Genomic DNA, 70,603 nt, shown 5'->3' on the forward strand with positions numbered 1-70,603 from the left:
GCAGCTCCTCTCCCTACACCTCCCCCACCTCTGGCACCATCCAGGTTGGAGACCAAAGCTATCGTTCAGAGGGAAGAGTCCTGCAGCTACTCACGTTATCATCACATCCTCCAGTTTCATAAATCCCCAAGACTCTTGATGACAAAGTCTGGTTTATGACAACTCCCAGCTCAGACTTCTGAATTTCTGCACACAGGACACTGCAAATTGTTCTACAACACATCATTAAAGTCCTGTGGGAACACTCCAGTGGTTACACCAAAGCTGAAACACCCAACACATTCCAGAAAAGGTGATTTCTTTGAACATAACAAATCCTTGCTACAGGGTGACCTATCCCAGCTCTTGGGTGTATATTCCCAAAAATAACATTGCCAGATTTCCCACATGAGTAACAGCAGGTTGGTAGCACGGAGGGAATGCACATCCTGCCTTACAACGTCTGCCACAGGCTCCAGACTGGCAGAGGGAGGTGTGGGGGGCCCAGTTCCCTGTTCCCAATTCCCAACTCATCTGCCCTCCAAAGCCATGAGGAGCAAACTGCAGAATGTGCAGGTCCTGATGCTCTGGGTGCCACTGGGTAATTTCATTACTTGGGTCTGCTCCGAGCTCAAATCCCACCTAACCATATCCTCACCTGAAAGCTGCTGTTCCTGATAAGTGGAACTCCCAGGATCACAGGATCACCAGGTTGGAAGAGACCTTCAAGATCATTGAGTCCAACCCAGCCCCAACACCTCAACTGAACCTGGCACCCAGTGCCAACTCCAGGCTTTGTTAAACACACCCAGGGATGGGGACTCCACCACCTCCCCGGGCAGAACATTCCAGAACTTTATCACTTTCTGGAAAAAACTTTTCCCTGCTATCCAGCCTGTATTTCCCTTGGCACAGCTGGAGGCTGTGAGCTCTGGTTCTGTCAGTGCTGCTGGAGACAGAGCCCAGCCCCAGCTGAGCACAGGCACCTCTCAGGAGCTGCAGTGATGGGGGCAGCCCTGAGTCTCCTTTTCTCCAGGCTGAGCACCCCCAGCTCTCTCAGTTCCTCACAGGACTTGTGTTCCCAGCCCCTCACCAACCCAGTTGCCTCCTCTGGACCCACTCAAGCCTTTTCTCCTGGAAGGTTCAGGAGGAGGGAGGTTCCCAGTGGAGGCTGCTCCCTGTTGAACTGTCAGAATCATTCCAGGGCTCCAGCACTGGGCACAATTTGCCACTTGGGAATGGCTTTTGTTCCAGAGCCTGAGGACTCCTCACCCCTTCAGCAGTTCAAAGCTCCCAGGGGAGTCCCCAGAGAGGGGAAAGGTGCCAGGGGCACTGCACACCTTTGGTATTCTCCATCACTCCTGATGAGTTCTTGTAAGTCTAAGGAGGGATGAATATGCACATGTTGCTGACTTTGGCACCTGAGTGTGCACATCCAGAACACTTAAAGATAATCCCAGCTTCTACCAGCTCCTCCCAGAGACAGCTGACAGCACGTTAATGTGGAGCCTGAAGGCTTGAGAGCCCTGTTTATACTTCCCAGCACGATACTTGTCTTTTTATTTGCAATACAAAAACCACAAGAGACCCAAGCCTAGGTCAGCTCCAAACCCTCCCAGGCAGAGCTTTCCCTGGCCAGCATTTCTCCCTCCTCTATTTATGCACCTGGTGATTTATGTGCAAACTTTATCCATGACAAATTACATCCAGGGGTTTGTTCCCCACCCAGAAGGGAGGGGGTTTCTCTCCACTGCAACAGCCACCTCAAAAGCTAATCCCATCCTCCAGCAGCACCTCCCTGCCTGGCAGCACTGACACAAGTATTCCCTCTCCTATCATCCACAGCCTCAGGGATTATGAAACACTTTGGGTTTGAGTGGGGTTGGTTTTTTTTCCATGCCTGGCAAAATCTCACTTTATTAAGTTTGCAGTTTTGGCAGCGAACCACCAGCAACTGTTCTGTGTCTGGTTTTCTCCTGCTCACTTGTACCTTTTCACAGCAGCCTCCAGACCGTGCTTCCCAGGGCAGGGAAAGGACCACAGCAGTGCCAACAACCTGCAAGCTGAACACATCCAAGTTTACTCTTCCCCATCCTCATATCTGGTTACCCAGCAGGAAAGACAATTAAATTATCTGGCTGAGGATAAATCACCACAAGTAGCCACAGTTCCCTGACATTGACTTGTTTTCTTCTGTGTCATAGCAAGTACCCGAGTAAACACCAGGCAAAACCCAACATAATTCAAGGATTCCATTCCAAAAGAGATCTGGATCCATCACAATAACTCAGGTCACAGGTGGAGAGTGTCTCTGCACTGACACAGGTTTATTTGCAAGATGTTCACAGAGCAGTTTGATGGGAATCTGGGCACTATTTATGCTGAATTTGCCCCAGATTTTAAACTCTGGATCGATTTAATGGGCTAAACCCTGAGGCAGCACATATTCAATTGATGTGTGATCAGAAAAGCCAAGAGAAGCATGCATGGAAACTTTGGAAATTTTTTGGGTTTGAACAGCTCACCTTTTGCAATGCAAAGCTTAAAATCTCTGCATAGGTCTGCAGGAACATGGATTGGCACAAAGGCTAATTTTAAACTGTCTGAACCAGAAAAAAGCATAATTAGAGGAAGCTGGGAGCCACCTCTGCTTATTGCTGATGGTTACTGAGCTCCCATTCTGTGCTCAGTTCCTTCTCACCCACCAAGAGGAGCAAAAAAATCTCCCACATCATACATGGCACTTTATTTCCAGAGATTCAGAGCACAACTGTGATACAGCAGAAGCAGAAGTGATCCAGCAGCTGTTTCTCCGTGGTACTTTTCCAAAACAAAGCTCATCCTTAAACAACCACCTACGTGGGGAGCACTCATCCTGCTCACCACTTTGGCCAGACACCATCACACATCAGTTCACATCCTACTTCCCCTTTCGAGCAGGAAACACTGAGTTGTCCAGGAATAAGAGAGACCTCAACACCCACATTGTACCACTTTGCCCCCTCCCTGTCTGTGCTCAAGGGTTTCCTGCCTTCCTCTTCTGCAGCCCTTCCCAGCCTGACGAGCTCCTGCTTCAGATGTGCAATGCCAGCTCTTCCACGGCTTATTTCTGCATCATTCCCTTTGGCACAAACACCCCAGATAACTCTGGAGGAACAAGCCCCCCAACATTGGTTTTGACTTGACAAAAGGAGTTATTGTATTTGCTGGGAATGCCCTGACGGAGGCAGGAATGAGGAATCTGACTCCATGTTTTCAGAAGGCTAATTTATAACTTTATAATACTGTATTATATTAAAGAATACTAAACTATACTAAAGAATACAGAAAGGACACTTACTGAATGCTAAAAAGATAATAATGAAAACTCCTGACTCCTTCCAGAGTCTGACACAGCTTGGCCCTGATTGTCCAGAGAGTGAAAACAACTCCCAGCAGAATGCAATGGAACAATCACCTGGGGGTAAGCAATCTCCAAACACATTCCACATGAGCACAGCACAGGAGAAGCAAATGAGATAAGAATTGTTTTCCTTTTCTCTGAGGCTTCTCAGCTTCCCAGGAGGAGATCCTGGGTGAAGGGGTTTTTCAGAGAATGTGAATGGCACAAAGAGTACAACCAACTCAGCCAGGGAGAGCAGGGTATTGCCAGAGCTCCAAGGTACTCCAGCCACTGGGATTTGGGAGGAGGCCATGGGATTTGCTGGTGTCACGCAATGATGAAATAGCTCCTAATCCAACAGTAACTCGGGAGGATGTTAAAGCACAGCTAGTAAATGAGGGCTTTTGAAATCAGCAAGCACACAGAACTCGTATTTAAAAGGGACCTGGCCAGAAAGTGCTCTGGATCGTTAATGTTGACTTTTAATAAGTCTTTGGAACACTGAGGGCTGGAAGAAAGCTCATGTTGTGCCAGAGTTTTAAGAGGATAGAAACAGGATGACCCACATAATTATCCACCTGTGACCCTGACTCTTATCCCAGGTGAAATAATGGAACAGCTGTAAAAGAACTTCATTAATAAAGCATTAAAGGAGAGTAAGAGCAAATGCCAACAGCTTGGGTTTATAGGAAGCAGATTTGTCACTAAGTTGAGAAATTGTTTCGGAGTTGAATATGTTCCTTAAGTTTGCAGGCTGGATGTAAAAGGAGTACAAAGTTTACACAATTTAAAGCCAACTGAGGCCTTACAAAAACCTCAGCCTTTCTATCCCTGCAGAAGGACTACCAAAAGAGTTACAGAATCCCAGCAAGCCAAGAAATCCTGGGGTAAGATGGGCAAGTGACCCCTGGGTCTCTGTGTGCTGCAGGAAGGCACAACTGGAGGAGCCAAGGGAAAGGAAGAGCCACAGCAGGAATTTCAGCAGGAATTTCCCCAGTGTGAAGGGCAGGACATTGTCACTCCCTGCTCTGGATTTCCTTGGCTCAACGCTTCCATGACCAAGAAGCCCACTGGCTTCTAATCAGTTTTGTTTTCAGCACAACCTCAACATGACATTCATAAAAAATTCATTTATGTGAGACCAAATCCACGAGCTGCAGCACAAGGATGAACACTGGGGATGTTTCAGGCACACACCAAAAGCTGTGACACTGAAACAGCAACGAGAACCAGGACAGAGCAACATCCCACTGGTGAGAGACCAGTAAATCCACGGCACGTCAGGAAGGGCTTGGGTTTGTGCCCAAGGGCAAGAAGGGAAATGTGAGGGAAGGAGTTGCTGGTTGTGTCATCTTCCTGAATGAAGCAATGGGTTTTGAGCAGCCAAACTTCCTCATGCTCCAGAGCTCCACATTACCCAGAAGATGCAGCTCAGCACCCCTGCCCTGCCCCGGGCCCAGCAGCAGCCTGGGGGGACAGCTGTGGTGTGACCTTCACGAGCCAGCCGGTTTTCCAGCCCAAAAATCTTCAGCCACAACCCTGTCATCCTGTGAGGCCTGCCAGCTCCGAGTGGGGCAGCAGCAAGTTGAGCAGAAAAGTCATTTTTCACTCCAAAATTGCCAGTGCTGAGCAATGCACTCCCCTCTGCCAGACAGCTGGGGTACCCTGGGCATCCCAGGGACTGAGAGAGGGCCTGGGAGTTATTTCAAAATCCCCCTGATGGTCATTGCAGAGCCCTTATGACTTCATCTCAGTCACTGCCATGCTTTTGAGAGTCAAGAATAACATGAATTTTTCCATATCTGGTGGTTTTTTGGAGGGTGTGAATAAATTCTCATGCTGTGAGTTATTTAGGTATCAGCAAACCCAACCCAGCAGCAGTGAGACCATTGAGCAACACAAAAACCCCGTGGAGGAGATGTGGCAGGCAAGGACTCACCAGCAGGACACATCAGGAGGTCCTGAAAGTCCAGGAAGAATTGCAGATACTCCTCATGGCCATGATAAGTCTACTCAGAGATGTCACCTAAATTCAGAACATGTGGAACACGACTTGACCTTCCCTTGCTGCACTTGGTTTCATCCTCGTACATGAATGTAAAATGCTGAAATGTATGAATGTGAATATAAATGCTGAAATAGCATGAATATAAAAATAGCATGAATATAAAAAATAGCATGAATATAAAATGCTGAAAGACAACAGGCATGTGGCCTTTTGGACCATCACGAATCAAGGAATGCCCCAAAGCCCTCAAAAAATAACTTTTTGGCATGTCAGCAAGCAGAGTGGTGCCACAGTGACTTCCCATCTCCATGCTGTCCCTTCCTAAGGATGTGTCTTGGCAGGAGCTTTAAGCTGAAGGCCAGGAGTTGGAATTGATGATCCTTGTAGGTCCAATTCAGTTCACAGAGTTCTAGGATCATGGAATATCCTGATTCTCATCACTTCTCAGGGCTGGAAGAAGAAAGGAGGGCACAGTGAATGATGGATCCCAAAGTCTGAATGCTTCCTAAAGGCAAAATTCTACCTCTGGCACTGAAGGCTACTCTTCAATGTGTGCTCCTCAGCTGTGCTAAAGCCTCCAAAAAGATGTTGACTTGGTAGAGTGAGCCCAGAGCAGCCCACGGAGATGCTCCAAGGGCTGGAGTCCCTCTGCTCTGGAGCCAGGCTGGGAGAGCTGGGGGTGCTCACCTGGAGAGGAGAAGGCTCCAGGAGAGCTCAGAGCCCCTGCAGGGCCTGAGGGGCTCCAGGAGAGCTGGAGAGGGACTGGGGACAAGGGATGGAGGGACAGGACACAGGGAATGGCTCCCACTGCCAGAGGGCAGGGATGGATGGGAGACTGGGAATTAGGAATTGTTCCCTGGCAGGGTGGGCAGGCCCTGGCACAGGGTGCCCAGAGCAGCTGTGGCTGCCCCTGGATCCCTGGCAGTGCTCAAGGCCAGGCTGGATGGGGCTTGGCTGGACAGGGATAGTGGAAGGTGTCCCTGCCCAAGGCAGGGGGTGGAATAAGATGACCTTGAAGGTCGTTTCTAACACAAACCATTCTGGAATTCCATAATTCTACACAACCCCCCAGAAATCCTCCATTTTATACCCTGGCTTTTTGAATCCTACATGAACAAGTGCAGGAAGAACAGGAGGAGAAGGAGAGACCTCATTTAAAACTGCACAAGGGGAAATTGCAAAAAATTACCTAAACCTTTAGGAACATATTTATATTTTGATTTCAAGTAATATTACTTCCTGGTTTCCAACACATATTCCCTGGGCGTCCCCTATCAAATATCAGGCAGTATTAAATCACTGATCCCTGATCCCCGTAGCTCTCAGAAAAACATCTGTACTAATTTGTTGGTTTTCCTTAACACGAGGGCCAGCTGAACTCCTCCAGGGCCCAGCCAAGTGAGATCGCTGACAGCTGCAGAATAAAAAGTGCAAAGATTTTTCCTTTATTAAAAATAAGGTTCCACACTCCAAGCCCCGAGCCCGTGGTTTGCCAGAGTGATGAAATGACACGCGGCAACCTTGATGCAGCACTGTTGTGGATACAAAACCAGGGCTTTACCTCATGCTGCTCCCCCAGAAAATGACTCTGACAGCACAGCCAAACTGGCACAGGCCAACAAGGTGAGGGGTCTGCTGGGGGGACACAGCCCTGTCCTGCTGGGGGTCTCTGAGTGTCTCAAAGGGACGGAGTTATTCAAGTTCATTGCCCTGGGAGCACTGCAGATCTGGCACCCTGCCCCTCCAAGGATCTCGCTCTGTTTTGGACAAACTTTGCTGCAGCAGCTCAGCACAGAGCAGGGAACAGAGGGGCAGGTAAAGGCAAAATTTGTCCTTGTTGTTGTGATAGATGGGCAATGCCACGGTTGACTCTCTCAATTAAAAGCAAATATCATGGGTATATGCTAGGAGAAATTTTATAGGTTTATAGTTGTGTTTTACCCCCTTGTGTTGTTAGCAGGGGTGCCCTGAGTTTGGGACATTTGGGAGGCTGGGATTGTCACCATGGCAACAGCTGAGCTCCAATCAAGATTTAAGGCAGTGATCTCCACACCTGGGCAGGGAAGGAGGCGTGGATGGACAGAACTTTGGGAGGGGCTAAAGGGTTAAAAGCCAAACCTCCATGGTGTGGATGAGCACATGGTGGGAAGAATCCTCTGCTCCTGGTGCTGTATTGTTTTCTCTATTCAGTCTGCTGTGGTATTTTTTGATAAGGTTTTAATAAACCTTTTATACTTTTGGAAGTGGGCAGCATTTTTCACATTGTGCATAAGGTGAATCAACCCAAATCATCAGGGACTGATGGGAGAAACTCCAAAGCCCCTGAGGGACGAGGCAGCAATGGGTGGGCAGTCCCCAACACTTCCAAGGCTCTTGCACATTAACCTCGTGCCACAGGGGGCAGGGTCTCCTGCAAAAGCACACAGGAATTAATTACAGCTTTCCTTTGGAACCAAGAGCCATTTTGCTAAGAAAAAGCTCCCTTCCAAATCCACAAGTAACAGCACAACCTTGGTTTGCAGTTTTTCTGGTGGGCTCTGTGAGGTGCATGCTCCTCTTCTGCAGACCTCACACCCAGTGTTGACGATGCCTCCATAGCTGTGCTTCCCATTGCTGGGAATTTCATCCAAGTGCAATCCAGCTGCCAGGGAAAGTCCTGCTTGCACAAATACCCCTGGCCACGTGTTCCACCCCAAAGAGTCACCACAGAGCCTGTCAGCACCACGTCTCTGTGGGCCCTGCCTTACCCTGGGCCAGAGCTGGTTTCCCTGCAGGGAATTCTCCCCAGGGACGACCCAGGCAAAGTGCAGAAAATGCCACAAACCCACATCCCTTCTCCTGCAGCCTGGGGTGAATCCCAGCCAGGGGCACTGGTCAGCCCATTGACGGGCTGGATCTGCTTCCAATAAATTTTTATAGCCTGTCAATGGGCTGGATCCTGTGCAATAAAATTGGTGTCATAAAAAAGGTCCTGCAGTGCCAGTGTCTTCCCCCCTTCCCCCTTTTTATTTTAATTTGAGGACATATGGGAGGGGCTGATTTGGAAGCCAAGTTCATAATATTTTTTTGGGGGGGTGAAGGAGGGGGGAAATGACTTTAAATTACAATGGGAATTTTCAGAGCCTCCTTCTGGGGAAAGCAGCCATTTTCAAAAGTGACTTCATTTCCAGAGCTGGCTTCCCTCCCAGTATTTGAACAAGCAAGCAAAGAAGAGTTCAGAAAGTAAATGGGTTTCAAAGTTTGGCTTGATTGGTTTCAAATTTAACAGCCCTAAACCAGACTTTAGAATTCCAGGCAAATTTTTGGCTGGTTTACTTTATCAGGCTGCCAATCCTGAACCTCAGCTCACTGGGCAGAGCTGACCCTGCACAGCACTGCCTGCAGGAGACAGCTTCAACACAAAGCTGGCACAGACAGGGAACCTGGGCAACCTCAGTGGCACATCTGCAGGTTTCACACCACAAGGCAAGTCCAAAAGTGTGGATTGTCACCGGGGTTAAAAGGTTTTGCACCCCTTCCCTGGGATGCACTTTTGTGGCAGTGGTTAAGGGCGTGTTCAGTCATCTGAAACCCCTTCCCAGTCCCTGGAGCTGGTGACATGGGGAGCAAGGGGACATTCAAGAGCAATTCACACTCCAGTAAAGCACCAGCTGGAGACACTGGGACCAAGGAGGGCAGTATCAGCCTCTTTATTCCCTGCTTTAGGACGCAGATAACATTGTTCTGTTAATGAGAACATCAGGAGGATAAATCGGCTCCAAGATTCGAGTACATCGATATTATCATGCTTTCTAGACATAGCAGGGCTGAAATTGGGTGGGTTCGGTGGAAGGCTAAGCCTGGGCTGCTTAGGGTGAAGGCTGAATAGAAGCTTAGACGGAGGTAGGACACAAAGAAAGTTCTAGGGTAGGAGCTATAATTTGTTGAGTCGAAATCTTGATCCAAGATCTCGGGATCTACAGCCCAATTCCCAATCCCACTGAGGGCTGTTTAGGGCAGCCCTAAGTGCCTGTTTAGGACACTTTTCACCCATTACAGCTGCCTGGTTATCAGGAAAAGCTTTCCCTGCAAGGAGCAGGGCATTTGTAAAGCTGTGAGTAAGCAGGAGGGACTTTACCTGCTCGGGCTGTCAGTCACCCTGTTAGAGATACACATTATAATATTGGCTTTTTGCAAAGATTAAAATGGATTCTGTATGTGGGTGTTAAAGTAACTCTGTTCTAAAGATATAGTTTTATTTCTGTTGTTAATTAAGCTCAGTGAAATAGCTGCTTGTGTTAAAGTGCCTGCTGGGATGGGATAACACCCAATGCACACAGGATGAGCACACCTGGACAGATCTGCCACCCATCAGCACTCACGGCTGAAGGCAGTGAGGACCAGTGTGGGGTTTGCTGTCTGTCTCTGCCCACACACACGCAGAGTGGTTCTGCTGCAGGCCGAGCTTCAAAGGACAAGTCTGGACTCTTTGGCTTTTTGATCCACAGATTGTTTATTATTTCTTATCTACAAAATTTTCTCTCTGCCCAGCCAGGATCTGACCAGCAGGGCAGCCAAAGGCACGCTGACTGCCCACGGGGTGGCCGTGTCTTTTTATAATAGAAACTACGTACAACATATTGACCTTTCATTCCCAATACCTCTCACCCTTATTACCAAGTGCACCTTCACCACAGACCAATCCACAAGTGCCAACATCACACAGATGGATGACAAAAAGAAGAAAGAAGAACCTTGAGACACGCCCTGTTCCCTCCATCTTGTCTCCATAACCCCCCTGTACCAAAATCCTAAAACATATGTTTTACCCTATAAATATATCATTCCTGCACCATTCAAACCCAAGTGACTTCCATGTCCTCATACACAGGTGGCACATCCCTAGAAGGGTCAAAGTCAAGCCTCCAAGTGCTTTTGGCAACATTCCAAGACCTCCAAGCCCCCCAAGGGTTCTCTCGGCAACTCTGGACACCCGGAGTGATGTGCTGAGCTCCCACAGACCAAGGCCCAAAACTGGAGGTGATAAAAAAGGACTAAAACCACAACCAAGGAATCCCCATTATCTAAAAAGGTAGAACTGAGGAGGAGCCATGCTAAACATGGAAACTAGTTTGGGGAAAGTTTGCTGTGCAGAAGGGTCTGTGAATGTGCAAGAGGCTGATGGAATTGAAAGGTATTTAAGGGGTGTCCCCAAAGATGAGGGTGCTCTTGGCTGAGTGCCTTTGCTCCTGGTCTCCTCTTGTCCCTTATTACACATTTTACATTTTCACAGCAGAGTGAACGTGTTTTTCACCATCCAGACTTTGCTCTGAGCACTCCCCAGCCCTGGAGGGAGCTGTAAATCCATGTCCCAGGTGTGGCTGAGGGAAGGAGGTTCCCCACGCAGGGTGCAAACATCTGGAGCTGCAGACAGATGTTCAGCCCAGCAGTGACCCGTGGGGTCTCTCCAGCAGAGATAAGTCACTAATGATGCTGTTTAAAGGACTCCTGGCAGGGAAACAGCACCGAGGCCTTCATGAAGAGCTCCTCTTTATTTGTCAGAACAGCAGAGCCAGTTAATTGATTTCATTTCCACGTTATTGCTGTCCCTGGGGTGGGTTGGGGGATGCAGGGAGGGGAGGAACTGCTTTCCAGGGTGTGCAGACTAGATGTTCATGTCCAAGGCGTGATGGAGCTCCACAGCTCCTCATATCACATCCTCAGTTTTACAGGGATTTTTTTTACTGTTTCTGGTGAAAAAGGGGGATTGACAGCCACAGGAGAGACAGGAAAGCTGCCCTGCTCTGACACAGAGGGACTGGCTCAGTCCCTCCCCACTCCCAGGAGGGGGATTTAGGCTGCTGGGTGGCCTCTGGTCAGACTGGTTTCCCTCAACATCCCAAACAGCAGCTCCTTGGGGAGCTCTGCCAGCAATTCTGCTGGCCAGAAATGGAATTAAATAACACAGTCAATGGCTGGTATCCAGGTGGCATCCCAAGAAGAGAAAGCAAAGACAACCACCCATCCCTCAATGACAGAAACCTCACTCCAAACTTCACATGGCTTCAGGAGCTGCTCATTCCTGCTTGCCTGTTTCCCCTGGGCATCTCAGTGCACAGCAGCAATCTCCAGCTCTGGGCTTTTTGATCCAAAATAAGAATATCTAAAGACAGCAGGTGTCAGATCCCTTTGCAAGGAGTGGGAGAGGTTCCTGTGAGGCCGTGGTGTGGATGCAGGGAAAGGGCACTGGAACTGCAATGGGGAGAGCAGGGTCTGGGAACCTGGGTCTGATTCCTCCCTGTTTCACCCCAAAATGGGGAGAGCAGGGTCTGGGAACCTGGGTCTGATTCCTCCCTGTTTCACCCCAAAATGGGGAGAGCAGGGTCTGGGGATTGGGTCTGATTCCTCCCTGTTTCACCCCAAAATGGGGAGAGCAGGGTCTGGGAGCCTGGGTCTGATTCCTCCCTGTTTCACCCCAAAATGGGGAGAGCAGGGTCTGGGAGCCTGGGTCTGATTCCTCCCTGTTTCACCCCAAAATGGGGAGAGCAGGGTCTGGGAGCCTGGGTCTGATTCCTCCCTGTTTCAGCTCACAAAGGTGACCCCTCCCCCTCAGCCTGTGCAGGGGCACCGTGGAATCACAGATGATGGATTGCCAGCCTGCCCTACCAAGTGGTGAGAATGAAGTGGTGCCTGTAAAGCACGTTGGGAGACTGGGATGACAGGCAGTATGTAACTGCAAACTCTATTAGATCACTGCACCATCCCCTGGGCCAAAAATCTGCCTTTGCAGAGAAGATCCAGACACAAAACCTGCTATTAAGTGAGGATGGCTGACAGTAGTTCAGCTGCATAGAGATGTTAAATAGTAATAATAATGAAACAAAGCTCAGTGTTTGAGGATGCTGTACATCTTCAAAGCACTTCACCAAAATGTTAACTGATTGCACCCAAAATAAATTGCTCACAGCTGCTGGAGATCCATGAGGTATTCACAAGAAATGGATGGAACCTCATCCATCCTGGATCATACCAGGGGCGCATGTGCTAGAGTGTAATCAAGAGCTCAAAGGAAATAACTCACAGGGAGCTGAGATTTAGTGCTCTCCTGCACACCTCAAAATCAGGTTTGTTGTCAGAGAAAGCAGCAGAGGCCAGAGCTCCCTCCTCTCAGTACAGAAAAAAATTGTGACAGAGCCAAAGCCTTCATTCAGAGTTCAATGTCACCACGTGAAAACTCCTATTTCAACCCAATCTTAGCAGAAACAGCCCCATGCCAGGCAGCTTAAGGCATCTCTGGTGTTGAGACACAACCAAGGGAACACAGATTTGGCTCTCTTGTGCTAAACACAGCCAACTCCTCCAGCAACTCCTTCTGCACTCATCTGTCTTAATTTATTGTGGATTTCACTACTGCAGTTCCACATTATGTCAAAGAATTAGGACATTCTCCCCCGACCAGTTCCCTTCCATGTCTTAGGAAGCATCCCAGCCCTCCTCTCACAGCTTAAAAAGCCCTTTCAGGTGCACAAATTTGTTTGCAAATTTTTTTGTCAGCAAAAAATTTGTGCCTTCAAGTGCCAAGCAACAAACACCCTCAAAGGGCAGCAGGGCACTGGTATCTAAACGAACCCACAAGTGTTCTTTCCACAATTCCAACTGGAATTTCCAACTCTGGAGCCAGTTCTTGGCCTGTTCCCTGCCAGGGCATGGCATCTGCCTGGAAAGGTCTGGCACTGGAATGAGCATTAGGGTAGAAAAAGTTGATTGCTCCCTCACGTGCAGTGATCCTTGGAGTGGCTGCCTGGAGCAGAGGCCAGACAGAGTTAGGAGAACAAAGTGGGAATTTCTGAAAGCCTTTAACAGACACACCTGGGGCAGTCAGAGCCTCCCAGGGCTGCACCCAGCACGGAGAGTGGGCTCCAGTTTCTCAGGCAGATTTCAGTGTGGTCCATTTGCATATCAGGGGTTAATTCTCCAATTTCAGCTTCGGGCAGTGAAGTCCCATCCCCCAGTTTGCTCCTCCCCAGTTTATTTTTATTTATAATTTTCTGGGCCTGAGGCTGTTGGGTGTCCTTGGGTTCCAGGCCCAGAGGAATTGTTTTGGCTGACCAAGATGTGAAGACAGGAGCTGACACTTCATATGGAGTTAGAGTTATGCACTACTGCAGCACAGGATTTGGAAAATAGAAAGGTGTGGAATATTATCTTATTAATGATGCCTAAAAAATGCCTCCTGCTGGGGTCCTGTGAGTCAAAATAAATCCCTTGAAATGTCAATCTCTGGAGACAGTGTCCTCCTGGTGTTTGAATCTCCATCCTTATCACGTAGCCTGTTACTGCTTGTTGCCCCACACTGGCTTTAGTACACAATGCTGTGGGTTTTAATTTCCTTCAAGAACAAGTTATTTTATATCATATATTACAGTGGCCTACCAGGGCCTGCTCTGGGCCACAGCCTTTCCCAGCACTGGAGGGACTGATAACAGAGTGACCACCCCAGGAGAGACTTTCTGGATTTGCCATCTTTTTCAGAGTGGTGACAGAGTGCTGTCACCCATTATTGTTCATTTTGTGTGCTGGGGGTGCTGTGCCTGTTAAACAAACAGGTTCTTTCCACTTCTCTCCGAGGAATCCTTCCTGAACCGGTTGGGCAGATGTCAGAGCTCAGGACATCCCTGTGGGAGTCCCCCTCAGGGGCTCAGAGACCCTGGCACACAGCCCAGAACACCAGGGGGCTCGACTACGAACCCTGGAGCAAACTGCCACCTTTACATGAAGAGATAAAAGCCACAGCAGTTTAAATAGTGTAATAATGAAGTTATCACAGGGTGTAAATGTAGGTTTTGGGATTTTAGTATAGGGGTTTTGGGGACAAGATGGAGGGATTTGGGCGTGTCCAGCCTTTCCTCTTCTTCTTCTCTACCTCCATCTTCACTGGTGATGTTGGCACTTTTAGATTGGTTTAGAGCAGAAGCTCACTGTCTAAGGTAGGTGATGGGTTTTGGGAAGTTATTGTAAATATTGCACACAGAGGTTTTAGTGTAAAGAGGTAACACCGCCCTGGGGGCAGGCAGAGTGCCTCTGGCTGTCCTGCTGAGCACACCTCGGCTGGGCAGGGAGAAAGAATTTTATAGATCAGAAAAAATAAACAGCCTTGAGACTGAGAACTGACGAGGTTTGACTGACCCTCTGAATGCCTGGGCTGAAGCAGAGACTTGAACCCAGCTCGGGGTCCCAAACCCTGCGGCCACTCGACAGGCAGAGGGGTTTGGGGTTTGCTTTCTGGAGGGGCCCCTTTGGAGGTTTTCTCACAAATTTGCCCTAAACCAGGACACCCCATTTTAAGCAGCTCTGGCTCTTGGGATTTGCAGCCTCTGACAGTCTGTCAGCAGGTTGCTCTCAAACCTGAAGCAGAGCTTAAAAAATAGATCTGTGTGGGGTATCAGAGTGGGAAGAGGCAGGAGCAGTGGGAATCAGCACTGGGACAGGTTGGCAGAACTGCACGGGAGCCCCCAGGGCAGGGTGGGATGGTCAGAAAGGCCAATTTGAGGAGCTTTTGGGGTCACCCTCACCCCAAGTGCTCCAGGAGGGTCCAGGCATGGACAGAGGAGGAGAAACACAGGAGGGCAAAGCACACACAGCACCTGCTCAGGCTGTGCCTGCATCCAGTCAGCTCTGACAGCCTCTCACTTGGGAAAAAAGCCACCACTAATAGACTTCCTCCCATCCAAGGCTCTCTCCTTCCCCTCTGAGCTCATTCATGGCTCAGGCTCTGGGACAGCTGCCGGGCTGCCAAGTCCCCCCAGCTCAGTGAAGCACAGAGCAACACGAGCAGGATGATGGCTGGGCCAGCTGTTGGAAACCACTGCAGGACTCCAAACAGCTAAAGAGAGCAGGGGAAAACAATAAACCAGCAGAAAGCCCCTCATTCCTTTGCCTCTGCCTGCACATTGTGGTCTCATTGTTACCACCAGCCCTCAATGGCCAAGTGAGCCCTGGCCAAGATGACAGCTCATTATGAATATTTTAAAAATACTCTGGGTGGGGACTGAGGAGCCCTGGGAACAGGCAGTGGATTTTTTCACACCTAAGTGATTGTTTTGAATGCAGCTCAGGTCAATAGAAGTGACCTCCATCCTGGCTGGGACCTGTGCCAGCTCCCCCCTCCAAGCACATCAGAGCCACGCTGAAGTTCGTGGAATTACAAGAAGGTTTGGGAGGGCTCACACACGTTTTTGTACAGGCTCTGCTTGTAAGAGCTGCCCAACTCAACAACCTTAACTCAGAGGCAGAATCCCCTCTCTAGGAAAAAAACCCAAACCTATTTAACAGCAGAGCTCTGCCACAAACCCCAGCAACTTACTAAAAAACACCATTTTGTTTAAATTAGAGCACATTAAAGCAGGGAGTAATGCCTCTGTGTAACTTATAGGGAAAAGCTTGTCTTCCCATGGTAACTTTCACAGTGGGCTACCAAATATCCTCAGCCAACACCAAACACCCAGGGGCATGGAGGGCATGGACAGGAACAGGATACCTGCTCCCTGTAAATGGGGGCCAGAAGCAGCAAAATTCAACAGCTTAGAAAGGAAAACTGGATTTCAGGACACAAATACCCACAGGACCCCCACTGACAGCAGCTGGGTTTTGACTCTGGCTTGTTCTTCCCAACAAAGCAAGGGATGGAGAGAAAACTGACAAAAAATGCCCATGGCAGTGCCCAAGTACCAGGCCCTGCATGAGACAGGGGGACACAGGACAGGCTGGGATGCCACCAACACTGGGGATGGTGACAGGGGAAGCTGAGGAAGAGCAGCAGCACTCAGGGAAGAAAATGGTATTTTCTCAGCACATCACCTTCCTGCAGCCCCACAGCCTCCCAGCCAGGCCTGCCCAGCCCCTCTGTCTCCAGCAGGCAGGACAAGGACTTGGGCTGGAATTTGAAGGCAGCAGCAGGGATAATTCTGCTGTCCCCTTTCCCTCTGCTCTGCCTGGCAGGGCTGGGCAGGGCAGGGCAAGGCCACCCTCCCTCTGCACCCCAGGGCTTCCACAGAGGCACAGAATCCTGGTGTGAGAAACGACTGCTCACGTCCTAAAATTTCAACAGTTTATTAAACTTGAACAAAAAATTACAACAAAAAGACTAAATAAGGAACAATGACAGTGCAGGGAGCCCCCATGACTACCAGCCATGTGCTCTTCTTCAAAATGGATCCTCCACTTTTTATATTTCTAGGCCTTCTTAAAGCCTTGTCCCTTGCCACCCAGTGGTGGAGATAATTTTTAAAATCTTGATTGGAGGTCAGGTGTTGCCATAGGAGCAAGCCAAACCTCCCAAATGCCCTGAGTACCAAGGCCATCCCACAAAAACTGATACTACAGTAACATAACTACACATCTACAGAGCTTCCCTTAACACACACATAGAGTTCACCCCTTCACTGTGAGAGCCAGCCATCTCCTTACTCATTTATAACATGGGGAACTTCCCTCGAGATTTTTGGTGCCTCTGGGGTGGGGATGGGCCAGGCTGAGATGCCACAGCCACCCCATCAATGTCCCACAGGTGCCCTGAGCCACCCTGGACAGCAGGACCCCCAGGAGGAAGCCCCAGACCTGCCAGCTCTGCTCAGAGCACATCTGCTGAGGCAAAGCCAAAGGTGATGCCAGGAAATGAGGTTGGCAATAAGGCTGCAAGGACAATAAACAGAGGGGATGGAGTTCCAGGCTGTGCCTGCCATGGAGATGCCTCCTGAGCTGTCTCCACCAGCATGTCCCCAGGGCACAGCGGTGTTTCTGGGCAGATTTTTGCTCCTCTTTTCTACCCCAGTGTGTGCCACTCCCAAACAGCCTGCTCTGAGTGTTCCACAGAGGAAAGGAAGGCTCTGCTCCTCAGGAGACTCTTGGCTTTTCAGAGCAGCAGCCACTGCACATGGAGTCCAGCAAACCCAAGGGCTGCACCGTCCTCTCAGCTCATTAACAGCTGACAAGTTCGTTCTTGGAGAGTCTGGTCCAGCTGAACTCCTCCCTTCCTGTCCTTTTCCTTCCAGAAAGAGGGGCTCTCCCTCTGGAGGAGTCCCTCACCTACAGCAAAGGCTGGAGAGCCCAAGGCTTTGGCATTTGAGGTGGGAACAGGAGCCACCACAGCCTCTCCACTGCTTTTCCTCACCCAGCCTCCAGCAGGAGCCTCCTGGCAGCTCCTTGCAGCCCCAGCTCCCCATCCCAGGCTCACCCCTGGGGGAAATGCTACTCTAAAACCTTAAACACCTAATACTACTTCTAAATCTTAGGAGTCCTCTAAATCTATCTTAATACTACTTCTAAAAACTTGAAAGGTTTATTAAAATCTTATCAAAAATACAACAGCAGACTGAATAGAGAAAATACTGCAGCACCAGGAGCAGAGGATCTTTCCCACCATGTGCTCACCCACACAATGGCAGTTTGGCTTTTAACCCTTTAGCTCCTCCCAAAATCTTGCCCATCGACTCCTCCTTCCCTACCCAGGGGTGGAATTAATTTCCTTAAATCTTGGTTGGAGCTCAGCTGTTGCCACAGTAACAATCCCACCCTCCCAAATGTCCCAAACACAGGGCACCCCTGATAACAACACAAGGGGCGTAAAACTATAACTACAAACCTATAAAATTTCTCCTAACATATATCCATTTTATATATGTCTATATAATATACATATCTGCCTTTCCATTGTGAGAGTCAGCCATGGCATTCCCCATCCATCACACCCTGCTGTCTCCAGGCTCACAGCCCAGCACCTTCCTGCCTCACCACCACTCCTGGGCTGCTTTCTCTTCCATTCCTGTTTGCTCTGAGGCTCTGCTGCCTGCACAGAGGACAGGACAGATGGAGAGGCTGCAGCAGCCCAGGGTGCCCTGGGGGACAGTAATTGCAGGATGAGGTAAGGCAGGAGGAAGTGGGTGCTCTGGGCTGGAGGGAAGGACAGCTGTGGCTGTTCCCAGGATCTGGAGGAAGTTAATTGATAAATACCAGAGCTGGACCTGAAGGAAAACTGGGCATTTGCAGCCAAGAAAGCAGAGCTGCTTTAGAAGGAGCCCTGGCCTTTGTTGCACAATGTCCACGGAAAGCACTCACTGTACTCACAGAGCACGAGGAGAGCAGGGATGAGCAAACTCACACCCCCTCACTCAGTCATGCTCAGCCCAAAACACAGCTCAGCTCAGGCCTCCAGCTTCCCATCCCCAAAAACACCCCCTGCAGCAGCCAGCACTGCAGCCTGTCCTGCAGCTGCCCCCGAGGAGCTCAGGGTGAGAACTGCAGGGCTGCCCAGGCTCCGAGCATCCCGTGCAGCCAGGGCCCCTAGCTCAGTGCCTGGCAGCCCTTGGAGCCTCAGGGCAGGGTCAGCAGCAAGCAGGACCTCGAGCTCTCCTCACAAAACAATGTTAAATACCCAGCCAGCTGTGTGGTAAACAAAACCCACAAACCCTTCAGCTGGGAGCTTCACAACATTCAGCAACACAACCTTGTGCTTTGCTGGACACTTGCAGTTAAAATTCAGTACAAGAAAACTCCAGTTGGTTCTCACCACCCATCAGTTCAGCTAAACCCCCCCTTATCACACAAACAGCGACTCAGATGCAGCCAGGACATCCTCTGCTGTCCTGGGGTGGCTCAGGATGCTCTGGTACAGAAAGGACCTGGGAACAGGGGAAAAAGAAATGTGCAAGCCTTCAGAAAAATCAGGGTATAACACTCACATCCTCCTTGCTGCTCCTCAAGCCTTTAATCTCTGAGGTCACTGCAAGTTTCTTGCACAAAAAGGACATCAAACAGACAAGAGCTGCCTCTCTCAATCCTTCCTGGGAAAGCTCAGCTCCTCCTGAGCCTGATTTATATGACCTCATGCCCTCCCACACCTGTGAGGACAGGTTAATTGGAACCATAGGGTCAGCCCTCCTTCTTTTTTGCAGGTGGTACAGTTTACTTTGTTAGCCCTCCTCCTCCTCCTCCTTCTTTCCCAAGGGGATGGCCCAAGGACTTTGAAGGCTCTCTGTGACTGATGCTGGAAGATTGGGGAAGTTCTGTACTTTTCCACTTTATCTCAAAAGCTCAAGGAGGCTCAGAGAGAGAACTCAGGGAATGACTGAGAGGAGAACCTCTCTGAGCCACACTCGTGCACCTTAACCCAGCCCAGAGCAGCAGGTTTAATGAACCCAGATCACTGCTGTGCACTTGCAGCTGCAGCAGCAGGACCCAGCCCTGCACACACACGCAGCCACACGTGCTCAGCCCTGTGTGCAAAGGCTCTGAGCTCCCTCTGTGTTTGCCTTGGCTGCACAGCCTGAGCTCGCAGGCCGGGCCAGGAGATATCCAGGCAGAGATAAACAGCAGACAGCTGCTGGGAGCCAGAGATGTTTGGTGATTAACAGCTGTGTGAGCTCCTCAGCAGAGACCCCCGACCCCTGCCAGCCCCCCAGAGCAGCCTGCTTCCTTTCAGATTCCTGCTTGTCAGGAAAAGGCTGGGACTGGGCAGGGGAGACTGGGACAGTCACAGGTGGGGAACCTGGTGAGGAGAATCCTCTGTCCAAAGCCATCCCTTGCCCAGCACCTCATGCACAGCCATGATTCATTATTTCAGCACTTGTGGAATCGAGGAAGGAACAGCAAAAAGCCCGATCTGCCCTGGTGTGGCAGAACCAAACACTCCAGAACAAGGTAAGTGTTCACTTGGAGCTCCTGGCACATGGGCTCTTTTGTCCCAGCACAGGGATCCAGCAGTGACAGACCTGTCCTGGGAGAGGAGAAGCTGGGAAAGGGGGATTCGGAATAAGAATGGGGCTGATTCTTGGGGAAGACGTGAAAAAAAAAAGCTTTTCATATCAAGAGGGAACAGAATCACAGAATCCCAGAATGGTTTGGGTTGGAAGGGACCTTAATCATGGAATCACAGAATCACCAAATCATGGAATCACAGAATCACCAGGCTGGAAGAGACCTTCAAGATCATCGAGTCCAGCCCAGCCCAACCCCTCACCTAAACCCTGGCCCCCAGTGCCACATCCAGGCTTTGTTAAACACCCCCAGGGATGGGGACTCCACCACCTCCCTGGGCAGGACATTCCAAAAGCTCATCCTGTTCCATTTGGCACCAGGGGCACCTTCCACTATCCCAGGTTGCCCCCAGCCCCATCCAGCCTGGCCTTGGAGCACACGTTGGCCTTGATGCCTGATGGCTGGAGCTGATCTTGTCCAAAGAGCAGCAGAAAGTTCCCAGTGTGACTTTCCCAGTCAGTTCTGTGGGATTCAGCAGGATTGCTGGATGGGAATTCATCCCCTGCAGCAGCCCAGGATGCCTCACACACCACTCCAGAGTGTTTTGGTGGAGAAAAGGGGAGAGAAGTGGGAAGTTGCTCACAATGTGACTGCAAAAACAAAGTCTAGGGATCAGTTAATAATGTGTGGCCTGAGAAAACAAACACATCTCCCCACAAAGACCCTGGTTCAAATAAACTGGTGCTGTTGTCATTAAACCTCATCATCTGCATGTCTGTTTTCCACTGGGTCTGGTGTGAATTTAAAGGGACCACGATGTGGGGAAATAGCCCCCCAAGAGCATCCTTTGGGATGCTTTGAAATCCAGATGTGGCTGACAGACACCATGGCTTGGACCCATCCCTGCATCCCATTTGCAGTGAAGCTGAACACACAGAGCTGCAATTCCCTGAGAGTTCATGCAGAAAGGCCTACCCTGAAGGCATCTCATCTCCAAAATGCTGAAGCCTGAAGATTCTAAGAGGCCAGAAAATGTGAAAATGTTGGAATTCAGGAATCTGAATCTCTCCTCGTTTCCTTACTCTGACCTGAAAAACCAGGTCTAGTCCTAAACCCCCCTGAGCTCCGTGGGGGAGTGGAGACCTCCACGGGCTCAGGTTGCCCTTTCATGCCTGACTGCAGCTCATCAAGGCCCAGACTCTAATAATGAACAGGGAGGCTGAGAGCTCCCCCTGACAGCTTAACTGATGGCTGTAATTAGGGACTGGCCCACACAGCTTTTCATTAAAGACTTGTTAGGGCTGCTGTGGACAGAGGTGCTGCACGGCCAGGAAAAGCCACCAGAGCCCCCAGGCTGCAGGGACAGGGGAGCAGGACAGCTGGGAGCAGGCAGGGAGCTCAGGAAAAGCCACCAGAGCCCCCAGGCTGCAGGGACAGGGGAGCAGGACAGCTGGGAGCAGGCAGGGAGCTCAGGAAAAGCCACCAGAGCCCCCAGGCTGCAGGGACAGGGGAGCAGGACAGCTGGGAGCAGGCAGGGAGCTCTCTGTGCTCTCCTGGGTTCCCACCTGGCCATCAGTGTGTGTCTGTAGTTGTATCCTGGGTGCACCCAAGCACGCCCTGATTTCACTGCACAGTTGTTATTTTTAAACCTCTGCAGTGCCCTGGTTGTTCCCCAGATGTTGGTGAGTGCACTGACCAGGGTCTGAGTCTGAGTTTGAGGCTGTGCTTCCTCCTCTCCAGATGTGCTGCGTGCCCCTGGAAGAGCCTGAGCCTCTCTTGCCTTAGCCCAGGGCTCCTGGTTTTGGCTGAGATTCCCTCCCCACCCTCCCTGAGTGCTGAGATGTCCCACCAATGCTGCTACCACAGGTGTCTGTACCACTTCCTCTCTTTTCCTTCATGGAAAAATTCAAAATATTTACTTACGGAGCAAAACCAAAGCAGACTAAGAAATACACTCCTTTTCTAGGGGGCAGGTAGAACAACAGAGTCCTCTGGGCTCCCTTCCTTCCTAAGCACAGGACCTTCTTCTGCATTTCAAACAAGATTTTGGGGTCTGTTTGTTTGATTCTACAGCTTCAACTTTTCTTACTCCAGGGTAATGTGTGCTCTTCTCGTAGCTGTTTTATAGAAGAACTTGTGATTCTAAATGGCAAAGTGAAGGAAAAGGAAGTAAACTGGTTATTGTGCCAGAAGCACTCCTGGCACTCCTCCCATTTCTGTTTTCCCTTACATTATAAAGCTGGAATAAATCAAAGTGAGCAATTCACTGGCGAGCTGATGAAAGGGGAGCAGAATCAGCACTCTGGTCCCTTGTACTGATATAAAAAAGGTGTAGTCCCATGCAGGCAACAGTTTGCCTGAATTACAAGTGGTGGGGATGGAGAATAGCCCTGGAGTGTTTATTAGCAGTCATAACCTTAATCAAATAACACTCAAGGATATGTAAAGAAATCTGTTCCACTGCAGCCTCCCAAGCCAAATAAAGGAGTAAATGGGACTTCTATCAAAAATCCCTTTTAAAACTCATGCACGCTGGGTTCTAAAAAAATATCTCCCTATTTCTTGGGGAGCAGCCAAGGCTCCAGAGGAGCTGCCCTAGATCAAACCAGCTGCCCTAGATCAAACCAGTGCCAGGCATTCAGCCTCTGCTGGAAGCAGCTCCAGCCCTGGAGAGAGGTGATGCTCCAGGGGAACCTGCCTGCCTGGGACACGTGTGGGAGGAGGAGGAGGAGGATGAAGAGGATGCTCTCCCAAAGCACCAAACCACATCGGATGGGGCTCTGAACCACCTGGCCTAGTGGAAGGTGTGCCTGGCTGTGGCACAGGGATGGAACAAGATGATTTTTAAGGTCCCTTGCAATCCAGACAGTTCTGGGGTTCCATAACCATCGGCCCTACAGGCACCCCCAGTTCAGAGATCTTCCCTTGGCCCAGCAGGAGCCTCACTCACTCCCTCTCCCCCATCTATGGGGCTGCTTCAATCAAGCTTTGCATTTTATGTGGAATTACTTGGGGAAAAAGAAAGGAAAGAAAAGAAAAGAAACAGACTCTGTGTAATAGAGGTGCATGTAAATAATCACTGCCCTAATCCCCTCTGACAATGAAAGATATCCAACCAGAAATTGTTCGAGCCTGTAACTCAACCTGAAATTTAAGCACAAGGAAGTCATGTCAAAAGGGGACTTGGGTTCCCATAAAAGCCTCTCAACTTCCAGACCCTGGGCCCCTTAGCCAAAAAAACAGAGCAAACTTCCAGACATAACATCTGAGAAGTGCAGGCCTCTCAAAGGACTGGCTGCAGAGACAACCAGCAGGACAGCAAGGGAGAGGAGGAACCTCCAGCCCAGACCAAGTACCTGCCATGGAGCAGGGGCATGCTCTCCATCAGAGCTGCAGCAGGCACCAGGGCATTATCCCAGGAGGGCTGGGGAAAGCCCTCTCAGGGAAGGCATTCCAGACTGGACAAAGCCCTGGGGAAACTCGTGGCTGGAGTCTGTTCTCCTTCTCCCTTGTGCAGCAGCCTTGCAGTTGATGCATGACAGAAGAATCCCAAGTGGTGTAGGAAGAGGAGGCCCTGGCAGAGAGGGGGGCATTGGTGACCTAGCTGTGGTTTCAGTTCTCTGGCTCCATCACTTGCATCCCACTGAGGACTCCTGGGGTGTGAGGCCCTGCATGGAAACCCTCCTAAAAGCTGCAGATGTCACCTGGGGAGTGGGGGGACCTCCCCTCCTCTCTGTGAGAGGACACCTGAGGTGAGCACCTCCCTTGCAGCCAGTGATGATGTCAAAGAGAAGCATCAAGAGCCAAATGTTGGGCTACTTTTAACAGCAGAGGGCCAGCTTTTGGTTTTTCACAAAGGGAGAGAAGCCCTAGGAGGGCACTGTCTTCTCCAGGGCCAGCGGCCAGCCTGCCCCATTCCCTGTGTGCTCACAGCCTGCCCCATTCCCTGTGTGCTCCCACCCTGCCCCATTCCCTGTGTGCTCCCACCCTGCCCCATTCCCTCTGTGCTCACACCTGCCCCATTCCCTCTGTGCTCACACCATTCCCTGTGTGCTCCCACCCTGCCCCATTCCCTCTGTGCTCACAGCCTGCCCCATTCCCTGTGTGCTCACACCCTGCCCCATTCCCTGTGTGCTCACACCATTCCCTCTGTGCTCCCACCTGCCCCATTCCCTGTGTGCTCCCACCCTGCCCCATTCCCTCTGTGCTCACACCATTCCCTGTGTGCTCACATCATTCCCTGTGTGCTCACACCATTCCCTGTGTGCTCCCACCCTGCCCCATTCCCTGTGTGCTCACACCATTCCCTGTGTGCTCACACCATTCCCTGGGTGCTCCCACCCTGCCCCATTCCCTGTGTGCTCCCACCACTCCCTGGGTGCTCCCACCCTGCCCCATTCCCTCTGTGCTCACACCTGCCCCATTCCCTCTGTGCTCCCACCCTGCCCCATTCCCTCTGTGCTCACACCATTCCCTGGGTGCTCCCACCCTGCCCCATTCCCTCTGTGCTCCCGCCCTGCCTTGCCTGCCCTACCTCAGAAGCTCCCCATGGACTGCCAGAAACCAACCCAAGTCATCTGTCCAGGTGAGTCCAGGGTGTGTCAGTGCCCCCCTCACAGCAATGTCCCATGGTCCCTCCGAAAGGTCCCTCAGGGGTGCAGGAACCTGTCATGGCTCTGGAGGAACCCCAAAGTTAAAGAAAGAAGAGCTGCCTCCATAGCACACCCAGAAATTCCCTCCAGAGCTGAGCCACAGGACTAGGGAGTGGTGGGGCTGTGGAAACAGCATCACTGAAGAACCAGACCTGTTTGAGAGCAGGTCATAGAAACGTGGTTTGGGTTGGAAGGGACCTTAAAGGCCATCCAGTGCCACCCCCTGCCAGGGGCAGGACACCCTCCACCATCCCAGGGTGCTCCAAGCCCTGTCCAGCCTGGCCTTGGACACATCTTAGGCTTCAGTGCCCAATGGCTGCAGCTGATCTTGTCCAAACCTGGCCTTGAACACCTCCTGAAATGAGACAGCCACAACTTCTCTGGGCAGCACCTGCCTCATCGTCCTCACAACAAAGAACTTCCTCCTAATACATGAATTTGCTAATATCTAACTTGCTCACCTTGGTTAGAAGGTTTGGAAACCTTGGTCAGAAACCTTGGTTTCTCCAATTATTTCAAGTTGTATGGACCCCCTTTATCTCCAGACCCTCACCAAGGCAGCAGCTGTGCTCCCAGTGCCCCCAGAGCCCCAGCTGCTCCTGCCTCTGCCCTGCCTGCACTGCCAGCAGCATCACCCTGATGGAAGAGGAACTTCCAAGGAAAGTGTTTGGAAAACAAGGAGCAGCCCACGGGGAGCAAAGCAGTTCAGCTGCAGGGCTGCACAGCCCCCCTGAGCTGGGAGCAGGGCTGGCTGCCCTTCACCCCTTTATCCAGGCACAGGATTCCCCTGGTGTTGGATTCCTGGTGTTGGATTCCCCCTGCGGGTGCAGGACCCACCCTGATCCACCCGGGAGCTCCTCTCTGCTGGCTGGGAATTTCCAGCGGGGTGGGTTCTCATCGGAAAGTGCCAATGCACTGAAACCAAAGCCCCGTGTGGGAATGTTCCACTTTCAGGGAATCTTTCATGGGAAACTTCTCCTCAAGCCCAGGCTGGAGCTTTCCCCTTGGGATGTGTGAGCAATGTGCGATGCGGGCTCTCCACGCCCCACATCTCTGTCCCTCGGCAGAGCTGGTGCTCCCTGGGCATGGGACAGCCTCACCCCCTCTGTGATTTCTCCACCCCCAGGAGCCCTTACCGTGATGCTCATGGCTCCACGGATCGATTTTACCCCAGATAAATGCTGTAACCCCTGGGACACAGACCCTTCCCCCGAGGGCACGGCGTTATCTCAGCTGGATGTGAAGCCACCCTCGCCGGAGCGTTTCTCCTCTAGATCGCTGCTCCACCAGCTCCTGAGAAAAACCAGGCAGAGCAGAAGAACCAGGGGCTGCTCTGAAGGAGGGCTGGAAACGGGCTCAGATTTGGGAGAGGCTGCCCTGCAGGAGCTGGGCTGTGTCCTGCGGGGCGCTGCGGTGGCACGGCGGGGCTCCCGAGGGTCCCCGGGCCACCGGGCTGTCCCTGGTCCCTGCCATGGCCGAGCCAACAGCACCATCTGGTGACTCTGCTGGGCTGGGAAAGGGTTCAGGGATGAGCCCAGGCTCCCTCTCGTGGATCTGCAGCCAGCGGGTGACACCAGCCCAGATGCTCCCCGCAGGTCGGACAGGGCTGGGAGCCACCCGGGGCAGTGGGAGGTGTCCCTGCCCATGGCAGGGGTGGAATGAGATGGGCTTTAAGGTGCTTCCCAAATTAAACAATCCAGTCATCCCACCATCCCTTCAATTGGAGGGTTGGGAGCAGGTGTGAGGGCAAACTGCTCCCCAGAACAAAAAGTTTTGGAGAAAGCCCTCCTGGGTGTCACCCTGGTTTTTTAAGTTTTTCTAAGCCTTCTGATGTTTACATTCTTGTAACGAACTTTCTCTCACACTTTCTGTAAATAACTGATTGTTGTGCATTCTTTTATGGAAGAAGAGAAACTTAATGGATTGTTGGTTTGTCCAGTGTCATTGGAGAGGTGGCACTGTCACCCTCCAGTCCACTGTCACTTTTGGAAATCTATAAACGTTAAAGTCAGATGATAAATGTTCCCTTTTTCTTCACCTTGAGAGCAGGGGCGTGTGCTCGTGTTCTTCTGTGTCCTACAGTGACACCTGGGTGTGGCAGGACATGGCATGGTCACCCCCAATCCACCCACAACACCCAAGTCCCACACGGGGACAAGGTGCAAGCAAAGGTTTGGGCAAGGTGGGCAAGGCTGGGCTGACAGCTCAGAATGCTCCTGTGGAGCACCACACAGGGATTTAGGAGCTCCCAGGTCCCACTTCATTTGTTCCCTAAAAAAATGTGACGAGCTTGGGTCCCTCCTGAGGTGCTCAAAGCCAGGGGAGGTGTCTCCACCTGTCCCTGCAGTGCTGGGGCCTGCATCACAGCTCTTACAGCCAGCTTAACTTAAACTGACACGGTTTTTGGCAGTTTCAGGCTGTTTCAGGAGGATGCTCCCTGCAAACACACTTGCAACGCTGCCAGTGCCTGCCAGGCTTCCACACCTGCAGGATCAGAGCTGGCACTGAATGGGGTTTGGGACAGCTGGGGGGGATGATGGGTGCATGAAGCTGTTCCTCCTCTTTCCCATGTGATTTCCTCCCCTACTGCAACCATTTTCTAATTTTGCCTGGTGATGAAATCAGGACCTTGTGAAGTTTTGCCCCAGCAGGACCCAGAGGGCTCAGAGATTGCAAAACCTCCCGGTGCCACCTTATCTGCCAGTGCTTGTGCTGCACTCCAGGCTAAACACAGCTGCTGCCAAGCCCCAGAGATGAACTTGCTCTCAAGGACAATACCAGCCTAAGGAGCTTTTGAAAGGGTATTAGGAGCTTTAGTTCCGTGTTTGCCACCCCAGAGAAGGAGCTGCTCTCACACCCGGATGTTTCAGGGTCCCTGCTGTGTGCTCCTCTCCCTCAGCCACATCTTTTCCTCTCAAGCCACAGCAAAGAAGTGCAGATTTTGCATAAATCCACAGAACCATCACAGCTGGAAGAGACCTGCTAGATCATAGAGTCCAGCCACCAACCCAGCAACACCCTAATGACCCCATACCCATGTCCCAAGTGCCAGCTCCAGACACCACCCCCTTCCTGGGCAACCCATTCCAATGCCTGGCTGATTTTTCAGCCAAACTTTTTTCAGATATCTGAACCTCCCTTGATGCAACTTTGGGCTGTTTCCTCTGCTCCTTTCACTTGAGACAGAAGAGCCTGAGCACCACCTCACCACAGCCTCCTGTCAGGCAGTTGTAGGGAGAAATGAGGTGTCCCCCGAGCCTCCTCTTCTCCAGACTGAACAAACCCAGTTTCCTCAGCTCCTGCAGAGGTTTCAGTCCTGTTCCACTCCTTCCCTCCATTCAATCTGATTTTTTAATTCCTAATCATTGTGCTGTGGAACTGTTCTCCGCCTTCCTGCATCCTCTGCCTCCCTGTGCTCCTCTGCAGCTCCATGGAGACACTTTTCCAAGGCTGCCAGGACCTTTCCACACTGGAGTTCAGCCTTGCCATGTCCCTTGCCACGTGCACTGAACCTCCCAGGGAATATCCTGCCTGATGGCGTGCCAGCCTTGTTGTTGTCCACTATGGATGAGATAATGTCTCTCAGATCTGGATCTCGAGGGCATCCAACCCCCTTTCACTTGTGGCTGCATTCCAGTTTCAGGACAGAAATGACCAGGAGAAATATGAGAAGTTAATGACATTCTTGGCTTGGGAATCATTGGCCTGGCGTGGAAAGGAACGAGATAAAAAGAGATCAGGGTTATTTTCAAGGCCTTGTTTTGTGATGCACTTTGCTACTCACCATTCCAAAGAGGCTTTTGGGCTCCAGGTGAACCCTGCTGGGGAGGGTGGAACAGGTTATTTTTGTTGATGGAGCACACTGGGACAAGAACAGCCTTTAAAAAAGAATTGTGGGGCATTGTGGCTGTTCCCTGCATGTTGTTTTCCTTGAGACAGAGGAGCCAAGCAGGGACAGGAATGCATCCTGCTTTTCCAGGCAGGTGCTGGCAGGAATATTGCCAGAAAACATTGTGAGTGCCTGCCTCACAGGACAGGGGGATTTTCAGATGGTGCCCATGAATCTGGGATAAACCTCTCAGAACATGCAAGGAGGTGTTTAGAAGCGTGTCGAGGGTGGCAGCCAGGAAAGCAGCTTATAGAATTCACTTGCAGGGATGAAAGGAAAAGGTTAATGGTCTTGATAGAGCACTGGAGTCCAGGGCAGCCTTGGTACAACAAAGATAGAGATGAAGTGCAGTGCTGGGAAGCACCCAGCAGCCATGCCAGGAAAGCTCCAGTGTCTGCATCCCTTTGTGACAACAGGAGCGACGAGAAGCAATCTCCATCCTCTCAGAGCTGAGTGTTCCAACAGTGACTTCCTCTCCTGGCTGCACCCAGGGGGCAGGGGAGGTGATCTGGGTGAGAAATCAGTGTGCAGTTCGGTGCTGGTGTTTGCAGCATGTGCATGCTGGTGATGAGGGAGGAATCCAAGACTTTTTGTTGGCCTAATCAGATAAAAATGGTGCTGAAATCCCCACTGGTGCAGGAGCAGGCTCCTGTCACTCAGATGAATTCCTCCAGTGGCCCTGACTGTACAGGAGGCAGATAAGCACCAGAGCATCTGCTGAGGAGAGAAGATTACCCAGAGCTAATGCTCTAGAGGTGGCTGCAAACTGGAGAATACTTTACAGGCAGGGCATTCAGCAGAAATTACATTTCTGCAGTAAACAAGACACAAGAGCTCTTGGCCATGGGAGGGAGGGGAGCTCAGCTCTGTTTGCTGTGCCAGGACTTGTGTCCTGCACCCTGTGCCAGCCAGGCTCAGAGAGGATGAGCCCCTGACCTGGTGTCACCCCAGCTCAGCTCCCGTGGTTCTTCCACCCCATCCTGTACTGTGGGAGTGCCTGAGACACCCAGACATGGCATCCCTTATCACAGAGCCACAGAAGGGTTTGGGTTGGATGGGACATAAAAGATGATCTCGTTCCAAAATCCCTGCCATGGGCAGAGACACCTTCCACTAGCCAGGTAAGTGGAATTCTGGTCCTTCCAGTGGAAGTCCAGTGGGTTTCTCCAAGGGCTCCTGGCTGCCCTTGGGGCGCTGTGCATGTCTCAGCCTCACAGCAATCAAGTGAAGCTATTAAATATCAATCACTTCCCATGAAGTTGATGTTTTTAATCCCCACGCTGCCTTCTCTTTTCACACACTGCTGACTGGGGCCTCTCCCCACTGTGAGGGCTTTTCCCTCCTTGCCTTATTTCTCCCTCCCACTCGCAGCCAGGAATTAAAAGACATAATAAAGAGCCCTTGAAGTGGATGGGGGGTGGGAGTGGGGCATAAAAACAAAAAGCAGGTTCCTTGTTGGAGCCAGGGATTCATCTGCCTCTCCCTGTGGAGATGAAGAGGCCCTTTCACCCCAGCAACCAGAAGGTTGAAGCTGGATATGTGCTCAGCAGCAGGGCCGGGGCTGGGAGCTGCCAGCCTGGGCTGTGACGGCGGTGACATTTCTACCTCAGATTAGAGGGCACGGTGCAAAAACCCATTACAGTTGCTGGGGAGACTGTCCCTTCATCAGGCTGCACGCCTGGGAGCGGGCTGGGGTAGCCATGGAACGGGCCCAGCGTGGCTCCCAGCCCTGTGTGCAGAGGGAGGGAGGTTAATCAGAGCTGCCCAGCCCGCCGCGCCCACCGCGCTGGCCCAGGTGGGAGCCCAGCGCCTCCAATATCCCCCCCCGGCGCCCCTGCTTTGTTCTCCGCTGCTGCACGGCGATTTTCATTACAAATATCCTCTTATTATGTGCTCACCGAGGGACAGGGAGGCGGGAGAGGGCCCACACAAAGAGAAAGAAAAGGCTGCTTGCTAGAAAAGCAGTAATTACAGGGCTGGGGGCTCCTGGAGGAGGATTCAGGCGATTCGACATGGCAGAGGTTCACACGTCCGGAGCCTCCAGGGGCAAGCTCCTGGTTTGATTTCATTATCAGCAGGCTGGGCTGCAGGGAGGCTTCTGCCCTGAAATGAGTTCCCAAAAAGGGAAAGTTGCATTTCTTTTATTAGTGGCTTTGAAAGCAGTTTTGCTGCTGCCCCTGGAAGCCTCTGCACTTGCTCAGGCACGGGATGGGAGAGCACAAGTGCCACAAGCACCAGTCAGGATGGGAAAATGTCACATTTAGGTAAAGCCTTATAAAAAAAGGGCCTTGTTGCCCTTGTAAAATCATGGCTCAGGCCTGCTACTGCAGCTAAGTAGAAGAGGACTGTGGGAAAGACTGATGCAGTCTGCAGAATGGCTATATAATTTGGTTTTCTACCTAATGCAGACTGCAGCTGCATTAGGTAGAAAACCAAATTATATAGCCATTCCCATTGTGGTGTATGGTGGGTGTTGAATTATGTTTGTTATGATTTAAAACTTTGTACCTGATAATGGGCTAACTGTGTAAAGAGGCCTGGTTTTTGCAATAAAGCATCTCTCCTCTGCACCTGCCTGGGGACTCTGTGTCACTACAGACCCTCACCCACAGGAGAACTTCTGACAGGATCCCAGAATGGCTTGGGTTGGGAGGCCCCTCAAAGGCCCCAGTTCCAGCCCCTGCCATGGGCAGGATGGGCAGGGACACCTTCCACTACCCCAGGCTGCTCCAAGCTCTGTCCAGCCTGGCCTTGAACTTCCAGGGATGGGAAGTCATTATATATCTGGTCTATGATTTATATGTGGTCACCATCTATTTTAGCAAAAGCTGGTGGACTCAACCCTTCAAACATCTCCTAACCCCAGCCACGTGGAGACTCTGCTCTCACAGATAAATCAAAGCTCTGTCCTTTTATGTCATAGTTAGATGGTCACAACACAAAGCAACACTCCATTTTCAGAAGGCTTCAAACCTGTTTTTATTACAGCATGCATACTTTTTCTACATTCCTACAAAACTCATCAGTTTACACTTTACTCATTGGTCAGGAAAGACAAAGTGCTCATTGGAATAGACAACTGCAGGATTCTTATTTCTCTTATTTATCCCTCTTTCTTTCTTGGTTTCTATGTCAATGACCGTGGTAGGAAATTCTTTCAGGGATAAATCCTCTTATCAAACTTCTCTCTGCCTCACAGAAGTTACTGTAAAACCTCTTTCACACTTTTACAAGGGAGGTAAAACAGCATCCAGGTGTAAATGGATGCAGGTGAAGTCTCCCAGAAGCAAACTTGACCTTTATGTACTCACTTGTCACAAGTATTGTGTGATTTTCCCCAGTTCAGGCCAGGTGGGGCAGCTCAGCTCCCAGAGCATGGCAGTGGTGAGGTGTTTGCAGAGCTCTGGGTCAGGTAAAAACCCCATTTTACACCTGGGTGAAACGATGGCTCACTTTAACCAGGCCAAGTCCATGCAGGAGCTCTGAGAGAACCCAACCTGTCCCCTCAGAAAGTGTCTTAGATACCTCTCCCCTTCCCCAGTACCTCCTCATATACTGGACACAAACCTGAAAGGGAGCCTTCCTGGGGCCACTCTGCACCATTTCTCTGGGAAATGCATCTCAGGAGCAGATTTTCACCTTGCCTGGTGCTTTGCCAACAGCTCTGGGACACCTGTAGGACACTCAGCAGTGGCAGGCTGATGACGAGACAGAAACCTCAAGGGAAGATGTTTCTGCCATTAGAACACACACTTTTAGGCAAGTTACCTTGATCCTTTGTGTTTTTATGATGTGCACAGGACAAGGACCAGCACATCAATCCACTCTGCAGTCCCAGAGGTGAGCACAGTCATTTATTTGATGACAAACAGTACGAGAGCTGCTGTCATGGACAGAGCCCCCAGGAGCAGAAGTCACTTCATTGCCTGGAAGCTCACAAACAGCATCTCCCTCTGTACTTGGGGCTGTCTCAGTCCATCATTCTTGGAACAAATGCAAACTGAACTCTGGGTTTTGGGTAACCCCAATCTCCTACTAAAAAAAAAAAAAAAATCCCAGAATGGTTTGGATTGGAAGGGACATTAAAGCTCATCTTGTCTCTGCCATGGTCAGGGACACCTTCCCCTGCCCCAGGTGCTCCCAGCCCTGTCCAGCCTGGCCTTGGGCACTGCCAGGGATCCAGGGGCAGCCCCAGCTGCTCTGGGCACCCTGTGCCAGTGGCTCACCACCCTCACAGGGAACAATTCCTAATTCCCAATATTTAATCTAATTCTACCCTTCAGCTTAAGGAAGGATAATCATTCCCCCTTATCCTGTCCCTGCACATCCTTGTGGAAAGTCCTTCAGCCTTCTTGGAAGCTCCCTTAGGTGCTGGGAGGTGAATTCTGGAAATGAATCCCAGGTTAATGATCTGGCTCCTCATAAAGCTAGGCTGACTCCCAAACTCAGAGCCCAGCCCAGCACTTGCTTTCCAAACACACTGAATGTTGCTTTGCTCCTCTCTCTTAATTCCCATCATCTTTTCTTTCTCTCTTTATTTACTTCTGAATTTCCATGGGTCTTAATTTCCTGCACGCCGAGCCCTGCTGAGCCCAGGCAGTGCCTGCATGGGGCTGCCCTGCACAGCCTTTCCCTGCTCAGGGAAAGGTCAGCCAGGGAGGCTGGTGTGAGGAGAAGAAAGGCAGCAGCAGTCAGACACAGAGCCCTCATCAGGGTCTGGCTGGGAGCCTCTCTGAGAAAATGTCAGCTTGGGGAGGCTGGAGCAGCTTTAATCTGCAGTACAAGGGGATTAAGAGACTCCTTCTCACAGGACAAAAGGGAACAGAGGGAGCGGAAGGAGCGGGACAAGGGGAGAATGAAGGCTGCAAGGGAGGAAGGGGGAAAGTTAAAGAGCTCAACTCTAAAGAGCATCGGGGCTTAAAGAGCTCCGGCTCCGAGGGTGAGAAATGTGAAGTGGCCTGCACAGAAAAGGGGCTCTGGCCAATGGCTTGGCTTTGCTTTTTCACACTGAGCACACACACTTCAGGCTGCTTCAGGCCAGGCAACTTGTTATGTTTGGCTTTGTTGATTTTCAGGGGCAAAGGAGTAGGAGGGGGAAGCAGAAGGTTAATGAGGCTCTGCCAGATGCACCACTCCAGAGGAGCAGTGGGCACTCCGTGTTTCAAACAGTGCTTCAGGGGCTTTGATCCTCACCCCTGCTGTCCCTCCAAGCCTCCTGGTCCTCGAGGGCCAGGGTGGAGTGCAGGGGCCTGGGAACAGGAAGGAAGTACGTGGAATTACGGGATGCTGTCCTCAAGTACTGCTTGAGCAACCCTCTCACCCGTCAGCAAGGCTGGGAGAGGAAGAGTGGGATTGAAAGAGTGAGGGAAGAAGGGAACTTTAAATATTTTCAAAAGGAAAAAAAACCCCAAAAATCCAATCAATGCATTAGCTGCAGGAGATGTGAAGGCCACGGAGCCACCAACACAGACAAGGAGCTGTGCTCCAGCAGGGAAAGCAGGCACTGCAAACCAGCTCAGGTTTTGCAGGAAATGGGAGCTCTCAGGGCTGGATCTCAAACCAACACAGGGCTGCTCTGCCTGATCAGCAGGGTTTGGACATGGCAAATGTTCTTGAAGGCAGGAGGACTTTCCCCCCATCAAGGACATATTTTAGTCTCCCAGAATCTTTGAAGAAATGACAGGAGAGGAAGGTAAGACACCCACGAGTTCTGAGTTTCTCCCACAAACACACTCAGCAGCCTCAGGAACTGGCAGGGGAGAAAAGCAGGTTTCCAGCAGGCACTGAATTAACCAGGGCTGTAACAAGTTCTCTCACCTTCCACGTTACCCACCTTGCCAGCTCCACAGCCTTACAACCAGGAGAGATGCTCCAGGAGAACACCAGGCACAGTCAAACAAATATCTAAAGCAGCTTTTCCCTATTTTAGCAGCTCTGGGGCCTGGCTGGTGCTGAGAGGGGAAAAAAACCAACTCAGTAACATAATAAGCAAGTTCCAGACAGGAATTAAAGAGTATAGCATATCCAGCAGAGACAGGGGCTGCAGTGGCATTAAGGTAGGAAGAATATAATTACCTGACCTGGCCTGTGGCCAGGATAATGGTATTCGTTTATTTCAACAAAGCCAGAAGTGCCAAAACCTGGATTTTCCATTGAACCCCAGCAGATGGCAAATCACAGCACCCTGACTGCATTCCTCCAACTCTGGGCTGGACAGAACAGTGCTCCTGATAAGGGTGAAAAATTAACACCCACCTCATGTGGCCATGATGGGAGAGCTCACCCTCAGCTTCATTTGGGAAGCCTGGTGGCATCCCAGTGCCATTCCAGGAGCCCAAGGCAATGCCTGCATCTGGCAGCCCCCAGAACATTCCCACTGCCCACAGGGAGCAGTGAAACCTCGCTGGGGCACAAACTCAGCTCCAGCACGGCCCTGAGTGTGATCTGGTATTAATTATCCTGTTCTGCAGAGATAAATGCTTAATCCCTTAATCCTCTGGCTGTTGACACTGGAAATGGCCCAATCTACCCCAGGGTGGATATTATCCCAGGGAACTTGGCTTCAGCCATGATCCCACATCATGTGCTGTACAAATGTTCGCTGGCTTGCAGGGAATGGAGTTCTTAGGGTGCATGGGCTCCTCTGTGGCACAGCTAATCCATAAAAATACATGACCCAAGCATTCATTGTATCAGGTTTTTCTTATTTCCTCTTTTTTTTTTTTCTTTGACATAATATTACAAATTTCATGTGGAATTCCTCATTTTCAGACATTCCCTATTTCCTTACAGCTTAGCAGCTTTCCTGCTCCAGCACTGACAGCAAGGAAAGCTTCCTGAGCAGAGCTGCCTGGGGATGTGGAGATGGGTCTGAGATCCCTGCTTCTAGGAGAGCCTTTCCCTGATTGCCATAAGAAAGGCAAATGATCCACATTGCCTCCCTGGTTTGAGACTCCCTGGAGAGCCCAAACTGAGGAGTTTGTGTCAGGGAGAAAGCAGCAATGCTGATGGGGTGGGAAATTGTTCTGATTCCTGGCCAAGCTTTAAGGACTTTGGTCTTTCCCATGTCTGAGCAGTCCCTCTGTGTGCCAGGAGGGAAAACCTGTCCCACCCCACTGGTCCCTGCCCTGCCCAAGCATTTTGTGACACCTGGGAGTCACATCCACCCCTTCCCACTCACACCCAGCCTCCTCCCCACTTGTTCTTCTCTACCAAAGGCAGATTTTAAACTCTGACAGAGAAGTAAGTTTGAAATAAAGTATTATTGCACACAAGTACATGGGAGAGAAGGTTTGCTCCCCATTTAACAATGAAATGGTTTTTTCCAGACAGCAGAATTCCACACAGACTCCAAGAGCACCACAAACAGCTGATACAAAGGGTTGAGTACAGGAAATGGGACAGGGAGTCAGTGCATGGTGGGACTTTCTTCCCCTAAAAACACAGTTAAATAGTTATTTAGCTTAGAGTGGTGCCTTGGAGCTCTACACCACTGCACTCAGTCATACACAGGAGCAATCCCTGCTTCCAGGAAGCTTCCAGTCACCTGTGGGAAACTAAGGCAGTGGGAAGGGAAACACTTCACAAATCAGCAAGTGGTAGGCTGGAGGCAGATCACACGGGCTGAAGGACCTGGAGAGGGAGAGCTGAGCACCCACCTGAGGCAGGTACTGCTCTTGACCTAACGTGACACAAGGCTGCAACTCTTTCTTGAGGTCAAATCTGGCTGCTCTCACCACCCACCCTTTGGAGAGGTGGCTGGAGACTTCTGCAAATTCCTTCTACGAATTCCTGTAGAAAAAAAGGAGCTTGCTGGGAATCCAACACACTGAGCAAGCTTAAGTTTTTTTGTCAACTTTGTTTGTTTTACCAGAGCAGTTTTTCTAGTCTTAGTCCAATGGAAATAAACTTTCAGCCCACCTGAATGCAGAAGTTTCTATCTGCCACCATCGTGCTCAATTTAATCCCAAAATCACAGTGAGGCAAAGAACTCCCAGTAGAAAAAAAGCTGAGCTTTTTATTGGATTTGTTTTATTCCCTGACAACAGAGTAAGGGGCAGAGAGGGGGCTCTTTGCTCCTGGGCACTTCACCTCAGCTGCAAGGCTGCACTGAGATCTCCCCAGGAGAGAATGGTGAAGCCCAGCCAGTGAGATCATGAGAAAGGGCTCCAGCCCCTCCTATCTGAGGCAAGAAAGGGGGTTCTGCAGGGTAAACAACCATTTTGCAATTCCAACTCCTTAGGTCTGTTCCCCACTCCCACTCTGCCTTGAGAGGGCACATAAATAAATCTCCTTTCTGCCTCTCTGTCCCAGCTCTTTGTATCTTAACCCAGAGGGGGACACTGCTGCTGGGACAAGCCCAAACCATTGCTGCACCAGCCCAGCAAAGCACCCAAAGCTCCCCAAATGGCAGAAATCAGAGATTATTTCAATCGGGAGGACTGAATATTCAGTCATTTGCATAATTTCAGAGATGGGGGTTAAAAGCTGGGAGAATTTGGGCTTCCTGGCAAAGGAGAAGTGTCAGCACATCCTCCCAGTGCCACATGCAGTGTGTGCAGGGACTGTTTCAGACTTTGGCCCTAACCTGGAGCTGGCAATGGATAATTTGTACTCCATGATCCTCTTCAGCAAAGCCTCTAAATATTCTCCCTCATCAATGACAGAGCACAGTCCTGGAGCTCCAAAGCCCAAAATTCATTGGGAAGCAACAGCAAACAAGAACAGCAGGAACATCTGGGAAGCCACCAGGCACAGCAGGGCTCTGCTGCATCACCCCTGGCTCAGGGTGCCCTGTCCCCCTCCTGACAGCTGGGGTGGCAAATGGAAGCAGGAGAAAAAGGAGGAAGCAGAGCCTGGCAGTGAAAGACAAGGTGAAACAGCTGCTCCAAGCAGATATTTAAGGATTTATCTGAGTCCTGCTTCCCAAACTGCTGCTTGGCCACTTGGGATTATCCCAAAGCATTCTCCACCTCATCTACTCTTAAACCATTTAACACACACCTCCCTCCTTCTCCAAGCAAGTGGCCAATCTACCATCTCTGAAGCCTCCCTGCTGAGAAATGGCTCCAATGGTGGTGCAGACTTGATTTGTTTCATGACACTGGATTCTGCCTGGTCTTGGGATGTCCTCAGAGCTCCCTGAAAATCTATTTGCTTGCAGCAAAGTGATCCCTCTGTATTTTCACACAGCAGAAGCACAGAGCAGCTGACACTGTTGTGTATCCATAATTTAGCAATGGAAGAGCAGGATAGGCATGTTGGAGTCACACTGCCCTCTCTCCAAACATGCCATGGAGCATCCAGCTCCAAGAAACTGCAGGCAGTCTGTTCCAGCCTGGTATTCCATGGTTCTGTGGGATGAAATCACCTGGCAGAGCAGCACAGACACCACAAGGGATCCTACACAGCTCCTGTGTGGAGCCTCCTGCAGAGAAAACCTTCACCAGCCCAGTGCAGCACTGCTCAGTCTGTGCTTCTCCCAGAAATGCACCAAACTGGTCCCCAAACTGGTCCCCAAACTGGTCCCCAAACTGGGCTGTGGGTGCATGCTCTGAGTCCTTCAGTACTCCCAGGAACCTGACTGCTGAGCAACATGAAGTGCTCACAAAGCCACTCAAACCTTGGACAAGCTGGAGAAGCAGCTCCAAATCCCTGTTCCATGACCTGAGCAGCTTTCCAGAGCCCTGCAGGGAGCTGTGGCAGCAGCAGGCACAGCAAAGCAAAGCCCAGGGACACAGCCATGAACAGCAGAGCTCAGGCAGTGCTCCCAGCCCTTTGCTGGGGCCTCACCCACTGCCTGTCCAGGACACACATCCAGGATTCCCCTGGGCTCAAGGTCCTCGTTCCTCTTCCAGAGCTTCCTGTGACAACCACGTTTGTGTGGGAGCTCATTTACTTGCTGGGTCCCACATGGGTCAGCTCTTTTGGCCTGTGCCTTCCCGGTGACTGTCCCAGGGACTAAAAGGTGACTCAGAAAGCACAATATAAACGAGTCCTAAAGTCCAGCCAAGCCACCACTCCTCCCTAGCCTGAGGAGGGTCTCTTTGCCAGGATCCCAGCCTGTCTGCACCCTACTGAGAACTAGAGCAGGGGCAGGGAGAGGCAGCTGATCTTTTAAGGCAGGGCAGCACCTTTGGCCCTGCTCTCACCTCCCAGGTATTTGGGCAGCTGGATGCTGAACTTCAGGACATCTCCACACTCCAGGACTTCTCCACATCTCCACACTCCATCCTTTCCCCATCTCCCTTCTGGTGACACAGCTGGTGCAGAGCAGGCACAGGGCAGGCTGCTCAGACAGCAGGGACAGCACTGCAGCCTGTCCTGCAGCAACATCCAGCAGCAGGATCCCAGCACACCAACTCTCAGTGCCAGGTGGACCCTGAAGCCACAAAAGCAGATCTCCTGAGTTCTCTGTAGATGTCAGAGATGTTCAGGAGGGTCTGTGGTTCCTTCTCCAGCTGGTCATGCTGGTTCATTCCAGGCTCTCCATCAGGTCAGCAATGGAACAGATGCTGCACAGCATCTCTGGCCCCTCACACTGGGTTTGATCCACCACCCAGCTGAAACAGAGAAGCCTGGAAGCAGCTTCACTTAGCACTGGCTGGAGAAATTCCTGACAGGAAGCTCCCAGGCACATTCAGTAAAAGCTGAAAATCCAACACTCCATGCCTGTGCCTGCTTCTCTCCTCCACTGCTGGGGCACCAGCCCTGGTTAAAGTGCTGGGACACCTTTGTCTGTGCCACTGCAGGCACATGGTGTGGCAGCTGCAGCCTCAGGCTCCTTGCTGGAGCCCTTCAGAACCAAGAACTCCAGCAGAATGTCCAGGAGGCAGAACACCAGATGCCTGGAATGGAAAAAAGACAAAGCTTAGGCTGGGCAGGACGTGGGAGGCAAAGCTCAGCACAAGGAAAGAGTGTTCCAATGCTCCAGGGGAGAGAGGAACAATATCAGGTCCCCAGAGAAATGTTTCCAGAAAAATGTTCAGCTTTTTTTCACCTCCCCCAAACCACTGGGTGCTGAAGTTGCTGAGCAGCACAGAAAACACAAATGCATCTTCTGGAGCAAAACATGTGTTTAATAGGATCACAGGATCACTGAAGACAGAAAAGACCCCTGAGATCATCAAGCCCCCCCTTGTCAACCAGCCCAGAGCACTGAGTGCCACATCCTGTTGTTCCCTGGACACCTCAGAAGATGGGGACCCCAACACCACCCTTGGCAGCCCTTTTCAATGTTTAACAACCCCTTCAGTGAAGAAATATCTCCTGATGTCCAGTCTGACCCTCATTTCTCTGCTGTCCATCACCAAACCCTTGTCTTCCAGACTCACAGCACTGGGAACAGACAGAAACACCCCCTACACAGATCTGCAGCTCCTCCAGAACCAAACTAAACCAGGATTTGTCTCAGTTCCCTGACATCCACTAACTAAGCAGGCCAAATGACACAATTAACATGACTGGCTCAATAAGCTGCAGCCAGACATGCAGATGCCCCCTGATATTGCAAGTCTGGAATAATAAGCTGGGTGTTTGGTGCCAAGCAGCACTGACAAAACCTTGGGCACAGCTCTCAGAGCCCACCAGGGTGAAGACCACAATCACATACCTGTTTATCACAGGCTGGCTGAGTGACTCCAGCACCAGGTTCCAGCTCATCTGACACTTACTGGTCCCAAGGATTTCCTGGATCACATCTGGAAATGTTGGAGACAAAGCTTTAGGCAGTGCCTATTTCCACAGGTCAGACTTCTCCTGGTGGGTGCTGAACCAAAGCTGATGATGGTGCTCTGGGGCTGGGAGAGGAGGGAGTGCCAGGAAAGCATTCCTGACTAGAAGGGCACATCCCAGCAGTGCTTTTTCATCCCCAAAGGACAGTGAGGGCCCTTTACATCAAGGAGTTAAAAGTTCTGACTGCACTCACACGGATTAGGCAGCAGCTGCTTTAATGCCAAAGGTCCTCGTGTCAAACTTCAAGAGAGGGAAATCCAGTGCAGCTGGGCTTGGGATTTCAGTCCAGTGGAAAAGCCACAGGCTTTGCACAGTGACTTTGCTCACCATGGGACCCTCTGGCAGCAGGTGGGAGCAGAGCTGTCCTGAGCCCTGCCTCGGAGAGGTGGCTCAGAACTGAGAGCACTGAATCATGGCCTGGACTCACATCCCTTCCCTCCGAGCTGGGCTGCTTCCCAAACCCTTACACAAACTATCCAGAACTGGAAAACTCTGGGTTTTGCTTGCAGGAAACCATCAAACCTCAAGGGTCATGAAGGTTTCCCAGTGCCTTGGCACGAGCAGCCTCCATTTCTGTATTTAACCACATTTCCAGAGATTGCAGTGCACTGGAGTGTTCCCCAGCTGCTTTCCTGTCCCAGGGCAGCTGACAAGTCTCTGGGACACACTTACTGGGCAAGATCCCCATCAGGCTCTGCAGGGCCTGCTCTGCTGTTGCCTTCTTCTGCTCCTCTGTCCTGGGGGGTTTAGGCACTGCTGGTAAAACTCCTCCAGGCCAGATGGATTCCTGCAGCAACTGGAGGTACTGGACCCAGCGCTGGGTGCAGGTCAGGGTAACCATCTGCACTTCCAGCCACCTGCAGGAACAGGGAGAGGGACAAAGGTCAGGAAAACTCCAGCCTGGGACCCAGCTGGGATATTTCCACCCATCAAGAGGGTTAAATCAGCTTCTTTGGGTTTGTTAACGTGCAGCTTTCACGTCTGTACACCTAAGATTGTCACAAGTCTTAATTAGCTGAGTTTTCCATGCACCAGAAGTGGGATATGTTCCCTGTGTTACTGACAAATGGGACTAGGAAAGGCCATAAAAAGCCCCATCACCCTGCTAATCACAGGAACCCAAGTGAATCACTGGTGACTACAGGAAGCCCAGCTCAGGGATATGAGTGCCCTGAAGCTCCTAAGTTATCTCCAAGCACAATCTGAGACAGAGCTGAGGAACTGGTGTTGAACTACAAACAACCCCCAGGAAGGACTGGAAGGACATGAGTCCTGTTCTGGCAGCTTCTGCTCCTCTCATCAATCCCTCTGCTACCAAGACGGCCAAGGATGTTTTTCCTGGAGACTAAAACACACTCCAAGGACGACAAGGCATGAGTATGATGCTTCATGATGCTTCATCCCCCTCTCATCCTGCTGTCCATGCTGCCCTGCTGTCCAGTCCTGCTCCACCCACTGATGGCAAGCACTGAAATAACAGAATCCCCAAAGGTTTGCTTCTGGGACCTTAAAGCTCATCTTATTCCACCCTAGGCAGGGACACCTTCTACTAGACCAAGCCCCATCCAACCTGGCCTTGGACACTTCCAGGGATCCAGGGACAGCCACAGCTTCTCCAGATACCCTGTGCCAAGGTCTCCCCACTCTCACAGCCAAGAATTTTTTGTTCCCATCCAAAATCCAGCAGAACTGCTGATGGTCCCTCCTGCTGGGGCAGGACTGTGCCCTTTCTCAGAAAGCACCTGCAAATCCCCAAATCCCTGCTCCCCAGAAGGGCTTGGAGAGGTTTGCAGCTGCACTGGATGATGTGTCCCCACCACCCAAGGGCTGGCCAGGCACAGTTTCTAAATCAACCATATGGATGGACCCTCTTACCCAGATGTGAAATCACTTCCTAGTCACAGCACAAGCCACAGCCATCAGTCAGAACTTGCACTGCCTAAAATTTTTGCCCTCAGAATGAGGAGAGGCCATGGATGAATCCCACAGGAAGGTTTAGCAGGGCTCAGGGTGCTGCTGCACTGCTGGTGCTGTTGGCCTCACTGGCAGAAGGCTCTGGAGCAAAGCTGGGAGTGTCAGCACAGCACTGGGGTAGGGAAAAAGCTTGTGATTCTGCCAGTTCTTCAAGATTCCCAGAGGACAGGAGGCAGCCAGCAGGGCCAGGAGAGCCGTTCCTCTTGGCAGCTGGCGTTCGTGCTTGCAATTCCGTCACCACTACGCCCCGGCAGCTCCCAGCACAGCCAAGAGCCCTGCCAAGGCAAACTTTATTTAACCTGCACTCTGCCAGACTGTCTGCATTCTTCCTGGGAGAGGCACTCGGGCCAAGGGTGTCCTTCCCCACACAGCTGGGCACTGGGGAGCAGCAACAGCCAAAGGTAGGCAGGGCAAAGGAAGCAGGTTGGCATCATGTGGGACAGGGCTGCGGAGTGAGCAGGAAATGAGGTGTAAACAGTGATTCTTGAGGGATGCTGTCCTGGCTTAGGGCAAATTTGGGAGAAAACATCCCAAGGGACCACTCCAGAAAGCAAACCCACACGGTCCCTGCCCCCAACTGGTTTGGGAAGGATTCCTTGGAGAGAAGTGGAAAGAACCTGTTTGTTTAACAGGCACAGCACCCCCAGCACACAAAATGAACAATACTGGGTGACACTGCTCTGAAAAAGATGACAAATGCAGAAAGTCTCTCCTGGGGGTGGTCACTCTGTTATCAGTCCCTCCAGCACTGGGGCAGCTGCTGCAGCCACAAGGTGCAAACTCTGGGTGTTTCCCAGGTCCCAGTCTAGAGCAGGTTTGAGTGGTTCCAAGAAAGGGAAAGAAAACACTCCAGGGAAAATTCGGACTGCTTAGCTAAACTAACTAATGAACAGGAGCAAAAAGCAAGAGCAAAGCAGGAGCAAGAGCAAAAAGCCAAAGCAGCACTATGTACTGCCCCGTCTGTGCATCCTGCCGACTGTGGGGGAGTGAGCAGAACAAAGCTTTGCTCTTCAGAGCCAGTCCTGAAGGCACAGAACACAATATCCAGCATAAACAGAGCAACAACTGGGGATACAAGGATCATAACGTCACCCTAGGACAGATGAACACCTAGCAAACAGCTGGAAAGCAAAGGACATTAAAAACCTGAAAAGGATCTCAGTGCAGTGGTAAGGCCTGGAATGTCTCAGAGCAAGGGACACTGGTGTGGCAATGGGAAGCACATCCTTCATGCTCAGCACTGCCATGGACACAGGGTATGGATGCTGCTACAAGATAATGCCAGAGGTGCAAACCTCCCACCAGGCTTAGAGGACAAAATGTCACATCCTAGTCCTGTCTGGGAAAAGCCATGTTGGAAATACAATTAAAAGAGTTTTAATCTCCAGCCATCAGCAGAGTTTAACACTCTAGATCATGGTAAACCCTCCAGCTATTCCCAAGCAAATTCAAGTGTTAAACTGTGACTCCTCTAGGGGCAAGAGTTTTCATTAACACGGATTTTCATTAACATGGTTTTTCATTAACATGTTTTCTTACACAACCCGCTCTCCTAGCTGAGAAAACATCTGACAAGCAACAGAAGTTCAGAGACTTGGGGACAGAGCTGCAGAGTCAGCCCTGCACCAAGGGGGATCAGCCTGAACATTGACTCCAAACTCATTACAGCAACAGCCACTTCCCAGCCTTTAAAAGGTTGCAGAAAGCAAAGAACAAGCTTTTTTTTCCTTAGAGTTCCTAAAATAGCAAAAAAAATCAAGCAAATAGTAAAGAGAGAGAAAGTTGAACCTACAGAGGACAGCACACGTTTCCAGACAGCTCAAGAGCAAGCTGAGAACTGACAAATGCTGGAAGGCCCCACACAACCAACCTCCTGTTCCAGCTCATGTGTGTCCCTAAAAACACCAGAATCAGGAAACAAGGCCCCCAAGGAACACCTCGAAATGTGATCACACAACCTAAATGTGATCACACACTGGCAGCAGGTGAGGGCTTGCAGCTCTGGATTCCCACAGCTGTGAAACACCAGGGATGGATCTTCCTCCTTGGGCTGGCAGCTTTGGGAAGCAGAGGGCAGCATCTGGGAATGGCTCCATGGGTCTTGCACAGCTCCACACAAGCTCCTATTAGAGGCCAACTTGCCCCATGGTGCTCAGAGAGCTGGGGAAGGAGCACCCAAACCCCCAAAGTTTACAAGGAAAAGTCAAGGAACTAAACAGGAAATGGGATGAGAAAGAAGGAGAAACCAGAGGCAGGTGCAAATGGAACACAGACTAAAGCACCTCTGCTCTGGGCTCCCTTCTGCCAGTGGAGCCATTCCAAAGGCACTGGGCAGAGGAGAATGGGGATTGTGAAGGAGTTTTGAATGAGTTAGAGATGGGATTTCTGAATTGTTTTTGATGATGTGGTTTCTTTTCTTATCTTTACATAGGCAGGGAGGGTGAGTTGGGCTCACATCTTTACTGTATGGCTCAGAAGTTCACAAGGCCTTTAGTTACAACACCTTTTAAGGATTTATTGACCAATAAAACACTGCTAACAAGGATATTTATGTTTTTGATTCAATCTTTAAATATTCCATCTTATGGACCCATGCTACAGTGTAAGCTTTCTCAGCTCATCATGTTATGGCACACAAACCTACAGTACTGCATTCTAAACTCCTTGTTTACCTTGTAACTGCTTTTATTTTTATATCTTAAACTCTGAAACTCTAAACTTTCTTCTACTTAATTTAATGTGTCTTTGTTTTAAACTATAAATCCACATTCTTTCTTCTATCACTTAAATTTGGAAGCCTTTTCCAAGGTCTCAAATCAAATCTTGTGTTTAATTCTAAGCTTTGGCTTACAGACCCAAAGTTCTGAGAGTTCTTCACATTTCAGATTTTAACAGAGAAGAACTGTCAAGACTGGTCCATGTGGCTCTAAATTCACTCTGGGAGAACATCTGAGGCTTCAAAAGAAAATCTCAGCACACAGTGACCTGTCATGAAGGGTTTTCTTCCCTCCTCTCAACCACAGGCAACCATCAACACTCATTGTGGGGAATCACCTTCCATTCCAACACACACAGAGCTGCACCAGCACATGAAACTGTGAGGAGCAAAGTAATTCACAGAATATCCTGAACTGGAATGGACCCACAAGGAAAGTCAAGTCCAACTGCTGGCCCTGCACAGGACATCCCAAGAATGCCTTCTCAACTCCCACACCTGTAGTTGCAACTCAGAGAGAGTCACACCAACTTTATTGAAAATTCCTACCTGAGTAAACCCCAGAAAATGGCAAATTGACCTTTCCATCAGGCAGACTTGTTGCACCAGGATTGGGATTAACCCCTCAGGAACTCCAAACATCTGCTGGTTCAAAGCTGACCTTCACCAGCAGGTCACAGATGATTTTTTGTGCTATTAAAGGCCTAAGCATTTGAGATTCATCTGCCACACTGAATGCACACACACACTGCTCCCAGGTAGAAATGAATCCACCAAGAAACATAAATAGACCTGTCTTTTTTTTTTTTAAATTTTATTTTTGGATGGCTGATGAGTTACTATTTTCATTCTGCTATTTCATGAAGAAATAGCCTTAATAAGAAAGAAAAAATAAACCCATCACAGAACCATCTCCTTACACTCAGAAATAGATAAAGTGACCTCCTGGGCTCAGAATGCTTTGATAGTGCCCAATGCAAAGAGCCAGACTGCAAAGGCTACTGAGGCCTGGAAGATAATCTGGAGGGACATAACTTGCTCATGCTGTAAGGCACCTCTGTTTGAAATAGCTGCTGGTGGAGGAATGAAATGGCTGCTAAAAAAGAGCCAAATTAATGCCACGGTTCAAGCTGGAACTCCAAGGTCAGCTGAAGGGGTCCATTAGGATAAGAAGGGCCTGGGAATGAAAAACAAGGGCTGGGGGTGCAAACCTTGGCCTTCCTTGGGCTCCTGGAAACAACAAGGGCTGCTAGGAGGGAGGAAAGGCAGGCTGAGAGTCAGGAACAGATAAATGGGCTTGGTTTTACCTGGCTGGAGCCCCTCACTTAACTGGACTACCCAGAGAGCTCAGCCCAGCAAGTAAAGCCTGGACAGGCTGGATTTGCTCAGTCTGGACATCAAAGATGTACTAAGAATGAACAAAGAGATGTAATACTCTGCAGGTTTACACCCACCTGCCAGAAGTGGGTAGAGCTCTGCTCTTTCTGTCCATCAAGGTGAGGATAAAAACTGAGATCACTTCAGCTAAGGAACAGTCAAGTTAAATATGCTGACTGTAATTGAAATCTGAAGCAATAGCAATTGTGATTTCCTCAAACCCAGGGGTTTTAAGGATTTAGAAAAACACAAACTGAAGGCCAGGCTAGAAAGCCCCTCTGCTTTAGCTGCATAAATACAAACAACTCTACAAAAATCCATGAACTAGCATGTCCAGCTCAACACTGACTGCTGCCCACCCCAGAACATTGCCCCCCTGCCCTCAGGAATACAGTGGGGATATCCAGAAGCTCAAAAAAGGCCTCTGGGACCAACGTAGTGAAAAGGATGGAAGCAAAAAAGCAACATCTGGAAAACACGAGGCATTCAAGCATGACTCTGAAATTAAGAAAGTCTGGTGCTTAAATCACCAGACCATCCCTGCCTTACCAGCTCTTGTTCCCCAAACTCCTCCTCAAATAATGCACAAGATTATCCTTAACTCAAGGGTTCAAGAGGAGGAACATTGCAGTGCTTTGAATGCAAAACCTTTCTGAGGAAACCTTGTAAAAATGAAGCAACAGCTGCAGTGGGCACAGCAAGAACTGAAAATCACAAATGGAGAGTTTTTGCCCTGAGGCTCAGCTTTCAGCACCTGCTACCTGGGCCTAAGTCCACCTTCTCCACACAGCAGAAACATGTGCAGCATGCTCAGCTCAGCACCTTCAAAGCAACCTCACACTTGTCCAGGCCATGGGGAAACCCTGTGCTGAGGAAGGAAACAGGAAAGAAAAGGAAAAAAAAACCTCCATAAATGAAAGGACACAAAGCATCAACTCCCGCACAAATTCTCCTTGAAATGTTCCTCTCCTGCTGCCCTGTGAAGGTTCAGAGTTGCAAAGAACGTGTCCTGGACCTGGCTGGGGACATCCTGGGCAGAGGGATCTTCCTACCTGCTTGACCCAGGCAGAAAAACCCTGGGAGATGTGCGTGTGCAGGACATCTTACAGTGGGGCAGAGAGGAAGAAAAAGAAATCATTCTCTTCTGTAGGCAATCATTCATCCCCGCAGGGAGGAAAGCACCCCTTGGTGCTGGGATTTCTGTGCTATTTTATGTGTTGCTGCCTCAAAACACACCTGCTGCAAGAAGAAATCATGGAAACTCACGGGGCTCCAAAGGCTTCACCCTGCAGGGAACTGACCATTGCTTTTCCCAGCCTAGATCTTCCTGAGATGCCTTGGGGCTCAGGGAAAGGGGGGAAAGGTATGTGATTAAAATAATCGTCCCCAAACCCCCTTGATTTTTCACAAAGCGTCCTGGCTTTTGATAACATCTTCCTCAAGTATTTATTGAACCAATTAAGCTCTCAGTGGTGCCCCAGGGAGAGGCCAGGCTGTCTCAGCCAGGCCCTGCTTGGAACAATTGCTTCATTAGCCCACTTCAGAATCAAAATACATAAATCCACTATTAACCCTTCTAAAACCAGGGAAAACTAAAACCAAAAGGGAGACATTACTCCCACTCAATCCTTTTCTTCTTTGCTCTATTTGAAATAGGAAGTCGTTGAGCTTTTTTAAATGCAGGAAGAAAGCTGGCATGTGTAACCATTGAAACTGAATCAGAGTTAGAATAATGTTGCAATTATTATCAAAGCATGGAGAGCTGGCTTCATTCTAGTGGCTGTTTTTGGAAGAATGCTGCTTCTAGAAGAGGGAAAAAAATTTTGTTTGGGACAGAGATTCAAAGCCAGATCCAAAATTTCCAGGTGCTTGGAGACAACTGAATTGAGGCCCATTTCCAAGCTGATTTTATTTACTTTACATATACACACCAAGACACACAGAGTCCTGAAATCACTTTTACTGACATACCACAGGCTGCAGTTCCTGCTGCTCCTCACGGCTACAACACAAACAGCCAAACCCAGAAATGAGCAGGAAGATGCCATGAGGTTGGTTCCCCTAACTCCCAACTCTGGTGCTGCTTTTAGGCTTGTTTTTAGGGACAGGGACTTTGCTGCCACATACCTGGGCCTGCCAGCACAGCTCCTCTGTGTGCAGCTGCAGAGATCCTCATCAAACATGCCCAAATCCTCTCCCCAGGTAATAAACCAGGAGAATGAGTGGATTCAGATGCCCCAGCTGCACTGATATTGCATTTCTGCCAGCAAAACTCAGAGGCAGTGCCTGAGGCTGGAGTGGTACCTGCCAGCCAGGAGGCCAAAGGGAAGTGGGAGCACAGTCTCAGCTGTCAGACATGGCCCCTCCACGGCTCCAGGGCTGGCAGAACTCCCTGCCCATGGTACTGTGCTCCCAGCACTGCCAGCCCAGGGGTGCCTGGCTGCTCCAGGTTTACCCAGGGACACTGAAGAGGGTCAGGCATCACTCTTTGCTGATGGCACTTTCCAGTCAAGAGGATCAAGGTGGCTGCCAAGGCTCTTTGTGCCAGTTCTGTTGGCACAGAGATCAAAGAAAAACAAAGAGAAAATCAGAACAAAGCACCCAGGCAGCAGCTCTCTGAAGCTCCAGACATCCTTGACTTACAAGTGCCTGTGACACTCAGCCTGACACCAGCAGAGCCCAACACCAAGGTGACAGCATGAACTTGCAAGAACCAGTTCTCAAAGGCATGATGGCCACTTGCAACCAGCCTCAAAGCATCTTTGCCTCTCCACCTACAGCTCACAGAGACTGGAATGTCACCTCCTCAAATCTTCCAGTTTTGGCCAAGGGATGAGGGGACATGGACAAAGCCTGGAGGAGCACAGGAATGACCCAAAGCAAACAGCAAGCCCAGCAGTGCTGAGCTCGTGGGTAAGGCAGGGATGATTTGCATTTATTTTAACTCCTGCTCAGTGGAACATGACACCAGCAAAGCTGCCTGAGTAGTTCCACATGCTCCTTTCAGGGACAGGCACTTCCGAGCCTGGCACAGACTCTGTGCCCAGCCCTGCTCAGGTTCCAGGGCACAGACAGCTGGGGTGTGCTGACACACTTTCCCCCCACTCAGTGCTTTGTGGCCATGGCTTGCTGTTGTGCTGCATGGGAAGGAGCCAGGAAAAGCTTACAGACCAGGATCTGCCCCTCAAATCCTCCCAGGTCCATCCTTGGGGTGCTGGCACTCTGCTGGAGCTCCCCTCTGGAAAGCAGAGGTGGTGGCTGTCACCCTGGCCCCAGCACTGTCCCCAGCTCTGCAGGGCATTGGCAGACCCCAGACCTGTGGCCACCGTGGGGACAACTGAGGGCAGGGTGTGGGGTCCCAGCAGGGTGTGGGGTCCCAGCACGCGTGGTTCGCGTGTTTGCCGTGTATTTTTAACACCTCATTGACTCACAAGGCTCTAAAAAGCACCCAGATTCTCCAAATGCTTCTCAGCTCTTGCACCGAACACCGGAGCCCAGAATAGCCCCACCTCCTCCCCTGTGCCAGCAGGTTCCTGCTGCAGCCTCCCAGGGGAAGAGGAGCCGATCCCTGCAGCCGCGGGAGGGAAGCGGAGCCGGACAGAGGCGGGAGGGGGCAGAGGGTTTGTTTACAGGCACGGCCCCAGCACACAGAGAGGCTGCTGGAAGCAATCCTCGGCCCCAGGGTCATTCCCACTCCCAGCCCCTCCATCCGCCTCTCCTTTCAGCTCCAAAAAAGGCTCACTCCCTGTTACATAATGGGATGGGCTCAGTGCAGACCCGGCTCGCACACGCGGCCGCCCTTTACTCAACAATCCCTTTTTCGGTCATGGAGCCTTCCTCTCCCACTGCCACCGGGCTGCCAGGCAGGGAGACGGATGGAGCCTGGCTGCAGGCAGCCCTGCTGAGGAGAAGGGGGAAGGAGCAGCATGCTGGGATGCTCCTTGCACAGAACAGGGAATGGAGCAGGTCAGCAGGGCCCACCATCAGTAACAGTGTGGTCACAGCAATCATCTGCTGTCACTGCCAGCTCAAGACAGAAAGTTCTTCAAGAAGAGGGGCCCTGGCTCTTGGGAGAAGCTGGATCTCGTTCTTGGTGTGAGTTTTGTCAGTTTGTGGTAGTTTCTATCACTCTGCACCCAGTGTCTCATGCCAGAGAAGAATCCTCACCTGGCAGCTGCAAGAGGGCAGCAGGAGCAGCACCTACCCTCCAAATACAAGCTGGCAGAGGAATATCCAGCAGCAGCCCCTCCAAACACTGCCAGGACACCTCCTTTTCATCCCCTACCACCTAATCCAGCCACTGGCAGGAACAGGGCAGGATCTAATCTGAAGGGATGATGCTCAGTCCTACTTTGTGACCAGCAATGGTTGAAGACACAATGCAAATCCATCTGCTGTCCCATGTTTGTATCAATTCCTTGAATAGCAGATGCTCCCAGAAGAGTTTCTGGTACTTTCTCCACCTATAAAAAGGTTCCCAGACATGGTGCCAGCCAGAATGGCAGTGCCAGGTCTGGCCAACCAGTGATCAAGTTGTAAATGTTGAAATGGAAGAGAAATGTCACCAAATCCACACTGTGTCCCTGGACAGGCAGGTCTGCGATCTCCTGGTCTGTTCAGGACAGCAGTGACCACCTGGGCCAGGAATGAGCACAAGCCTTGGGGCCATGGTGAATGGCAAACAGCAGGAAGGCTCCCCATTCCCAGTTCTCCACTGTGGAGGTAACTACAGGCAGCAGAATTGGGAGGAAAATGTTCCCTGCAGAATTCCCCTGGGATTCCTGATTGTCCCAGAACAAGAGCAGAGCCAGCCTCAACATGTGGATTTCAGCACAGACACAGGGTTTGCTCAAGAGGTTGTTGCTGCACCCTGAACTGATGGGGACACCAAAAAGTCACAGGGCTTCCCCATATCACCCCCAGCCAGAGCTCTGCCTGCAGCACATGTGGGTTCGCTCTGACCTATTCAGGTGGAGCAGCTACAAACACATTCCTCCTCACTCCAATCCACCAGCACACCTCAGGGAGCTCCTCCACCTTCGAGAGCCAGGATGTGCTGTGTGTATCCCAGCTTCTCTAGTGGAAAATGCCACGTGTGGGTGCTGCAGGCTCCCTGGGTGACCAGGACACGGCTCATTAGGAGGTGATGATGTGCCTGTTGAAGCTCTCATACCTCTGTGCTTACACACACAGATTGGGTTGCAGCTTGTTCCCAAGAGGCCAGAGCCCATTCTGGAGAAGTGGGAGCAGCCCCCACCTCCTGCCACTGAAGGAACAGACCAGGACTGAAGGACAGCAGTCCCTGACCTCAAAGCACTTTGGCAATCTCTGCTGAGGGCAGCTCAGGTTACCAGCTCTGTTATAATGAGCTGCCCTGCACATTCTGATGCTGGCTCTGGATGCCTGCAGAAGGGGCAAAGGAGTGGGAAAAGCACTGCCCCAAGACTCTCCCAAGCCCTTCAGGGAAGGTTTTCCTTGTGCTCTAAAAAACCACATCCTCAGCTAGTGATAGTCACCAACCTACACCAAAAAACAGGAATTCTCTGTTTGTATGTCTTGGCCTTCAGCCTTACCACCCAGAGGCCCTGGCCCCAGGAAAGCTTGGCACGTCCACCCCAGCTGGAAAGGAAGCCTGTCCCTACTCCATGTGTGGGTCCCTGCCCCAGGCACAGGCAGAGCAGAGGGGTGCAGCAGTGAGAGCAGAGACCACACTCCGAGCTGTCACTGACAAGTTGCTGTTCCCTGGGCCTGTTTATTCTACTTCTGCAGAAGGAACAAGCTGAAACCCTGGGCAGCACAGACCAGGAGGCCAATCCTCCCTAGAGAGCCCCAGAGCTGGGCACTGCTGCCCTTGCATGAGCCAAGACTCCCACTCCCAGGGCTGGATCTTCCCTTTCCCTGATTTCAAGGGACAGGAGGCTGCCCATTAGAGCTGCACCACTGCTCACGGAGAAAACAGCACCTGGTGCAGATCCTTGGAGGTGTTTACTCCACATTCACAGAGCACATGCTTTACAGAACCTTGGTGGCTGGTGCACACACAGTATTTATCTGCAGTCAGGCACAAGCTCCACTTCCAACTGTGACTCCAAAGGGAATGCCTCTCACAGAGCAGCCAGGTTGGTCACTCTGGCCTTACCTTTGAACAAGGGTCCCAAAGAGCAGGTTGAAGACCTTCTGGATGTTCTCTGTGCACAGCCAGCTCCAGTGATCCACCAGCACCAGACGAAGCACGTCCAGAGCCAGGTCAGCCAAAGCTGTCTCGGAGTCTGCCAGGAGGAAGAGGAGGGGCAGATGAAGAAACCACCTCAGGGCAAATCTGGTGAAAAGCATCATCCCAAACTCATTCATTTCTCCCCAGCCTGGCCCTTTGTCCACACACAGATGACCTGCTGCAGCCCAGCCAGACTGGGACCCTGCCCTCCCCACTCTGATCTCCACCTCATCCAGGCAGCCCCAGCCTCCCACCAAGGGCTGCACCAAAGGCTCAGTTCCTTCTCAATTAAACAGCAGGATTATCAAATCCCAGTCCACACACAGGGATGGCCACGTGCCCAAAACAGGGGACAGAGCAGGTGGTGACTGCAGCCAGGAAGAGGTGCACTGCTGAGGACTATCACCCTGGTCTTGCCCATTCCTTTCCCTTCTTCCAGCAGTTTTCCAGGCACGAGGCTCTGTTGGTGGCTGCGGGCTGCCATCGTGTGGCAGATCCCAGGCTTGGCAGGGAGTGGGATGAAACACATCTGGATAAACCAGATTTACCAGTTAAAACACAAACCCACACACCTACCCAAATATCTCCGCTGTCACAGACCTGGGACACCAAACCTCCCTCTGAGCCTCAGGAGGATGTCAGAGCCTTCAGCAAAAACAGTTTCTACTTGCTAAGGAATTACTTTCATGCTGTTTGGCTCTGAGGTGTTGTGCTGAACAAGCTCATTGATGTGCCACAAAACTGCCCCAGACTGCCACTCCCAGGCCACCACCCCGACCTGAGGCTGCTGCCTCGGCTCTGTTGTCCAGGTGAGATCCTGTGAAGCAGCTTTTCCTAATTTGGCTCCCCTCATGCCTCATCTTCCAACCTGTCTGTCTACAGAGACAATTTACATTCACAATTTCCTATGGGAAATAAAGGGAAGAGGGATTGTGGAGCCCACACCTCTCCTTCTCTGCTCTTCCTCTTCCTAAAAGCTGGACTAACTAATTCCAGGATTTCACTTGGAAAAGACAGGGCACTTGGCACCTCTTGCTCTGGGCCATGCATAAGTTACTGCCCACTTGCTTTGCCCCCAGAGACTTCCCAGTGCAGTCTGGAGCTTCCCCAGAACCTCACCCAGGGAGCATCCTCAGCAAGCTGTTTATTCCCACAGCATCCAAATCCTCTTCCTCAGAGAGCTGCTGGCCAACCACTTCCCAGAAGTCACTCCATGAGCAGATAAGGACATGGGTTTGCCTTTTTATCCAGACATTTGTTTTCCTCACCCCGCCAGCCCAGCCTGAAGCATCCCAGACCTGCAAGCATTTGAGATCACTGACATTCCATTTCCCTGGGAGTTCAGCTAACTTGGCCTGCTCTGTGCAGAACCCTGGCCTCCAACCCCAATCCTGCTTCCCCAGAACCTCGGGAATGTGTTCCAAGATTACAGGCAAAGCTGGTAGCACAGGCTGGGTTTCAGAGCACCAGGCCTATCCTGTCACAAACACGTGCTTTCAGTCAGAGCTTGCCAAAATTGAACCACTGGAGAGAAGTTTTTTGGGAAGTTCCAGTTGATACAGCTCAGCTATTCCAAGAAAAAAGATTGGGGAACATATTTTTGCATGTGTTCAGGATAATCTTGTAACTGTTCTGGGGCAGCCCTGTGCTTCAGAGGAGGGTTCTAGAAGCAGAAAGGGAACATCCTTCCTTGAACTGAGATGACATTTGTGCTACTCCCATCAAATCTATCTGAACTTAATCTCAAAAGGTCCTTTTATAGTGTATGGCACATCAAGGCTAACTGGAAACCACCAGGAAACTGTAATTTGGCCCATTTTTAGCTTGTAAGAGTTTGTAAGAGATTTTAGAACACTGCCAGTTTAAGCAGCGTGTCCTTAAGAAACCTCTTTGTGCAGTGACTGTGCGGAGCACACCAGGGTGAAGATCTGCAGTGACACAACTGAGCCAAAACCCAATTTGCTCCCACCAGCAACAATGCCCAGAGCAATCACCAAACAGCACTGGAAAACCTAATTTGCTTTCCCTTCAATCAAGATGCAACGGGAGGAGAGCAGGTCCTGAAGACTTTTCAAGCTGAACCTGCAGACACTGGAGCTGCTGTGGTACTGAGGGGAAGAAATTCAAGCCCTTGAGAGAGGGGCTAAGCTCACCTGAGTCAGTGTCTGAATGTTCTCCCTGCTTTGCTGAGCTCAGCCCATCCATTTCTTCCTGCACAGAGATCTCCTTGGCTTCTCTGCCCCCCTGGCCTTCAGGAGCTTTGCTGGGGACTGCTTCCAGCAGCTTCTCCTGCTTCTGGATGAAGGATTCCATAGCAGCCAGTGACAGGGTGCCAGAGACCTACAAAAGCATGTTAGTGCCACAGAGCCTGGGGTCTGCAGTGCCCAGACTGCCTCCTACCTCCTGGTTTGCACCCAGGTGTAGCCAACAGCACAGCCAGGGCTGCTTATTGTCCTTCTGCCAAGAGATGGCATGTGGCAACAAGGCTGCAGCAGCCACAGCCCTGGTGGATGCTGATTATTCCCAAAGAGGGCAGTGGCAGGGGTTGTGAAAGGATTACAAGAGGATCTGAACTTACAGCATTGCCCTCCCTGATGGAGTACACGATCCTGTCATGAGCTTCACTCACACTCAGCACTGGAGTGATTTTACTGGATGAGAACCTCAGCCTGGACCTGGAAAGCAGAGCCATGGCACAGTCAGTTTTCTGTGAGTCATGAGTTTTCCAGCCTCAGCCAAGCCCCATGACCTGTTACTGTTGTCCACATGCAAGCTAAGAAATCTGATTAGACCTGAAATGGTTCAAAAAAAGCATCTGCTTCCAGGATAACTAAGAGCTGGCAGTGAAACCACACACCAAAAGCTGTAAAGCACTTTTCCTCAGGTACACCTGAGCTGAGCCAAGGTTTTCCAGCATTCCACAAGGAGCTGTTACACAGAGGCTGACAGGGAGATGTAGGCAGAGGTCGGCAAGGTGTGAGCACTGCAGCACACACAGGGAAGCGTTCAGAAAAGCCTCTGAGCTGAAATATACTCGGCAGGATTGTGAAATCCAGTTATAAACACTGACAAAAAGAAAGATATGAAAGGACATTGGGAATTTGGGACAAATTGTAAAATAGGCTGTTTATCATTAAGGAATGTCCTTTCCAGCCAAAATGGTTCCAAACTTGTACTTTTTGAGTTTGTCTTTCTATCCAAAGTAGCTTTTTCCAGCAAAACATCACTTTTTGGAAAGAAAAAGCCATACTTGTGCAAAAATCTTCCCTTCCTTGGTGAGGGAAGAACCACTGATGAGACAATCACAATGAGACTGGGCACTGTCAGCAGCACCAACATTTGGTGAGGAATATACATGAAACAATCTTAAATGTTACTCATAAATAGCTATTTAAATGTTTTTTGGGCAAGGCTACTGTTGGAACACATGGGAGAGGCAGGAGAGGACTTTCAGGTAGATAATTTTCAGCTGTATTTTGCAATCACTCCCTGCATATATTTAAAGTTCAAAAGCAATTCCTCAGGACCATTAGTATCTCTGCTGGCAAATGGCAGCACCTCAGAGCTCCTTTAGGAAGAAACCTACCTTCTGTGGAAATCTGAGCAATCCTGGGAAACCCTTTAGATAAACTGGAGCTCAAATAGTTGTGTTCAGCACGGGAAAGAGGAATTCAGCTAGAGTATGGCAGAATTTACTACCCTACACATAAAGCCCCAAGTCAGTTCTTCCCCACCAGGGGCTCAGCTTGTGCATTAATCCCTTGCTCTGCAAAGCTGAGGGAGCCCTTACTTGCTTTTCTTCCCATCTGTCTGGGATTTCCCATCCACTTCCGACTCGCTCAGATCCTCCGTGGGGCTCTGGGGCTCTGACCTGGGGAACGCTGTCTTCAGGGTGTCCACGATGGCATTGACAACAATCTGCAAAGCCAGACTTTAATTACTGCCTTCAATTACTGCATTGATCCTTGTTACTCACATACATCAGGAGTTTTGAGACTAGCACTGGATTTTCTATTAAATAGGTTCTCTAACACAAACTCTGACCCTTTATGGGTTTCTGGGCAAAGCTGAGCCCAGCTCCAAAGAAAGGGTTTTGGCTCCTAGGAGACACTGAAGCCTAGGGAGCATCTCTGGGAGCAGCTGGAAAGGGCTCAGGTAAGCAGCTCCCCACTTAGGAAGCATCTCTGGGGGCAGCAGGAAAGGGCTCAGGTAAGCAGCTCCCCACTTTTCCCACCTTGTCTATCCTGGAGACAACAAAGGGCTTCTTGACAAAGGCGATCCTGGCGTCGGTGTTGAGGGCCAGGAATTCCTGCACCTCCTCACTGTTTGCAATCTCAGGGACTGCACACAATTGCTGCAAGGACAGATGGAGATTCAGATCATTGCAGAGTCAAGCTCCCAGCCTGATTGTGTAATGTGGAAGAGACATGGTGTGCTCCACTGCATAAAGCTGTCCTGAGCTCTGCTTTTAGCTCATAGGGGCACACAAACATCTCACCTTCAGGAAAGATTCCAGCAGACTTTTCCTGGCTTCCACTTTATCGCTGTCCATGTTTCCAAATGGCAGATCAGGGAACAGTTTCTTTGGTCCTTTGATGTCTACAAAGGAAACAAACCCACAGGCAAGCTTGAGAAAACTGCAAAATCACAGTAACCTTAAATGAAAAGACTTTTAGATCTTAAAATTGAAAAATTTTCAAGATCAAAAATTAAAATTTTAAAATCTAAATACAGATTTTAGTCTTTATTAAAACCTTAATGCTCTAATGCTCACACACTGCCTGGCACAGACACCAGTGTTTCTATGCACTGTTATGGTGCAAAACTGCAAAGCCAACTGTCGTGGAATGGAAAGAGGAGTGGTTTGAAACGCTGGAATTTGCTTCCAGAAGAGATAAATCACTCCTCCAGCCAGCTTTGCACAGAACACAGGAGGATGTGGGCAGGAGACACAGCCCAGCATCCAGAGCTGCACAAGCAGGGCAGGAGACCCTGGGAGCAGAGGAACAGGGAATGAGAAAAGAGGGAGAAGAATTTTCTTGGAGGGCTACTGCAGGCACTGACTTTTCAGGAACTTGCGGAGCTCTGGCTTCTCCTCCAGCCGGGTCTGGAGGTTGAGGAACTCGCGGTAGCGGCGGTTCACGGTGTGATAAGCCACCTGCTGCAGGCTGCCCGCCGCCTCGCCCTCCAGGGCTGTCTCATACTGAAGAGGAAGGCAAAGGCATCATCCTCACACATCCTAAAACAGCCCTGCTCCCCCTCAGTCCCCACCCAGCAATTCCTCATGCCAACCCTTCCCTGAAGAGGAAGGAACCACTCATGATGGAACAAAAGCAGGAAAAGATTCAACCAGCCCCACAGGAATCCCAAACAGCCAGAGTGCCCAGTATTTCCCCACTACCAGACAAAATTTATTGCAGAGACCCACACAGAGCAAGTCCTCAGCTGCAAACAGCAGCCCAGGCGGTGGCAGCAGGGATGTGGGGAGGGGGTGGTGCCTGGGGAGCCCTTACCTTGACGGTGTACAGGGTGTAGGGGTGGAAGCCAGTCCCGCTGTGCTCCCGGGCAGTGATGGTCCCGGTGATCCGCAGGTTCTGGATGACCACGGGCCCCTCGGGGCTGCTCAGGGGCTCGAAGCTGAAGGTGCTCATGGAAGCTGTTGGGGAGGATGACAGCAGGGGCAGGCTCTGCCCGGGCTCTGGGGGAAATGGTGCTAGGCCCTCTGCTGCCCCCAGATCTCTCCCCAGGCTGGAGGGTCTTTGTGAGGAAAACCTCCTGGGGACAGCTGGGCTTTCCTCCTCCTTCTCAACTGCTGGCTCGATCTGGATGTCAGGGCAGGAGCTCAAAGCAGAGGCGGGAAGCAGGCCAGCATCCGAGCTGGGGCCAGGGCCATGGTCCAGGTCCCCTGTGCCATCCTCCGAGGCAGGTGCTCCCTCTGGCACAGAAGGGTCCTGGGGGGCCACATCAAGGAGCTCTCCAGCAGGGGAAGGAGCCAGCAGCTCCACATCTTGCCCCATGTCAGGCGCGGGGGATTCCAGCTCCAAACCCTCACAGGGGAAGAGGGATCCCAGGGCTTGGGAGCGCAGGAAGGGTTCCTCTGCATGGCATGACCTGCTTGCCTCCTCTCCCTCTTCTCCAGCAGCTCCTGCCTCTCTCCTGAGCCCCTCAGCAGCCCTTGGGGTCAGGGGGAGCCCGGCGGGAGCTGTGTCCATCTGTGCCGGGAAAGGCAAGGAATCCGGCACTGAGGGTGCAGGATGGGGCTTCCCACCCCGGGGCTTCTTGGAAAACGCCCCAATGAGCAGCAGGTTGATCCAGTCGGGATCAGACATCTTCCTGATGGCCGGCAGCAGCACGTTGCAGGCCACCAGCTCCACCACCACAAAACGTCCTGTCCGTGTCTCCAGGTGCGGCCATGGCACCAGCGCCCGCAGCAGCGCGTCCACGGCGGCACGGGCACAGCCCACCTCGGCAGCGGGGCTCAGCAGAGCGGGGTGCGGCCCTGCCAGCCGGCTGTACTCCCTCCACAGCGTCCGGCCGCCCTTGGGGTCAGCCCTCAGGGCATCCCGAGCCCGCAGGAAGCTCTGGAAGTGCTGCCCGCAGAGCAGGAGCAGGCGGCGGGCCAGGGCTCGCCGGTCCACCCGCCTCATCCGCCGCCGCAGCTCCGCGGCCAGCCCCAGCATGGCCTTCTCCACCTCGGCCTCGAAGGCCGGCTCCCTGCTCACTGTACGGTACCACGAGGCCACGAAGTCCCGCACCACCTTGCGGACGGTGCTGGCGATCTCCTTCTCCAGCCGGCCCTCGTCCGCAGGGCTGCCGGCCGGGGCCCGCAGGGAGCTGACGAAGCGCTCCAGCCGCAGCCGGCGGCCGCGGGGAAGCAGGGCCGGGGGGCCCAGCCAGCCCCCCAGCACGGCCAGCGCCCCGCACAGCAGCCCCAGCGCCCGCAGGTCCAGCAGCAGCTGCAGCGCCAGCAGCCAGCCCAGGGCCACCAGCAGGGCCAGAAGCGGCCGGCGGGACCCCGGGGGGCCGTGGGCCGGCATGGCGGGGCGGCCAGGGGCTGTCACGGCCGGGATGGTGGGCAGGGCTGCACGGCTCCAACCTCACCGGGCTCGGCAGGGCCCGGCCTGGGCTGCTCGAGCAGGATCGGGGGCTCAACCACACCGAAACCTCAGCGGGCACTGGCGCTCAGAGCCCAGCAGGTGCGGAGCCCTCCCTGGGCTGGCTCAGAAGGCCCAGACCGGCACCCTCAGGGGACAGCGGGGCTCGCACAGCCCCGCAGACCGCGGCCCCTGACTGGGTTCCGGGGCACTGCCTCCCGGGCCCTCCACACCGGGCTCCTCATCAGGCACTGAGACCGAGCAGAGCCCCCCAGACCGGGCCCTCGCCGAGCCCTTTACCGGGCACCGGGGAGAAGCACGGATCCCGCCAAGCCCAGTCCCTCTGCGGCTCACAGAGCCCAGCAAACCGGGACCCGTGATCAGCTATCCACAGCGACGCGACGGAATGGACCCCTTCACCGCGCACGGAGACAGGTCCCTCAGCGCGTACTTCAAGCCCCACCGCCCAGACCTCTTCCCCAGCACCGGCACCCAGCCCGCAGGTGCCGGGAGCGCGGGGCCGAACGCGGCACACCGGGAGCCCCAGGTCCCACTCACCGCCCGGACCCTCCGCCGGCACCGCCCGCCTCTTCCGCCCGCGCTTCCGCTTCCGGTGCGGCCTCCGACAGCGCCCCCCAGCGGGCCGGAGGTCTCATCGAAGTGTCCCATTTTACGCTCTAAACCGGAATAATAGTAATAATAATAATAATAATAATAATAATAATAATAATAATAATAATAATAATAATAATAATAATAATAATAATAATAATAATAATAATAATAATAATAATAATCCTCTGTTGGAGAGCTGGGAAAGGAGAAGAATGAGTTGTCCTTGCACTTTCCAGTTTTATGTGCCCCACCTTGAGGATTCCTGGTGTCCCATGATTTGAACATGGATAATCACTGCATCCAAGCTTGTCAGCTGCCCCATGGCTCGGAATCCTTGGTCCACAGAGGGAACACACTCCATCAAATCCTATATTCCATGTCCCTGAAACCTTTCACGGAGGAATCCCACTTCATCAAATCCTATATCCCATGTCCCTCAAACCCTCCCCAGGCTCTGTGCCCTTCTGGGATACAACATCAACTTGTGTTGATTAACCTACTCCAGATTCATAAATCAAAGGGAGTGGATTTGGGGAAGAACTTTCCTGCCTCTAGTAAAACTTGCCTTTAAATTATTTAACGAGCTGCTTAAGCAACTCAGCCATTTTGCAAGGAATTTGTCAAGTCTCCCCTGGCCGTGTTCCATGTGGGGATCCCACTCCATCAAATCCTATATTCCGTGTCCCTTAAACCTTCCACACAGGGATCACACTTCTTATCCTGTAACCAATGTCCCTTAAACCCTCCCCAGGCTCTGTGCCCTTCTGGATGCAGCATCAACTTGTGTTGATTAACCTACTCCAGACTCATAAATCGAAGGGAGTGGATTTGGGGAAGAACTTTCCTGCCTCCAGTAAAACTTGCCTTTAAATTATTTAACGAGCTGCTTAAGCAACTCAGCCATTTTGCATGGAATTTGTCAGGGCTCCACCGGCTCAACCCAGCGCCATGTGACAGCAATACTTTTATTATGAGCAGCGTATTAATCTTGGAATAGTGCTATTTGTTTTCCTCTCTTGCTTTTATGGTGCTTAAAAGCATGTATCTTCTGCTGAAAATCAATAACTAAAGCTATGAATAATAAAAAACACTGCAGTGAATGGCTCGTAGAGATCCTACGGATGGAAGTTGCAGCAGTAATGACTCTGTTTGCTATCCATTAAGTGTGTGAACTCAGAAGAATTATGCAGATTGTAATAGCTGTATCAACATAAGTATGTTTTGCTGATAGACTTTGCTGATTGGATCCACGGGATATAAGCCTGCTAATCCCTTGTGCAGAGGACCTGATTATGTTAGAGTGCTCTGCAGATTTGCAGATAGGAAGTTAAGGAACAATTAAAAAAAAAAAAAAGTTGGCTGTTGCGTGGGGTTTCTCAAAAACACTTTGTTTGGGTTTATTTGTCAGGCATACATGGGTTTTTCCATGGCTTTGGTGGAAGCCAAGAGCCCAACTGTGAGCTCAGGTGTCAATGTAGCTGTTTTACGTACAAGAAGTGTGAGTTGCTCTGTGCTGAGCACTAAATGTCCCAGCAGCGTTGCACAGAGAGGCTTGAGCAGAGATTTGGGGCTGGGAGGGGACCTCAGGTGCCCATGTGGTGGTGCTCAGCCAGGTGACCACCCCTGACTGCACGTGGATGTTGGATCTGCCATGGCCCCCTCTTCCCTTCAGCTTTTCCGAGATGTGGCTGAAGCTCGTAATGGAGCTGCAACAGGGAAGGAAAAAAACCAACAAAAATCCCACCCTGTAATTAAAATAATCAGCTTGCTGCGCACTTGGCACAAGGTTAAACGTCACTGCAGTTCCGTGGGTGAAATTCTGCATGGAGGATCTGCCTATTAATATCACCTTGTTAATGCAGTGTGTCACCTCAGGAGGTGACAGTGCCTTCTCAGGAGGTGACCGTGCGCTCTCGTAAATGACAACGTGCTCCACAAATCCTGCTTCCTTCTTCTTTTCGCAGTGCTCCAGCTCCCTTCGAGCTGGGCAAGCTGAGGCTGTGCCCCAGGGAAGTGATGGATCCTTCTTGCCTGGCTGGGTTTTTGCTGGGAGGTGCCACAATGACTCGGTTTGCAAAGCCAGGTGTCTGCTAAGGAAGGCAGGAGCCTCCCCTGAAATGGAAAATGCACACCTCCCCCCCCCCCCACCCCGAATTACTGTAAATTGGAAATTAAGGGGCTCTCAGGCAAAAATATGGGAGCAGGAATAACAGTTCACTGGCATTCAATAACTCATTATCAGCAGATTTCCCCTCCCTGTCGAGTGGGGGTGGAAGAGATAAGGAAAACTGCCCCCTGAACAGAAGACAACTGCCCTACAGATGGCAAATAGATACAATCTGCTTGGCAGTCCAGGACATTCGAGTGCTGTGTCCAGGTGTGGCCCCTCACTGTTATGGAAGAAAATAAAAAGATAAAATAAACAATGCAGTAACTAAACCAACCCTGCCAGAGCCAGAACACACCTGACACCCTGTGGGTCAGGGTGCTGGCAGCAGTCCCACTGGAATTGTGGCTCAGCCCTCCTGCAGTGCCAGGGGTGGTTCTGCTGGAGCAGGATCCTGGAGAAGGGTGCAGTCTGCCTCTGAAGGTCCGGGGGAAGAGGCAGCTGCTGTTCCTCTGGGAAATCCAGTGGAGAAGCCGTGCTGGTGTTCCAGAATCTCAGATTATATCCAGGTAGGAATGCTTGGCTCCTCCCTCTGGGCTCACATCTCCCAATGGGATGCTGTAGCTCTTATCAGCCATGCAGGGACATTCAATGGCCTCTTATCAGCAGGTGTCCCTTGGAGGGAGGAGTGGGTGTGGAAGAGATAAGGAAAACTGCCCACTGAACAGAACCCAACTGCCCTACAGATGGCAAATAGATACAATTTCCTTGGCAATCCAGGACACTCAAGTGCTGTGTCCACGTGTGGCCCCTCACTGGAATAGAGACACTGAAGGTTGGGAGTGTGGCCAGGGATGGGGAAAGGTTGGGAGAATCAGTTCTGTGAGGAGAGGCTGTGGGGCTCAGCCTGCAGAAAATGGGGCTCAGGGGGCACCTCCTCACTCTCTACAACTCTCTGAGGAGGGGGCAGCCAGGTGGGAGTCGGGCTCTGCTCCCAGGGAGCAGGGGCAGCACAAGGGAAAACGCCACAAGTTGCACCAGGAGAAGTTTAGGTTGGATGTTAGGAGGAATTTCTCCATGGAAAGGGTGGTTGGCCATTGGAAGGGGCTGCCCAGGGGGGTTTGGAGTCCCCATCCCTGGAGGTGTCCAAGGAAAGGCTGGAGGACAAGTGGGGGATTGGGCACAGCTGGGACTCAATCTTGGAGGGCTTTTCCAACCTCAGGGATTCTGTGGAGATGCCTTGCTTTGCAGCAGCTGAGCCATTCCTGTTCCCTGCAGGACGCACAGCCACGTGTAAGGTGTGCAGATCCCCCATCCCTGCACTCCTTGGCCCTTCTTTCCTTGGGACTCTGATCCTGAGCTCCTGGTGCCTGGCAGACACCTTGGCTCCCCTCTGCCTTTTGCATCAGTGTGTGGAGACACCTTGGCAGCTGCAGGAGTGAGTGGAAAGGACTCAGCAGAAGAAGATCCCCCAGTCAGCAGAGGGGAATACAAAATAGAAATATGCTTTTTTTTTTTCTTTGAGTCATGAAAGCACCTTTCCACCAGAATACCTTTTCCAGCATCTCTGCTCCATGCTGAGGGAGGGGGAGCAGCATCACAGCTTGTCAGAGTTTTGGGGATTGCAGAGGGAACTTCTGCTCAGTGAGCTGGATGAGTCTGTGACAGCGTTTGCTCCAAAACTCCTTTGTTTTTTGGGAGAAATCAGCCCTGGGATGAATGGCTTCAGCTGTCTTGCCGTGTGGGGCAGGTTTGCAGGTGGCAGTGCTACCTGGAGTGGACCTTTTGTCCTTGGTCCCTACTCAGCTTGAATTTTGCCTCAACTATGGCCCAAGAAAGGAAATGTATAGCTTTATGGTGCTTCAGGATCCACAGGACAATCATTTATAGCTTGAATTCCATCTGGGAAGTGAATGCACTTAGTTCTGGTGGGGGAACCCCAAGAAGGGAGCTGTGTCTATGTTACAACATCAACCATAGGGTTGCCCTCAACTTTTCCATTCATTGAAAGTGGAAGAGCAACGCAATGGATTGGGTTAGATGAGGAATTTATAATCAATACTGGTAATTTAGTGGCTGGGCAACCCATTTTGCTTCATGCCACGGAGGTGTTGCCTCATGCAGCAGTCTGCCCTACCCCAGCTAGCATCTCATTAGCAAATAAAATTGTTATTTTCGGACTAATGCTGTGAGTTAATGTGATGTGAGCATCGCCAAACCCCAAACGTGCCGCACGCAGAGCGGGGCGAGCTGCAGTGATGAATGTCATGCAAAACTCAGAGGCACTAATTGAAGGTGGTTTCAACAGAATATTCAATTAATGCTCTCTGCGTCGCAGACAGTCTGGAAAAGGAGCTGTTTTCTCCCGAGGATCTGTGTTTCTGTGCAACAAACAGATGAAAATGAACCGTTTTACGGCCTTCTAATTGAAAGTCGATGCACTGGTTTTATTAAAATTTTCATGGTGGGGGGAGCTGGATGCCCCAAGGGCCCAGTAAGGGATGAATAAGCTCCCTCTCCTCTGCTGCCTCGCATCCAGCCTTGGGCAGAAGTGAGTGGAAATGAATTCCTGAGAAATCCCTGGTGGGGTCTGCGGCCTCGGCATCTCTCGTGCACGTGGATCCATTTTCTGTGTCCTCTGCAGGATCCTGGGAACACTGCTTTGTGGGGACTGGTGGGTAAGCAGAAGAAAATGGCTTTCCCCATCATTTTTTTGAGGTAAAAAACTTGGTTTCTTCCAGCTTTGAGTCTTTTTCCCTCTTTCTTGGTGCTGTGGTGCCACATATTCAGGAGTTGAAGCTTGTTCAGGAGTATGGAGCTTCTCTGCTCTTCCCTGTCACCTCTCCAGGGCAGACTGTCCTTTAGTGTGGGGAATGAAATAATTAAATGGAGAATAAAATAATTAAAGGAACATTTTTCTGGTTTTTGGTTTGTTTGGTTTTTTTCCCTCTTGTCACCCTGCTCCTCTGCATTTTCCAGCCAGTGTTTTGCTGCAAACTCTTCCCAGCCTGCCTGAGGAGCCGTGGATGTTCTTGAGGACATGACTGGGAGTGATTTTTTTCCTCCCTCTATCATTTTAGCATCTCCTCTTTTGCCTGATCTATCAATTTCCAAAGGTTTTTGGCAGGGATTTGTGATATATTTTAAGTAAAATGCCTGGACCTGGTGTGGTTGCAACTTCTGGGTGCTGGGAGGCAGCAAAAGGAAGATGTTTTCCATGCAGCTTCTGAAAATCCATGTGCTTGATGAATGGAAGCTGTTATCTGAGCCATTCCATGGGGCTTCATCCGACTATTAATTTATATTCTCACCCCCAATGATGATTTAGCTATTTTAAAGCCTTATTTATGACGAGTTCCTATCCCCATTTTGTCACGGTGATGTTGTTGTGACAATGGGAATTTACACTTCTTCCTGACAAGAGCCTGCAAGCCAACCGGCTGGGTATTTTTTGTATTCCTACAGGCCTAATTTGTAACATAAAGCACTTAATAATCGTTATTAATGAACCTGCTGTGGTCGGTCTATAGACCCAGCTGGAAATCACATCTGCCATCAGATTTGCAGCAAACTCTTGGAGTTGAGGGAGGTGTGAGCAGCCAATGTGGTGCCCGAGGATCAGCGGGAGCTGTGCTTGGCCTTTGTTTTTTTTTGGGGAGAATCCTGGAAATTTAAAAATCTGAACGGCTGCTGCATGAGGTAAGGAGGATCATAATCACAAGGATTAAAACCCCAACTGCTGGTTTCTTAGGGACAGGGTTGCTGGGACAATTAAATCCGTGCTGATAAACAATTGCTGGGGACTTTAGTAAACATCCTTAGGGATTTTCAGACCCATTCCTCATTTGAACAGAAAGCAGCCAAGATTTTTACAGCCAGTTAGGGATTTCTGACCAGTTCCAGGCTTAGAAATCCAACCTGGGATGGAAAGATAACAGATGCTTCTCATTTATCCCCATCTCTCCCACTCGGTTGTGTGTGACCTTGAGAAAGGTGTTTAATCTTCATTCCTGGCTGGAATAAGGTGATGCTGTGTTCCTTTGGGTTTTGGCCAAAACAGTGTAAAGGTACAGGCAGCACAAGCTTTACTGGTATTATCTTTGATTAAACCTTGCAAATCTCATTCCTGATAGTCCCTCCTGCTTCAGGATGTTGGCTGACTTGGGATAACGGGCTCGGCTCTGAGTGGAAGCATCTTCATTACAAAGAGCAAATTAAAACGTTGTTTGGAAGCGCACAGATGCTTTCGAGCCATGATGTCAGTAATTAGATGACTTCAGAGGGTTTAATCATCTGAGCACCCCCCAGCTAAGCCCTCCTTTCCCAATCCACATCCCCGTGCCTTGACCACGGTGCTGGAAACGAGGTAATCCTTTGAAGTATCACGAGCAGATCTTGGTGAGGAGGATATTTTGCATAATTGGTTTCTGACAAGGCCTAAAATACTATTTAGAGTTACATGGCTGAGTGTTAATTTATGCCTGCTCTCCTCAGTGTAACTTCGTTACACGAAATGTTATTTATGATGCTGGCTCAGATCTATTGTGTGTTGGTGAGAGTGCTGGGATAATGGAGATGTATTGCTCGTTGTGGCAAGGAGCTATAAAAGAAATGGGAAGATGCTTCTCTGCAGTTATGGACTTAATTTTTTAATGTGAGCTATGGTAGCAACTGAGAGTGATGTGATCTGGTAGTCAATGGGAAGCAGGATGGCAGAGGGATTTTATTCTTCTTTTTTTGGGGAGGAATAACTTTCTTCTCTGAGATGTTTCTGAGCCTTCTCACTTCTACCAGCATTTGAAGTGATTTGAAATCAAAATAGCAGGTATTGACACGTCGCTGCTTTGTTTCTCTTTAATTAAATGTGAGAATTATACTTAAGCTTAAATCATACAGAAATTTAGTCCTGTATATTTAATATGATACAACAGCCTAGAAGAGGTGAATAAATGGTGTTTTGCTGTCATCAATTTGATGCGTCTTGACTACTTCAAGCACTTCCACTTGATGGAAAGGGTGACTCTATCCTCATCCAATTTTGAAATACATTTGAAACACATTTTTATGCCCTTCCACTAGTGAAATTCTGTCTTCAGCTGTGAGTTTTGGTGGCTTTGATTTGAATAGGAGCGAAAAGCTGCGCTTCCTCACTCCTTTAAAACATTACAGGCAGGAACATATCTTGGGTTTGCATTACCTTATTTATGTCTTTGTTGCAAACGCACAACAGGGAAACAATTGAGGGAAAACAAGACTGAGGTTAAAGTTGTTTTGAAACAATGCAAATACCGGATTTGAGGAGTATCAAAGCAGGATGATTCAAAGTTGTCAGATGTGATTTTTTTCTCCCTCTTCTGTGAAATGAAATTTCTGCAGAAAAAGACCTGACTCCGCAAAGTGCTTCTCTTCCAACAAATCTCATTTCTCTGACGGAAAGTGGTTCCATCCCAGCTGTTTCCAGTCGAACTTGCAACTTACCCTTTTCTGGGCCAGATTTATTCCTTTGCTCAACATGTTTCCTTGTATTTGAGACACCCCCAAAGCTCTGGGAAAGGAATCAAAACAGCCCCGGGCACTTCAAAGGGTGGAAGTCGCTCTGGCACGCCGTGTTAGATGTCCTGCCACAACTAATCCTGCGTGTGATGTGACCCCTTTCCAGGTGTCCCTGCCTCTCTCAAAGACCTTGAAAAGAGCCCTGATAGACTGAACTCAACTCCTGCTTAAATCACCTGCCTATGCCGCTGTCCCTGTGAAAATGCAGGGGATGGGGGATATGAAAGGCAGATGAAATGAGAAACGAGGGGCAAGCAGGAAACATGCACGGGCAGGGAAGGTGTGACTGAGAGTGAGGGAGTAAAGGCTTCACTGCAAAAGGGAAAAGCAAAAATGAAACAATCAGGCTGGACACAAAGCCAACAATTTGCCCAGAGTCCTGCTGCAGTAAATCATAGCTGAGCTCCTTCTGTTGAGTGCTGATGTGAGCAGAGGGAGCTCGGAATGGGGAGCAAAGGAAAGCAGGAGCAGGGAGGTGCAGGGGGAGGGTGTGTGGGCTGGGTGTGTGTTCAACACATCTCTCCAGCCCGGAGAAGATACTGAGGTCAGACCCCATCCAGGTCTGCAGCTTTCTCCTGAGGGGGAGCTGTGATCTCTGCTCCCCAGGGCAGGGACAGGACCAGAGGGAGTGGCTGGAGCTGTGCCTGGGAAAGTTTTGTTGGATGTCAGGAAAAGGTTCTTCCCCCAGAGGGTGCTGGCACTGCCCAGGCTCCCCAGGGAATGGGCACAGCCCCGAGGCTGCCAGAGCTCCAGGAGAATTTGGACAGCACTGCCAGGGATGCCTGGGGGGGGGGGGTTGGTGGGGGGTCTGTGCAGGGCCAGAGGCTGAACTCAGTCCTTGCAGGTCCCTTCCCATTCAGGATATTCTATAGTTCTGTGGAAACAATGGCTCATCCTGGCTGGGTTCATAAAAGGCAGATGATCAGCTTCATGGGACAGTCTGGAGAATGCAGTGAAACTGCTCATTCTTGGCTTCCCATGGGCTTTCCTGCAAAGCCATTAATTCCTGGGAGCTACTTGAGGGAGTAAAACCCCACCTGGGTTTCAGTTCATTGAGGCTTAGAGTAACACCCATCAGAAATGGAAGGAATCTATTGTTTAGTCTTGAAATCTCATCCCTAAATGATGCGGCAGATCCTTGTTAATATTCTCTTGGAAGGCTGTTTGTGATGATTCTTCACTTTTCACATTGCATTTAAAAATTTTTCTTTAAGGGCTATCACTTAAAATATTCTTTGCAATTATGGTTGTTAAAAAAACCCCACCACAACTTAAAATCCCCAAGGTCAAAGCAGTCTGTTCTTTATATGGCTCACAATAAATTACTTGAAGTCTATTCATAGCATAGGGAAGACCTTTTTATGTAGAAAGGATCATTATAGAGTTGCCAGGTCGTTAATTACATTGGGTTCTTCTACTTGCTATGTGAGTCATTTCCTTGAAGCAGTGAAGATCCTGGTGAGAGATAATGCAGTAAAAGTGCATTAAAATGCTTCAAATGTCCTTTTGCTCATATCTGTACATCAGTCAGGACGACAACTGATTCCAAAAGGGCACCGCCAATTTAAATCAATAATTTTTTACTGGTGTGGCTGTGACCCGTAGAGATATTGGGAGTCGAGGCAGGGGGCTGGTAGCACACTCATTGCTGATGCTCAAAGTATTAAAGTTTAATAGACTCTCCAGTCCTGCCCTGGCTGTCTGTCACTTGGTGCAAACCCAGAGCTGCTGCCAATGGAGAAATGCAGGTGCAAGAGCAGAATCTGACCCTCAGTACCTTGTTTACCAGCCCAACCACCTGCTTGAGGAGATAAAGCACCTGCTATCTCTGCAGCTTTAAATGTGACATTCAGCCAGTGAGATGCCTGGTCCCCTCATCACCTGAGATGCTTGTTGATTTTTCTTAAATGTCAGAAGAGTTTTCAAACACGATTTGAATGCGGCTGCCAGGCTTGGGTGGCAGTGCTGTCACCTCCTGCATGCTCTCCCACAAGGTCCTCTCAGTGTGTGGGTGTTGATTAAAATCTTGGGATGAGGGGAAATTAGCCCCTTTTTTACCTACAGGAAGAAAGTTTTTGCTGTGATTTACCTCCCTTACCCTGTCCCTTTCCATAGGCATTGGGGTGGGACTGAACTGTTCCCACCCTGTTTTCCTTCAATCCTATGATGGTCAGAGATAGGACCAGTAAATAAGTGCAGTCCGGCTTTCCCTCAGGTTTTGTTTTTTTTAAATGAAATGTTTTGCAAGGGAAAACTCAGTCCTTTTTCTCCAAGTTTTTCTTCTCCAGTTTTTCTTCTTCCACTTGCCTTGGAGATTATGGCATTACTTGTTGGTGATGGCATCAGGAGAAAGAGGAGGTTTCATCTTTCAATCTTGCTTCCCAGAAGGATTCCTCATGTTTATGGGGGGAAAGAGCTGAGGGAAAGCCCCTGGAAGGTGTCAGCTCTGGCTCTGCTTGCTCTCTGTTCAGCTGAGCTGTCCCTTTAAGCCTGTGCAGGAGCACAGACTGTCAGACACTAATTCTGGTTGGAATAAAAAACAAGTTCCAGCTTGCCCAAGCACATCCAAGGGTCAGACCA

The 70,603-nt window shown here is 50.7% G+C and overlaps 1 protein-coding gene across 2 annotated transcripts; it reads right to left on the reverse strand.

Annotated features, from left to right (window-relative positions):
• Positions 1–36,631: 36,631 nt before the first annotated feature.
• SNX19 (sorting nexin 19) lies at positions 36,632–60,339 on the reverse strand. 2 transcript variants are annotated; one of them, XM_059867412.1, is made up of 11 exons: positions 58,168–60,339; positions 57,719–57,857; positions 57,153–57,253; positions 56,889–57,008; positions 56,445–56,572; positions 55,233–55,329; positions 54,808–54,994; positions 52,580–52,709; positions 41,046–41,230; positions 40,252–40,339; positions 36,632–39,487 (listed from the first exon to the last, which is right to left on the reverse strand). In XM_059867412.1, exons 1-11 carry the CDS (start codon positions 59,689–59,691, stop codon positions 39,355–39,357), a joined length of 2,832 nt encoding a protein of 943 aa, XP_059723395.1. In that variant the 5' UTR covers positions 59,692–60,339; the 3' UTR covers positions 36,632–39,354. The 2 variants fall into 2 exon arrangements, 1 of the variants encoding a protein (XP_059723395.1); XR_009489384.1 differs by lacking the exons at positions 36,632–39,487; positions 40,252–40,339; positions 41,046–41,230 and adding an exon at positions 53,774–53,952 and having other exon boundaries at positions 52,578–52,709.
• Between the last annotated feature and the right edge of the window lie 10,264 nt (positions 60,340–70,603).

Source organism: Haemorhous mexicanus, chromosome 24, assembly GCF_027477595.1.
Source record: "Haemorhous mexicanus isolate bHaeMex1 chromosome 24, bHaeMex1.pri, whole genome shotgun sequence".
Lineage (NCBI taxonomy): Eukaryota > Metazoa > Chordata > Aves > Passeriformes > Fringillidae > Haemorhous > Haemorhous mexicanus.

What these genes read in the sequence shown, in the direction of transcription:
- SNX19 (XM_059867412.1), bottom strand. Translation starts at nt 59,691, where the DNA reads ATGCCGGCCCACGGCCCCCCGGGGTCCCGCCGGCCGCTTCTGGCCCTG. An exon ending in TGCTGGAATCTTTCCTGAAG is followed by an intron (nt 57,009 to 57,152) that starts GTGAGATGTTTG and finishes CTGTCCTTGCAG; the next exon opens with CAATTGTGTGCAGTCCCTGA. An exon ending in TTTGGGACCCTTGTTCAAAG is followed by an intron (nt 41,231 to 52,579) that starts GTAAGGCCAGAG and finishes CTGTTCCTGCAG; the next exon opens with GTGGCTGGAAGTGCAGATGG.